Source organism: Lepus europaeus, chromosome 4, assembly GCF_033115175.1.
Source record: "Lepus europaeus isolate LE1 chromosome 4, mLepTim1.pri, whole genome shotgun sequence".
Classification (NCBI taxonomy): Eukaryota; Metazoa; Chordata; class Mammalia; order Lagomorpha; family Leporidae; genus Lepus; species Lepus europaeus.
In genome coordinates this window covers 118,052,901-118,124,989 of record NC_084830.1, presented here as the reverse complement: position 1 = coordinate 118,124,989, position 72,089 = coordinate 118,052,901, and positions in this window count along the sequence as shown.

Here is a 72,089-nt window from a genome sequence, read left to right as displayed (position 1 = left end):
GTTATGCACATGGGAGAAGTGTATGAGGCTCTGGGCTCCTGGATTCAGCCTGGCCCAGCCCTGTCCATTACAACCATCTGAGGAGTAAATCAGTAGATGGAATATTTTTCTGTCTCTCCCTCTCTCTCTCTGTAACTCTTTCTTTTTAAAAATTTTTTAAAAAGATTTATTTATTTATATGAAGGGCAGAGTTAACACACAGAGAGGAGAGGCAGAGAGAGAAAGAGGTCTTTCATCCACCAGTTCAGCCCCCAATTGGCCCCAATGACCAGAGCTGCACTGATCTGAAGCCAGGAGCCAAGAGCCTCTTCCAGGTCCCCCACATGGGTGCAGGGACCCAAGAACTTGAGTCATCTTCTACTGCTTTCCTAGGCCATAGCAGAGAGCTGGTTTGGAAATGGAGCAGCTGGGACTTGAACTGGCACCCATATGGGATGCCAGCATTGCAGGTGGCAGCTTTACCCACTATGTCACAGCGCCGGCCCCCTGTAACTCTTTCAAAATCAGTAAATAAGTGTTAAAAAAAAGAGAGAGCAAGAGATAAATTTCTGCAAAGTTCCTTTAGACCACTTTTTTCTCCATCTGCCTCTTCCCCACACCTGTCTATCTCTATCCATCTGTTTCTCCCTTTCTTCTTTCTCTTTATCTGTCCCCAACATAAATAAACTCCTGACAACTGAAATAACAAACTTTTTGGTTTAGTTCCAGAAGATAAACTGTATTTCTATAAATTTAGTCACTTTGGTATTATCCCAAAATCTACACATCAACTAAAATGGTTGATCAGTGCATTTTATTTTCATGATGAATTGGGAAAAGACCATAAATAGAGGTATTTACTGCAGACAATTATACACTGGTTTATTTAAAACAAGCACATAACCTGGCATATGTGCCACTGAAATAAACTTTATGACCACATAATTTCCTGAGACAATAAATATATCACCAATAAAAACTGGCATGGCTCCAGAATAAGTACAGTATTGCCTTATTCAGTTATATCTCTAGTATTGTTAAACGATTTCCTAGCCTTTCTCAGTGAATTTATCCCCTGGAAATGTCTGGGTACCAGGAGTTACCAGCTCTCCATTTCAACTCACCTTTCCTTTCTCTGTAATATCTGAGCTCTTTTGACTCTTGTCCTCATAATCTGTGAAACTTAATACTTGCTATTATAGGTAAGAAACACTCCGCTGTCCACTTCCTGTCTTCAGTATTCATCCTAATCATACCACTTCAACTCAGTTTCTTGCCAATCAGAGGGGATGCGATCAATAGCTGTTTCTCAAGAAAACTAGTCAGGTATGTTTGTGGGGGATGACATACAGATTTTTGGAGAAAGGCTTTTCAGAAGAAAAGGAAAACAGAACTTATGTGATTACTTCTATAAATCGAAGATGAAATAGAAAAAGTACTAATTCTGTGTAAACATCATAGGAGCTCCTGGTTGCTGCAATTTTCACCTTTCACAACACATGATGTCTCTTACTGTGGTCATAGATCGCCTGCAAGCCAGTAAGCCTGAAATGTTTCCTACCTATGATGGCCATTCTCCCATAGAAATTCCATTATTTAGAGGTTTGGGAAAACCCACTCAAAACATGTAACCCTTATGCCAGTACAATCTGTGCACTGCACGTAGAGCCTATGCTTTCACACCAGAGTCCTGGTTCTATTTTCTTTTCTCAGTCTCTGATTTCCAAGTCAGTAATTTTCCTCATCTGATTCCAAGAGAAAGAACAAAATTTGAAAATCAAATGTAAAATATCTCTATTGATGAATGTGCAATATACATAATAAGATTATGGCCTTTTCTCTTTCAGAATACCAGCTGCCAGAGGTCAGGTTATATGAGTTAGGTTCTGCAGGAATTGCTCAGTTCTTTTTCTGGTACATACATATTCATCCCAGATAGGTGCTTGTTTAAAATAAAATGCTAAAATCATGTATTTTATGTGTAGATTCATACCTCCCTGTTCCCAAAGCGGAATAAATATAACTCCGGGTTTAGCAGCTAGCTAAGAGCACATTGTGGCATGTTTCCAACAGAGTATCTCTAGAAAACAATCCCTGGGGGTTGTAAATAATGGCACCAAACCACCACCACTTGAGAAAAAGGGTAACAAAGGAGGTTTTTTTTTTTTTTTTTTTTCCCCTAAAATGACCAAGAGAATGGCTGTCTACTTTTGTGACAGTTAAATACAAATTGCAAGCTCCCAGTCTATTCTCTGCTCTTAGGAAGAATTAACGTTTTCTTATCTTTCAGTACCCTATTTGATGTATCTTAACCTTGCAAGACTTTTTTATGTCTTAGTTTATTAAAATAAATGTTGTACTTTGTTAGTGTGACCAAAAATAAACTATGGCTCATATTGTGCGTAGGTTCTTGCTCATGACAGTCCAGACTGCTAACAGATTGCTAATATGTTAACAACTCTATTATAAGACTCTCACAATGCAATTCTTAATGCCATTTGTGAAGTTGATTTCTCCATGTTAAAGAAATATTTTACAGGAATGTTGAGGACCCCATACACTTTCTACATGCAAATGTTTACAGAAGTGTAAGGGATTCTGAGGGTTGAGTCTTTTAATATTCTTGCTCCAATTTTACCATTTGGGGAACCAGATTACTGATTAAAATAGAAAGGATCTCTGTCTCCTTGCCCGGATCTACATATAATAAAATTAAAAGTACTCTAAATGCAGAAGTTTCTTGAAATGATGTAGGCTTCAAAAATTAAATATGACTGAACTCAAATACTGAAATTTGACTTTTATTTAGTTCCTCTTTCCAAGGACACTGGTGAAAACTTTCAGTTAGATGTGACTCAGAGTTTTTTTTACTCCTAACACGGTCCAGATTTTACACAGGATGTTACATTAGGGGTCTTCAAAAAGTCCACAGAAAAATGCATTGCATGAAAAAATTATGCATCAATTTCAAAATTTCTGCAAATTTTAAATCATTTAAATTAATTTTCCACAAACTGAATTTTTACAAATTAACAGATATTTTTAATTGTACATATTTTTGAGGTACCATGTGATGTCTCAATACATGTATACATTGTGTAATGTCCAATAAGGGAAACATATGTCTCTTCAAACATGTAACATTTCTTTATGGTGAAAAGCCAGAAGTTAAAAGTATAATGCTGGTTACCAGAGGCTAGGGGGCAAAGATAGAAGAAAGGCTGATGAATGAGTACTAGGTTATAGCTAGATTGGAATAAGAAGTTACGGGATTCTATTGCACAACAGGGCTGACTATAGATAATGCACTGTATATTTCTCCATTAAAAACAAAACAACGAGGAGATGGGATTTCACAAATATTTTGAAAGTCTCTTGTATATTATTTATACATGGTATTATTCTTTAATAAATTCTATTATTGTTTGTTTCACAGAGCCTTGATTCTGTTTTGTGAAAGAGGAGGCTGGCTTTAGGTAGAAGGGTGGATGGTACTTAATAGGATGAATATATAGTATATCATCACTATGATAGTGACACCTTCTGATAAATGGATAATTAATTTTGTCATTGTGTTAACATCAGAGAATATACTTACACAAATATCATAGAGATGGCTACTACATCACTAGGTTATAAAAGCCCATAGCACCACTGCCATATATACAATCTTTCATCAATCAATACATTGTTACGTGATGCATGACTGCACATTCAATATAAGAACTGTTCTCCATAGATATATCCCAGTAAAGTTTCATAAAATGAGTTCTAACTTTTTAAAAATCATCTGTTCTTTTTCTAAAATGCCTTCATTAAGTTAGGAAAATATTCTGTAGAATGTTGTCATGCTGCCATCTTCAAATTTCTGATTGGTATCATTAGTGAGGATCAGACAATGACTCAGATCGATCTACAGGATTTACTGAGCATTTAATTGCCCAACACTGTGGCAGACACTATGTATAAATAAATTTTCTATAATAAGTATCTAATATTCTAGTTTTTCTTTTAAAAGCATTCTTTCTGCAAAATAAATACAGATTATTTGTTCATAAGATGAACATTTTTAGAGTGATTTAGATTCAGGCACAGTAAGATTCAGGTGCTCATACAATATTTCATAGAACCTTTCATTCTCTCTATTCAACCTCTGAATTCACCAAAGATTATCAGCACCAGTTGAGACAAAGGCATTGAATCCAAGGAAGGCATAGATTCCAAAGGAAATTCAAGGAGTTGTTATAGGAAGTGAATTGAATGGATGCTCTAGTACATGTTCACTATTCCCTCACCTTAAAAATATTTACCTTGGACTCTAAATAATACCAAAAGTCACATTCAATCCTACTAAACTCCCTTTGCTCTTTAAAAATTTACCAAACTATCAATACCAATTGTATGATCTCTGATATCATACATAGGGATTGTCTATTATGATCCAATATGTAGAACTCAGATCACAGCAATTCAACAAGTGAAATTTAAGTGTTCCTTCCACGATTTTTAAAATCTATTTTTCTTTGTTCAAATCAAGGCTTGTGCTTTCATATCAAGCACTACAGAGACATACCACATTAAAAGCCTGCCCTCTGCCGGTGCCGCGGCTCACTAGGCTAATCCTCCGCCTAAGGCGCTGGCACCCCGGGTTCTAGTCCTGGTTGGGGCGCCAGATTCTGTCCCGGTTGCTCCTCTTCCAGTCCAGCTCTCTGCTGTGTCCCGGGAGTGCAGTGGAGGATGGCCCAGGTCCTTGGACCCTGCACCCACATGGGAGACCAGGAGGAAGCACCTGACTCCTGGCTTCGGATCAGTGCAGTGTGCTGGCCACAACGCACAGGCCATAGCAGCCACTTGGGGGGTGAACCAACGGAAAAGGAAGAACTTTCTCTCTGTCTCTCTCTCTCACTGTCCACTCTGCCTGCAAAAAAAAAAAAAAAAAAAAGCCTGCCCTCTGAAGGGCATATTATAAAGGATTCTCAGCAAAGAAGAAGGCTAGTTGAATACATTATTAGTATTTTGTTGTAGACTTCAATTTTTTAATATTTTAAGCATAAGTAATTAATTTTAAACTGAATTTCTATAAGTACAGTTCTGCAACATGACAAAGCAAAGAGCTAAGGCAAATTGGAGAGTGATTCAAAGATTTTAGCCAATATTCCTTTTAAAATTTATGCCATTAGTCAACATTTTTGATCAATGACAGTTATTTGAAAAAGTCTTTCTGAAGCGAGAAAACAGGTTAAGATCCACAGAACTGAATGTAATTATTCATATAGGACTGTAGCCCACAATCCAAATCCTATAATGCCTTATGCTTTAAGTTAGCAAACTAGCCTCTCAGCATGACTTCACATAAAAAATCCTCATTACACCACAGTGTGCTTGGAAGAGCTCATACTGATCTACATAAAACATCTTTAAAAGCAAGGAAGAAAATATCCACTGCCTGACACTGGAGTCAAGTTGACTATGACATTATCATTTTCAAGATGAGAAAACATAGAGAGGTTAAGTGACTGAAGAAGGTCACACATTTCCTCTGTCTAAAGGAGGGTGACAGTTTTGTTTTAAAAATTTGGAGAACTAGAAACAGTATTATTGATGCAGTCACAGATCGACAAGCACCGTACCCTCTGGCTGTAGCATGCTATTAGTAATGTGCAGATCCTCATACATCATGTGTCATTGCTGTTTTTCTCCTGTGTGAGTAATTAATCACTACAATGATGCTGAAGTTCCAAGATTTTTTTCAGCTTTGTATTTATTTTAGCATAAAAGCTTACCGATTTATTTATAGTTCTCCTAAATCTCATGAAATATACATATTTTGCTATATTAGATAACTGAAACTCAGTAACCTCTATATTTCAGTAATATAGCATATCAGAAAACATGGAGGAAAGACACACATCTCTAGATGATTCAATACTTGGTTCCCTTCAAACTGCTTTATATGTTTTCACTAATTTTCCTAATAATATGTCAGACTGACATCACACCAGACCATTCAGTGTGGCCCAATTTCCCCAATATCCAATGACAATTTCAACCTTAAAAACAATGCTCAGGATTACTAACCATCAAAGAAATGCAAATCAAAACCGAAATGAGATTTCACCTTCTATAGCTCTTCTATAGAAATCAACAAGCAACAAACACTGCTGAGGATGTGGGCGCAAAGGGTACCCTAGTCCACTGTTGGTGGGAATGTAAACTGGTACAGCCACTGTGGAAGACAGCACAGGTATGACTGCAGAACAGAATACATTTAAAGAGATCCTTCGGGGATGTCACAATTTTAACACTGTAAGCCTTGAGAGAAGACACAGAAGTGGAAAGTCACACATATTTTCATAGTTCTATTTGAACAAAACACATAATGATTTGAATAGAGTACTATAGAATTAGAATATATCAGAGAAATCCAGTTTTAGCTGTTTTCCCCTGCCCACATATCCTAATTTTTTTTTTTTTTTTAGCATCTACTTTATCCAGAATCCTAGAGAAGTATGGATCATATGAAACATGACATTGGCCACAACTGGGTCAGACACAAGATTGCAGCTTTCCTTATGGCAATCAAATTTGTTTTGGAAAGAGATTCAAGATAGTCACTGAGCCTTTCCATTTGAATAGTACTTTAAGCAAGGATTAAAGTAGACAATTTGGGAACAGACACATTTGAATCAGAAAAAGCCAGTCTAAAGAAAGAGGATAACATTCTGTAGAAGCAGAGAAAATAGACTGAGTGACTCTAGAAAGAGATGATAGAAGGAAGAACTGTTGATGCTCTAATTCTAGTTTCAAGACTCATCAACATGCTTTGTCCTGTCTTGTATCAGCCCCGCCTTGTCCTCCTCTATCAGTCATGACTGATTACAAGTAACAGAGGAAAGTTTAATATCCTAACCCAAACCTAAAAATACTAGAGAGAAATCAGATAGTTTAGCTGAGTTCTGAAGGATGTCTCATCACCAGGAAAGAAACTGGGACCAGGATTAAAACAAAAGACATGATAGTTTGGCACATCTAAGCTGCTAAAGACATGGACCATAAAAAAATGAGTATTGCAGGGCCAGCGCCATGGCTCACTTGGCTAATCCTCTGCCTGTGGTGCCGGCATCCCATATGGGCACCGGGTTCTAGTCCCAGTTGCTCCTCTTCCAGTCCAGCTCTCTGCTGTGGCCTCGGAGGGCAGTGGAGGATGGCCCAAGTTCTTGGGCCCCAGCAACCGCATGGGAGACCAGGAAGAAAGCACCTGGCTCTTGGCTTCAGGCTGGCCGTAGCGGCCATTTGGGGAGTGAACCAATGGAAGGAAGACCTTTCTCTTTGTCTCTCTCTCTCTGTCTATAACTCTACCTGTCAAAAAAAAAAAAAATGGGTATTACTACTCAAGTTAACTAGCTCTATTTTATCTTCTCTTTCAGCTCTCTCCTCAAGACTCAAAATCCTGACACAGAACCTGCATCAGTTTGTACATGCACATTGGTCAGTAGGGCATTTTGATGAGAAATCTACAACAAGGCTAATCATAATGAGACAAAGAAAATTTCTCCAAAGAAATTAGAAATCGGGTTGGATAGAAACTGGTTCAAAGTGCAAGTGTTCAAAGTACAATAGCCTTCTGGCAAAGTTTCCTGTATACATATTTTAACAACTTAAGCTAAGGTGAGTGAGGTCTGATTTTCTGCAATCAGGATGAACATTTTTAATTTATTTTGCTAGTCAATGAAGATACACTGAATATTTTTCATCAGAACTCTGTTTTTAGGTGGGACAAATGGAGGCAATTTAAGATTCTCAATACTTAAGAGGAGAGTAATTGCAACAGTCTAAGAGAAGGATACTGGAGAAGCTCAACCGAGAAAATAGTAGAAGACTTCAAAAAGTTCTTGGAAAAAAAGCAATGATGAGATAAATTTATTTGGGCACAGAAACTTTGAAATCCTTGCAGTTTTTCTGTTACTATTCATTTTTCATCTTCAGCTTTTTGAAGATACCTCCTAAAAGAGCAAGAGTGGATATGTGACCAATTGTTCAGGGGAAAATGGATAAAGTGTTATATTTGACTGATAAAGGAGAAATAGAAGAGAAATGTAAGAAGTAAAGCTTCAGTGTATGATGAGAGGAAGTTGTCACACACACAGTTTCTACCAAGCTCTAAGTAGAGAAAGAATTAATTCACAGCTTCTCAGTGCCACCATAGAAAACATAAGACTCAAACATAAGAACTAAAACACTAAGGATAGAAAAATAATACTTACTTAACACAGGACATATTATTTTACTTCAGATAAAAACATATTTTGGAGATACATGTGTTGATTATTCCAGCACCAAAGGACAGAGAAAATCTAAAGAGATATTACCTGTGGGAGACTGAAATAGAAGAGTATTTCAGGCATGGAAAGCCAAGACACTGCAGGGGAAAAAAAAAAGACCTAAATCAAAGATCTCTGTGAGTGAGATGCCAGTGGAAAGAACGGGCCATCAAAGAAGGAGGTACCTTTCTCTGAAGGGAGGAGAGAACTTCCACTTTGATTATGGCCTTGTCTAAATGAGATCAGAGTTGGCAAACTCAAACGGCCTCCATAGCCTTGGCAACTCATGATAAGAGCTTAAGGTGATTACTGACGCCATAAACAAGAGTGTCAATTGTTAAATCAACAACAGGAGTCACTGTGCACTTACTCCTCATGTAGGATCTCTGGCCTTAATGTGCTGTACTATGTGAATTAATGGTATAACTAGTACTCAAACAGTACTTTATACTTTGTGTTTCTGTGTGGGTGCAAACAGCTGAAATCTTTACTTAGTACATACTAAATTGCTCTTCTGTATATAAAGATAATTGAAAAATGAATCTTGATGTGAATGGAATGGGAGAGGGAGTGGGAGATGGGAGGGTTGCGGGTGGGAGGAAAGTTATGGGGAGAAAAAGCCACTGTAATCCAAAAGCTGTACTTTGGAAATTTATATTTATTAAATAAAAGTAAAAAAAAGAAAACTCCTTATTCTTACTCTTAGAATAAAAATTTTCCTTACCTTATTTTTCTTCATTTCAAACAAGGAACAGATCATGATGAAGATATTGTTGAAACATGATCTTCAAAAAGTTTGTGTATTAATAGGATTAAAAGGTAATGCATACTTTCCATGAACTTTTTGAAGTCCCCTTGCATGAGCTGCTACTCAAGATTACAGAATGTCAGGGCCAGCGTCATGGCACAGTTGGTTAATCCTCCACCTGCAACGCCAGTATTCCGTATGGGCACTGGTTCTAGTCCTGGCTGCTCCTCTTCCAATACAGCTCTCTGCTATGGCCTGGGAAAACAGTAGAAGATGGCCCAGGTGCTTGGAGCCCCTGTACCTGCATGGGAAACCAGGAAGAAGCATCTGGCTCCAGGCTTTGGATCGGTGTAGCTCTGGCCGTTGCAGCCATTTGGGGAGTGAACCAACGGAAGGAAGACCTTTCTCTCTGTCTCTCCTTCTCAATGTCTGTAACTCTACTTCTCAAATAAATAAATAAAATCTTAAAAAAAAAAAAAGATTACAGAATGTATGATAGCTGCATGATAGACACTAAAAGTCAATATTTTTGTGGAGGGCAGCATTGTTTGTGTTGTGGGAAGGAATGCAATAGTGAGGAAATGAATGCTGGAGGAATCACAGGTCATTGGGAGAGGGAGCATCTACAGAATTAGGAGTCACAACAAGAAAACTAAATTTCTGTTTCATAAATCCAGAAAATCAATTCAAGAACACGAAAAATGTTTGGCTTAATTTCTGCTTATATTAATGAAGGTTAGCTTGCTACTGATCTATCCACATCTCCAGTAGAACAAGCATGGTCAAAATATAAAAAAGGCACTGGAAATGATCCAAGGCAGTGAGGAGTTGAGAGCTAAGATCACAGAGAGAAAGAAAGCACAGAAAATTGAGCTACTCCTGCACTCCTCTCTGGAATCTATAAATTCCAAAGCATCAGTTGAGAATATGATAAAAAAAAATGGTACCTTAGAGACTAAGATGACAAATATACTGTTAAGCCCTTGCAAAGAGCTTGGGCAACAAACACTGGAGTTCATAAAATACAACATAAAAGTATAATCTGTATGATGCCGCTTATATAAAAACAACTACTATACAAAATACAAGATACTTATGATGTTGAAGGTAAGAATAGATTTTTATCTTTGGTGGATGGGGAAGGAGATATACGAGTCATTGAATAGCTTTCGGTGTGCTGGAAAATTCTACCTTTTGATCTGTATAGTAAGTTAGTGAAGTTGGTTCATGCTGTGATAACTCACTAACTTGTATGTTTATGATTTGTATACCTTTATATAAATAATTTAAACTCATTAAAGCTATTCAAAATAAGATAAATAATATAACAATTAGTTAAACCTGGCCTTGATTTTATTAACATCTTAGTTATTTTTCTTAACATCTTAGTTACATTTTCTGCTGTTACAATACAATCTCACAGACTAGGTAATTTAAAGAAATGCATCTTTCACAGTTGTGGAGCCTTAGAAGTCTGAAGAGTATGGCCCTGGCATCTGACAAGATTCTCTATACTTGATCGGCTCATGGCAGAAGGGCAAAAAGCATCCAGGAGACTGAGAAAAATCAGACCAACTCACTTAAAAATATTTTTGTAAGGCAGAGGGATAGAGAGACACAAACAGAGACAGATAGAGGCAGAGTGCTCACCTGACATTGTTTCACCTCCCAAATGCCCAGAACAGCTAGAGCAGGGCTAGTCCAAACCAGGAACCAGGAACTCAATCTGGGTCTCCCACATGTGTGGCAGGGACAGAACGCTTAAGATATTTGCTTAGCCTGCTGCCTCTAAGAGTCTGCATTAACAGGAAGCTAAAATCAGGAGCCACAGCAGGAACTTGTGCCCAGGTACCCTGATATGGGACACAGCTGTCTTAAATGGTGGCTTAACTTTTCAGCTGAATGTCTACCTCATGACTCAATTTCACAACAAATCCACTTTCATGACAACGATCCCATTCCTGTAATATCAGTCCATTCATGAGAGTGGAGCCCTCATGACCTAATCACCCATCTCAAAGATCTGATTATTTTATTTTTTACTATTCTTTTTTAATGATTTTATTTATTTATTTATTTATTTATTTGAAAATCAGTGTTACACAGAGAGAAAAGGAGAGGCACAGAAAGAGAGAAAGGTCTTCCATTCGCTGGTTCACTCTCCAATTGGCCGCAACAGCCAGAGCTGCGTCGATCCAAAGCCAGGAACCAGGAGCCTCCTCTGGATCTCCCAGGACGGTGCAGGGGCCCAAACACTTGGGCCATCCTCCACTACTTTCCCAAGCCATAGTACAGAGCTGGATCGGAAGTGGAGCAGCTGGGACTTGAACCAGTACCCATATGGGATGCCAGCACTACAGGCGACAGCTTTACCTGCACCACAGCACCAGCCCTTATTTTTTACTATTTTTAAAAAGTCTTTAACTGACACATAATTGTACACATTTGTAGAGTACATGTATACATTGTGTAAGGACTCAATTCTTTACACAGTTACAATGGCAATACATTTCAACATGAGTTTGAGAGAAAATACTCAAATCTTGTGCAGCAGGATGCTTAAATTCATGTCCTTCTCAGCACTTCTTGGAAAGTGGAATTACAAAATACATTTATTCTGATAGGAAAATATTTGAAATTAATACCAACTAGGGGTTTTCAGAAAAAATCATGAAAATGTATATTACCAAAAAATCATCTATGGATTTGAACATTTTTGCACCAAAATAAATTTACCTTTTATTTTTTCTAAGGCCTTTCTGAAGTACCTCATACTAAATACATTGATTATCTTCTTAGCACTACCTATGAAGTAAATGAAATTTCCTCTCTTTATATTAACTAAAATAAGAACATTTTAAAATACATTGATTCCAGCCGGCGCCGCGGCTCACTAGGCTAATCCTCCACCTTGCAGCGCCGGCACACCGGGTTCTAGTCCCAGTCGGGGCACCGATCCTGTCCCGGTTGCCCCTCTTCCAGGCCAGCTCTCTGCTGTGGCCAGGGAGTGCAGTGGAGGATGGCCCAAGTGTTTGGGCCCTGCACCCCATGGGAGACCAGGATAAGCACCTGGCTCCTGCCATCGGATCAGCGCATTGCGCCGGCTGCAGCGCGCCTACCGCGGCGGCCATTGGAGGGTGAACCAACGGCAAAAGGAAGACCTTTCTCTCTGTCTCTCTCTCACTGTCCACTCTGCCTGTCAAAAAAAAAAAAAATACATTGATTCCATCTGAATAGTGCCTAAAGTCTTTAATTTTTTCCAATATCAAATCAAAGCCCAAAGTTCAAAGTCTCATACAAGAAGCAGGTGGTGTGGTACAGCTGATTAAGCTGCCAACACTCACATCCCATATGGATATGCTGGGACCTAAGTACTCCACTTTAATCCAGCTCTCTGCTAATAAGTCTGGAAAGTGGATGATGGCTTAAATATTTGAGCCCCTGCTATCCAAGAGAGAGAACTAGACAATGTTTCTGATTCCTGGCTTTGGTCTGGCCCAGCCCTGGACCATCTATGCCATAAAACTTAAGTTGGTAGATTTTCTCTTTCTCCTTCTCCTTCTCCTTCTCCTTCTCCTTCTCCTTCTCCTTCTCCTTCTCCTTCTCTTCCTCTTCCTCTTCCTCTTCCTCTTCCTCTTCCTCTTTCTTTCAATCTCTCTCCGTCTCTGTCTGTCTCTTTCTTTCTCTCTGTGTGTGTGTATCTCCATCTCTATCTATAATAACTGAAAAATATTTTTAAACTCTCATGGAAATCAAATAGAGGTGAGTGTAAAGGTATGATTAATCCTGAAGCAAATTACTTCCAGTTTTAAACCTGTGAAATCTAAGCAATATATTTATTTATTTCTAAGATACAATGGTGGGGTAGGCAGTGGGTAGACACTACAATTTTGTAAGGGAAAAACAGACAAGAAGAAAGAGAAAGAAGATCTGAAGTAAATATAAAAACATACAAAGAGGAAAGATTGAATGTGAAAGATCCAGAGTAACCTTTCACTCCAAGTGCAGCCTTTGGGAAAAATTAGAAATTTGGGGCCCTCAAAGCTTCAGACAGTTCCAGTAACAGCTGTGCTGGGCTTAACCCAAGGAACTGTTCTTTTTTTTTTTTTAAAGATTTATTTTACTTGAAATTCAGAGTTACAGAGACAGAGAAGAAGAGGCAGAGAGAGAGAGAGAGGTCTTCTATCTGCTATTTCACTTCCACAAAGGCCAGAGCTGCGCTGATCCGAAGCCAGGAGCCAGGAGCTTCTTCCAGGTCTCCCTTGTGGGTGTAGGGACCCAAGGGATTGGACCATCTTCTACTGCTTTCCCAGGCCATTGTAGAGAGCTGGATAGGAAGTGGAGCATCCAGGACTAGAACCAGTGTCCATACAGGTTGCCAGCACTGCAGGCGGCAGCTTTACCCTCTTTGCCACAAAGCTGGCCCCAGCAACAGTTCTTATGGGTTGAAAAAGCATGTCTATGTCTTCCAGCTGGTGTTGTACACCAACGGCTAAACAGTTCTGGACACTCAGAGGCAGCCCCATTTCCAAGCCTTCATGAGGCATTGAAATGATGGATTTCTACAGGTGTTGTCTCCACAAAGTCTACCTGGTCCCCCAGGCAGTATGCGACATTCTCTGAAATCTGGTGGAGGAAGCCCTCTTCTCAAAGGTTTCACATTCTGCATGCTTGCAGAATTAACACACAGGGGCAGCACTGAGGCTGACTACTACCTGCATTCTCCTAAGCAGCAGATTGAACATACTTCCTGGGGTATTTGGTGCACCTGAGGACTTCTGTGCATGAAACGTGGAGATTAGAAACACAAGGCAGTGAGTGTTGGCATCCTGGTACCACCTCCCAAATGCATTCTTCCCTCCTAGAATACTGGGCCTATGATAGGAGGAGCCAGCAAGAAGATGTCTGATAAGCCTTGATAGTATTTCTCCCATTGTGTGGATAGGAAAAGCCTGACTCCCTTCTATCCTTGTGGACCTGTTTAGCATAACATTGCTTAGGCATACCTTTAGTATTCTCATTTAACTACCCTTTTCTAGTCTTTACACAGCCAGGTTGTGAATTTTCCAAATCTTTTCACTCTATTTCTCTTTTATGTATAAATATGATCTTTAAGTCATTTCTTTGCTCTCATGTCTTACATGTTGCAAACAGTAATATAGCCTAATGATTTGCTACTTAGATATTTCTTCTGCATGATACTCCAGGTGACTGCAGTTAAGTATTGCCTTTCATAATACCCTAGGGCTGGGACACAATGCAACCAAGTCCTTGGCAATTATACAACAAAGACATAATTTAATTCAGTTTCCATTACCTTACTTTTTTCTTTCTGAGACCTAATCAGAATGGCATTCACTGTCTATATTTTTACCAGCAGTGTGGACAAAATCACTTAAGTAATTTCTAAGAAGATTCAGACTTTTTCTAAAGCTCTCTTTTTCTCCTGAGCTCTCATTAGAATAGTACTCACTGCTCCATTTGCAGAAACATAGGTTTCTTCTCAACTGTTTTTCCAGTCTTCCAACCTTGGTCCATCACTTGTTTCCAAAGCCATTTCTGCATTTTTAGGTATATACCATAGCAACAGCCCCAGTTCTCAGTACCATTTTTTTTGTCTTATTCTACTTTGTGTGGCTACTATAAGAATAATGGACTGGGAAATTATAAAGTAATAAAAATTTATTTGGCTCAAGATTCTAGAAGCTGGTAAGTGCAAGGCTGAGGGGAAGTATCTGGTGAGGGTCTTCTTGTTGTGTCATAATGCAGTAGAAGGGCAAGACAACACAGTAAGAAACAGGAAATTTGATATTATTTTCTGTTCTTTTTTTTTTTTATTTGACAGTTATAAACAGTGAGAGAGAGAGAGAGAGAGAGAGAGAGAGAGAGAGAAAGAACGGTCTTCCTTCCATTGGTTCAACCCCCCAAATGGCTGCTATGGCTGGCGCTGCCCCAATCTGAAGCCAGAAGCCAGGTGCCTCTTCTTGGTCTCCCATGCGGGTACAGGGGCCCAAGCACTTGGGCCATCCTCCACTGCCCTCCCGGGCCACAGCAGAGAGATGGACTGGAAGAGGGCAAGCAGGACTAGAACCCGGTGCTCATATGGGATGCTGGCACCGCAGGTGGAGGATTAACCAAGTGAGCCATGGTGCCGGCCCCTGTTATCTTTTTCTCTAGGAACCCACTCCCCTAACAAATCATTATTCTCTTCATGAGGGCTCTATGCTCACCACTTAAATGTTTACCTGTTAATATGCTATAATGCCAATTAAATTAGAAAATAAGTTTAGGAGGAAACATTCAAACCGTGACAATTGACATAATTTGTATAGTCTAGTAACATTAGTAATATTTGAGCAATATGGTCTAGTAATTACAGTAATATTTGGACAATATATTTAAGTAATATTTCAATATTTTTCTCTCATCTTTAATGCAAAACACTTTGTAATCTATACACAGAATCAGGTCTTAAAAGGGGTGTATCCACAATAAATATAGAAAATATAAAGTACAGAAACTGAATAAAATTCTACATAACAAGGGTTAAATTATTTATTTATGGCCGGCGCCGTGGCTCAACAGGCTAATCCTCCGCCTTGCGGTGCCGGCACACTGGGTTCTAGTCCCGGTCGGGGCACCAATCCTGTCCCGGTTGCCCCTCTTCCAGGCCAGCTCTCTGCTGTGGCCAGGGAGTGCAGTGGAGGATAGCCCAAGTGTTTGGGCTCTGCACCCCATGGGAGACCAGGATAAGCACCTGGCTCCTGCCATCGGAACAGCACGGTGCGCCGGCCGCAGCGCGCTACCGCGGCGGCCATTGGAGGGTGAACCAACGGCAAAAGGAAGACCTTTCTCTCTGTCTCTCTCTCACTGTCCACTCTGCCTGTCAAAAATAATAATAAAAAAAAATAAAAAAAATTATTTATTTGCGGTAATAATGCATAACAAAGAAATAATTCCAACATATTTCTAGTTGATGAAATGGCAATATTTAGAAAATTATAGTACTTCTGATTGGGTTATTATAGTCATTTTTATTGGCTACATAAAACAAAAAGCTACAAGGTTTAAAATGGACATTTACTGTCAGTTGGGCAGTGTGTTATTTTATTCTAATAACTGGAGTATTCATTCTTTAAAAAGAAATAAGCCTACTATTTTGGAAGAAAGCATCAAACTTTTGCAGCTTATGGCATTGTCCCTTTATGCTGCAACTAACTTCCTTTACTCACGAAAAACCTTTGTTTTGTACTTGATTTATTAAGTGGTCCTGCCCATATAGAGTGTTGCCCTTTGTTAGTGACTAATTTGTTCCAAATATCAATATTTGCCAAACATTAAATTAACAAACTGACATTGTAGATTATTAATTATTATTCTATGAGTGAATATTGATCTTGTTAGGCTGGCTGTGGATAAAATTAGGTATTTTAAGCACCCCAAATTGCAGCTAATACAGTAATGTTACACAGTTAATGCTTATTGTAATATAAACAAGAACTAAGTATGACCTCATAGAAACTTGCTGACTAGTATTGCATTAGTATGTAATAGGAGGACACTTCTTAGTCTTTGAAATACATTAGGATATCTATGTCATGTAAATAAAAAAACCTAATACCTGTTAATCATAATCATAGTAACAAGAATTATTATTCTTTCCATATTTTAGAAATGTTTATTGACTGTGCTTCCTGTGCTGGATGAGGAAAATCAATGAAGATTAAATCAAATATAATTCTTGTTCCATCAAGTTCAGTTTAAAAGGGAGCACATTATTCAATTATAGGTGCAATATGTGCTACAAAGTATTTTGTTAACCTATATGAGAAAGAATTCATATTCTTAACCTGAATATGCCAAGGATATGCCAACATGAAGGATGAGAATAACATGGCCAAGCTAACAGTGACACATTATATTTTCCAGGCAAAGAGAACACCATATGCAAAATTAAGATAGAGGGATCATTGGGGCTCATTGGAGGAGGAAATATCAGAGGAGACTGGAGAAGTTGTAGGGGAGAAAATGCAACAAAACGGATTCTAAAAGTAATATGCAATATATAATATGCAATATTTATTTTAACAAAATAATATGCAATATTTAGGAAATACACTAAAATAATTCACTGCCTATCTGAACGTAATTATGAACTCAAGTGTTTCTCATCTGTGACTCTTGATAATCCCAGTTGTCTTGTAATTCAAGAGTAGAAAGGGTTTCAAGAAAGAAATCACAAGAGTTTAGCATAGGTTATTTACTTTTCTATCCTATCTTTGCCAATTCTGGTTCACAAAGTTGGATATACTCATGTCCTAACTTGAAGTTCCTGAACAGTTTTACCTTGAGAACATTTAAAAAAATCAAAGCAACTTCTACCCCACTGGGTACTACCCACTTGGGGTACTAAAATGAAATTCCACCTTAAACAACTCTAAAATCTGCAGTGTTGAGGGTTTGACGTAGGTGCCAGAATAGACCCATTGATACAATATCTATTTCACTCACAATGTCCCACTCCCATATGGCCTAGTGTCTTTGTGTGGTCTATATTCTGCTAGCAGCAGAATTATATGAGAAATTCCATGTCCTTCTTAAACTAAACTCTCTGTACAAACAAGTATTAATTCTTCCCTGAATAATAGAGCTTAATTCATCATATTCTCTTTTTTTAGTTTATGAAAATTGTTTATTTATTTTCCCCCAGAAACCTTTTATTTAAGGTATACAAATGTCATACATTTCATAAATACTACTTTAGGAATATAGTGATTCTTCTTACCCTACCCAAACTCTCTCTCCTTTTCTTACTCTTATTTTTTTATTAAGATCTATTTTCAATTAACTTGGCAGAATAGGAAGGGAGCCTACTGCTCTAGTCAAGGGGAAGACAGTTAAAGATAAAAAAAGTGGAGACAGTGAAATCTCAGGAAAGAGTTAGAAAATTGCAGAACAAACTCCACACAAATTAGAAGGACACTGTGGATTTACATGGAAGGTATGGATGCACACAATTCAGAACCCTAGCAGCTGAAAGCCTCAGCACCAGTTTGGAGAGTACGGTGAGACTGAACTGCAGCAGCCCAAGCCACTAGAGATACAACTGTCAGAAAAGTGTGGCTTGAGTCCAGCTGGAAACCCAGTGAGGGACAGTGCACCTGCCAACCTAGAGGGGAAAAAAAAGGGAGTGGGGGACAAACTTCTCTCTCCTCAACTACCTGGCACTGGCATCCTGTAACTAGCTGAAAGAGGGTGGGTTCCATTTTGGATATATGTAACAGCTGCTCCAGCTTATGTCCATATGCCCAGCAACTAAGAGGAGATATCTGAGTCTGGCTGGGAAAATTGACAGTGGCTGGGAGCTCGTGACTGTGGGACCCTTGTGTGCTAGGATGGACGGTGAAAACACAGTGGCTTTGTGGGAGGCACAGGGTGTGTATGGGTCTCCGAGAACTCACTGTGCATAACACCACACTCTAAGGGCTCTCTGATTGCCTAGTGCGAGTCATTGCTGCAGGATCTGTGCTCACAGTGAGGGCTGCATGGATCCTTTGTGTGGTTCATGTGGCAGCATGAATGAATACTGTACCTACTGGGGCTAGTGCCCAGGCATTGGTCTCCTTGGAGAAGAGGTGGTAAATGCAAAACTCACCAACAAAGCTGATCAAAACCTCGCCTTTGATTAAAAAAAAAAAAAGAAAAAGGGGAAGATTTTTTTTTTTTTTGCCTGCCAAACTGGTGGTGTCACCTTGGACACTCCCCTCACCCTAGGAGCACTAAACAGAGCTCCAGGGCCACACCCAGTGCATGCCTCTGGGTATTCACTGAAAGAGTGGATTCTCCACTAAGCCACAGAGGAATAGTCCAAAGATAAAAACCATTACAAGGATAAAAAAACAACAAGTATCTCCACAAATCCCTAATAATAAAAGCAGAAAGTCAAGAAACAAGAATATGGCAGACAACATGATACCCTCAAAGGAACACAAGGACACTTCAATACTAGAATGTGAAGATGAAGAGACTGAAGAAATCCCAGAAAAATTCAAAAAATGGATCACAGGATTACTTAGAAGAAAGCAGAAGCAAATCCACGAATTAAAGAAATCTATATATGACTTGACTAAAAAAATTTCCCAAGAAACTGAGATTTTAAAGAGAAATCAAAATGAAATATTGGAAATGAAGAATTCAATAGATCAAATAAAAATGCAGTGGAAAGCTTTAAAAATAGACTCAGTGAGGCACAAGAAAGAATATCTGAATTAGAAAACATATCTGGAAATTTTAGAGTCAGACCAAAAAAAAAAAAAAAAGAAATTAGAAAACCAAAAAATAGTGTTAGAGATTTATGGGATATATCAAACAACCCAACATATGGGTCTTAGGAGTTCCTGAAGGCATAGTCTCTTAATTCTCAGCATCCTGAATCCCAATTTACTGTCATCATCTTAATGATAATCATTATAACATTTACTGAGTTATTTTCATATATCAAGTACTCAGAGATTTATATGAATTATCACACTGCATTTCACAATAGCCTAAAAGTATTGACATCATCCACTACACTTGAATAAACTGCTACTCAACTAAACAATTGGCTAGGATGAAATAGCTGAGACTCCTAAGTTACTTCTTCAAGTTCAAAGTGAAGTCTGCTAACCAAGATCACTCAGCTAGTATATTGTGCTTTAAGATTTAATTTGAATTCATCCAAGCCTAGTCTCTTAGTAAATATCCTATGTTTATTCTCTAGCTCCCCACCTTCTCCCTACCAATTGACACATCCCTGTATTTTCAAAGCCTGGCTTTAGTCTGCTGATTTGGTCATTTGCCCAAATGTCACTTTAAGAAACAAGGACTTAGATCTTCTTGACAGAGTAGTATTTGTGTCAGAGTGTTCTTTATCACCTCCTCACTTCAGAAAGCCTTGTGCCCATATCAATTCCCCTTACTCAAACTTAACTCCACTGTACTTCTTAAATATCCACATAAAGGTTGGATTCAGGGTGTTCCTTGATATATAACAAAGTGAAGTGTGTGGAATTAAGAGAAATGAGAAGATTTATATATCTGGTAAGATATTATAAACATAGAAAAGTGGTTTGTTTCATTTATTTTTATTCATATAAGGTGAACAAAGTTCATGTAATATAATTTATAGATTTAAGAACATAATGCTACTTCTCACCCTTCCTTCCCTCCCATTCAAAATTCTACCCTCCTTTCTGCTTCCTTTCTTATCTTTTCTTTTAATTTCAACAGTGGAATATAATTTCATTTAAATCTTGAATATAATATGGCAGCCCTTTGTTTTTCTCTAAATGTTTTAGACTTTATCTCACTAAACACCTCATTTTCATGTTATTCTTTGTTCTAGTTAGTTTATCAGATCAATAATGTAAAAATAATGCTGATGTAACTATTTGAAATAGAAGATAAAATAGCACATGAGACTTAAGGGAGATTATATAGGCTCCACGCAATCATATGATGGAGCTAAATCTCCATTGGCTTTGGAAAGTTGCAAACCTTGCTTGACATTCTAGAGTTTCAGTTGAAGAACATAACAATTTTTGGAGAATAACTAAAAAAAGATAATGCTAAAAATAAAATATCTACTGTAGCATAAGTGGCTTAAGATGAAATTTTTTCTCAGCAAGAAATTTAACAATGATGTCAAAGGTCAGGAAAGTTAATAAATGGAATACTTTTCTGTTGCAACTTTCAAAAATAGATGTAAAACAATGACAAATTAAATGTCTGTGATATACTCTTATATGTTTGCAACAAATCTGAAAAGCCCCAGAAATGTTGATGTTTTCTAGTCAGGCTAAGAAAATTTCTCTATTTTAAACTTTATATCATTTATAATGTTTTCATGGCAAAAACAGAAAAACGACCCAAGCTTATTTTATGCTAAAAGGGAATTTGTTGATTTATGTAATTCAAAGACCCAAGGTTTATATGTGATTGGGCCAACAGAGCCAAACAATGTCTTATTATGGTAGTAATTTTCTCACTGTTTTAAGTCTCTGTTTTTATTACCTATTGGATTTGGCCTTCATCACACCACCCTTACATGTTTTCAACTCCATTTGCATTTCAAAGTAAGATATCCTCCATCCAAAAGCTGGAGTAAATTTTCAGGAACTGATAATCTGGGTGATATGTTAAACTTGAAACCAATCACAGTGGCCCGGCAGTTATAATTATCAGAATGGCAGGCAGACTTAGAGCCAGGATATGTCCAAGTTCCCACCAAACCAGCTAGGCTAAAGAAAAGGGAGGAACACAAGGAAGCACTACTGCTAAGTCAAACAATAATTAGGGCTGGAAAGGCCAAACCAACATTGTTTTCTATACACATGCAGCATTTTTCCTTTTCCTTTCTCTTGCTTTTTTCCTCTAATAAAACAAATATTTTATGTCCTTATTTCTTTTCCCTCCATATTTATACTTCACTGTAGCCCATGCAAGTTAAGTGTAGTTCCTTAAATGGATCATAATGTCTCAATCCTCTGTGTCTTTGCCCTTAGCTGGCCACACTGCTTGAAATATTTGCCTCTCCCTTATTCACCTGGAGTGCTCTTTGTCCTTGTTTTGGCACTATGAATTCTACTATGCTCAGTTTCAATGTCAGTGCATCAAAGAAGACCTGCAGTAAAGATCCTGAAACTTTAATCTGCCTGTTGCCCTGTTAAATTAAGAGTTAGAAGCCCACCAGATTATTATCAAGCCCCTTCTATCAGGTTCTATTTGCCTCTCAATCAGAAAAATTACTTGTAGCTTAGACAGCACCTTTCTTAGCTCCTCTAATAATGACTCTGTCCTTTGTTCTAGGCCCTGTCTAGTGCACTTGGGCCTCATTCCTTTGTAATCATAACCTCTACTCTACCACCAATGGCTCTACTCCCAACCTGTGTGTACTGATGGTCCTCTTCCCCACTTAATGCTGTATAATTGTTCAAACCTGGTTAATGCCACTCTTAGGATCATTGGTTACTATCCTCACTCTGTCTTTTATGACCTTGTCTAAATATGATCAGAGTCGGTAAACTTGGAAGGCTTCCATAGCCTTGGCAACTCATGACGACAGCCTAGGATGGTTACTGGCGCCATAAACTAGAGTGTCAATTTGTTGGGTCAACAACAGGAGCCACTGTGCACTTGCTCCTCATGTGGGATCTCTGTCCTTAATGTGCTGTACATTGTGATTTAATGCTATAGCTAGTACTCAAACAGTATGTTTCACTTTGTGTTTCTATGTGGGTGCAAACTGTTGAAATCTTTATACTAAATTGATCTTCTGTATATAAAGAGAATTGAAAATGAATCTTGATGTGAATGGAAGGGGAGAGGGAGCGGGAGAGGGGAGGGTTTGCGGGTGGGATGGGAAGTTATGGGAGGGGGAAGCCATTGTAATCCATAAGCTGTACTTTGGAAATTTATATTCATTAAATAAAAGTTAAAAAAAAAAAGAGTTAGATGAAAGACTTTGGCCCACTGCTCATGAGAAAGCCTCTACATAACTGGAGACCAGCATCAGAGACCTCATGTACTGCTGTATTGCAAGGTGGCAATAACTGAAGGAGGGCAGATAGTAGAGCTAAAAATAGAAATGGACATAGAGGAATACAGTCTGACAAGACTAAATCATGATGCCTGGAAGTCATTAAACAGAATAGTTTGTTGCAGAGTGGAAATATAGAAAAGCAATGGTTCCACATTAGGTAGGGACTCTGTGTATTTTATTGTATTCTATGCCCAAATGTAAGCTGGCATTGAAAAATAAAAAAAAAGCAATAAAACCATGAAAACAAATATGACCATAGAATTGAAAAACAAAAATTAAATTAAAATAGCATTCTTATGACTCTCTAAAATATCTCATGTTCTTCTTGGACAATTAAATTAAAAATGGACCTCTTTTATTAGGATGTTCTAAACCAGCATTCTTAGTTGAGCTATAAAATCTTAAAATTAGCATAATGTTCAGTGAACACAATGATATGTGCTAAAGACTTTTTGGGGAAATGGGACTGTTTGGAGTACAAAGTTCTTTGAATAAAATCAAAAGAATCTTGTTTTTTATTTTTAGGTGTTTTTTTGTTTGTTTGTTTGTTTTGTTTTTGTTTTTTTTACTTTTCACTTACTGGCTTGCTTATCTTCCTGTCTTTGCTTAGTTAAGCTCTACTAAATTTAAGGTGTTATTTCAAATATGATCCCTTCAAAAAGGGGTTATTTTTCCCTGATCAATTTATAAAAAATTGATCCATCTGCAATGTTCTTTAATTGTATTTTCCTCATTGCATTTAATTGTATTTAAATTAAATTAAATTAAATTAAAATGTATTTAATTGTATTTTCCTCATTGCTAACATATTTTACTTGGAGATTATTTATATCTTCCCCCTTGCAGGATGTAAATTCCATAAGAGTTGTGTTCTTATCTGTTTTTTCACCCACCCCATAATATATAAAGTCATATCCCATGTCCAGAGAAGGTACTCTACAAATATTTGTGGAATGAATGAATGCAACTCAATTCCCAAGATTCAACACAGGTTTATGTAACTCCAGGTAGCTTTCTTCTCTGTGTCAGAGCCATATGTATATATCACAATCCTAGCACATTTCATATTGTCCAGTATATATCATTATTACTTCTCACTCCCTTGCCTGAGAGGGCCAAGAATACTACGTGAACTACAAAGGTACTACAGTGGACATAAGTGAGGGAATAAAAGCATAAATCAAGAAGGATGAGCATGTTCCATACCCACAAGTGTGACAGCTTGGCTGGGGTGCCCAGAAAACCCTATGCTGAACACTTCTGAAACATACTTTTTAAGTCAAAAGCCAGAAAGGGTATAGTCAAAATAGCCTTACCTTAAAAATATATTTTAAAGGTAAGATTTCAGAATCCTCACCACCTTAAGCAATGAGACAATATTTTTAGCCACTTGATTCTAAAGTTTTTCAATGTGAAAATACAACAGTGCCATTAACTCCAACTTTCCATCATGTGAATGAGAAGTAAATAGTTGACACGTTCCTCACAGGACAACGTGTTTCCAGCATGAATCATCTACTCTTCACATTGTGCATTAAGTGAGAGCTGAGAGCCTTCACAACACTTGAGGAACAATGTGATTCCTCTTAAGAAATGCTAATAGAAAATCCAAACCAAGGCCTTTAGGTCACTTTCAAATGGAAAGGATGAAGCTTTGTATTTGACTACAAAATTTCCTTTCTGTTTGCGATTTGGGGGAGACTCAAAAGCCTTTGAGGGTAAGAAAAATTTCTTGGCAAATAAAATGTACTTGTATTAGCAGCTTAAAATTACACTTGCATTATCTGTATGTGTGTGGGTGGGAAAATGTGTGAATGATTGGGTAACATGCCAATCTCATTTACAAATACATGGTTGAGGTGTATAATCCTCACAAAAATAGCATATATGTGTTTTGTGCTCATCCACCTATATAATAGATATGTGCTGAACACCAACTATGTGGTTGTGTTCCAGGCCCTGGGAGTACAATGCTGAATACTGTGCACAGAATTCTTATCTTCTTGGATATCTTCTTAACATTCTCATGGGGAAAATGTAACAAACAAATAATTAAAACATAACAAAAAGTTGTATAAAGGATTGAAAACTATAATATGCTAACTGTGGAGGCAGGGTCATGTTAGATATCTTGTTTGTATGCCTATATACCTAAGTAATAGGAAAACTTACCAAATATCTCAATGGAAATGTAGCACCTTTTCAAATCAGCACAACATTCTAATATACTAAACTAACCTTTCAGCAGCTAACACATTTAATTAAAAAAAAAACAAGTGTATGATTTTTAAGGACCTGTAAATAATTAAAAGTTGTTTATACACATTTAAGTAGTCAGCACAAGTTCTTTATTTGTGATATATTATGCAATCAGTAGATTAACAGGTTTAGAATTTTATAAAATTGCAGAATATTGAAGAAAATATTGCTATTAATATTTATAACATCATTTCTAAATGTAGTTCTAATCAGAATTATATAGGATGCTCCTCAAGATATGAATTCCGGGGTCAGAATTGTGGTACAGCAGGTTAAGCTGCTGCTAGTGACATTGGCATCCCACTTAGGAGTACCAGTTTGAGTCCTGAATGCTTCACTTCTGATTCAATGCCCTGCTAACATGCCTGGGAATGCAGTGCAAGACAGACCAGGTACCTAGACCCCTGCCACCCATTTGGGAAACCAGAATGGAGTTCCAGACTTCTGGCTTTGGCCTGTCTGGTTCACTTCCAGCCACTGAAATCATTTGGAGAGTGAACCAGCAGGTGGAATTCTCCCCACCAACCCTCTAATATAACCTCTTTTTCTTCTCTTTCACTGTCACTCTGCCTGCCAAATAAATATTTAGAATAATTAAAAATATGAATTTTGGTTAATCATCTTCAGATCTACAGTATGACCATGTTTTGTGGGTGGGACCTGTTTAAATAAGCATTTTGAAAATTTCCAAACTGGCTGGCTCTGCCAGCATCCAATATTGGTACTGGTTTGAGTCCCAGATATTCCACCTCTGATCCAACTTCCTGCTAATGTGTCTGGAAAAGCACTGGAAGATGGCCCAAGTGCTTCAGTCCCTGTACCCATCTGGAAGACCCAGAAGAAGCTCCTGGCTCCTGGCTTCAGATTGGTCCAGCTCTGGCCATTGCAGCAATCTGGAGACTGAACCAGCAAATGGAGGACCTCTCTCTAGGTAGACCCTCTCTTCCCCAATAACTCTTTTAAATAAATAAATAAATCTTTTTTTTTTTTAAATAAAAGCTCTCACGAAGATTTTAGTAAGTGGACAGGTTTAAGATCTATCCATCTGATTCTCTCTCTCTCTCTCTCTCTCTCTCACTGTCCACTCTGCCTATCACAGAAAAAAAAAAAATCTATCCATCTGAAATGTTCAGTAGGGGCATATCAAGAAAATGCTTAGAGATTCCAAGATAGCTGAATAGGGAAAATCTATACTCATTCTGACTGGAGAAGACAGAAGAGAAGTGGAGAAAGTGTACTCCCAGGGGTGAGTTCGAGAGAAGTTTGCAGTGGAAACTCTACAGAAAGAAGAGGAACACTGTGGAGCAGCATGAAAATCCAGGACAAGCAGCAGTGCGCAGGCAGATACACCATACACAACTCCCGTAGATGGGAGCTGGGGGAGACAACAGGTTCTGAGAGCAAGATGAGGGAAGCCTACAGAAACATGTGCCACTGGTGATACTGCATGGAGGAGAACTTTGCAGAACACACTGATTTTGATTCCTGCCTGGAGCCCTAGCAGGGAGCAGAGTACCCCCCCCTCCCAAATCTGGCAAAGGAAAAGCACATTTCTTTCTACCCATCCCCCTAAGAAGGTGCCTGGGAACTGGAAGCAGAAGACACCATCTTGACACAAGTCAAAGCTGTAGTGGCTCTTGCACATGAGACCAGAAGATTTTAGCACAAAGTAAAAATTTGTTTTTACCATTGACTGAGTCTGGCTTGGAGGGCTGACAGGGGGCTGGGCACCCACAGACTCTGGGGCTCAAACTGCCAAGGTAGAGCACCCAGACACAGCTGGCTCTGAGAATGTGTCTACTCTATCTGGATGGGCAGGTTTTGGGGGCCAAGTGTGTTAAGTATACCTCATGACTATAGGAGCTTTTGTGCTATGACTGGGAAACCTATGACTGCACGATAGGTTGTGGTATGTAGCCGAGTCTCTGGACAATCACTGTGTATAGTGCCAGAGGCTCAGAGATCCCTGACTGCCTGGGGTGGGTCATTATTGAGGATTCCATGCCTATATGAAGAATGCATAGTTCCTTTGTACAGTTCATGTGCCCACATGGGTGAAGGTTGCACATGCTATTTGGCATTGATCACCTTCAAAGACAGGAGGTGAGTTTGCAATTACATCAGCAGACAAGATCATATCCTTCCCCATGCTGACAATGTGGAGATCTATCACACCCAACTTCAACGTCACTCTGGATCCTCTCCCTACCCTTGACCACTAACCAGAGTTCCCAAGCCCCACCCAACGTATGTCTCTGGGTATTGACTGAAGGAGCAGAGATTCCACTAAGCCAAGAGGCATAGTTCAAGGATAAAACCCATCAGTGAAGAAAATGAACATGTATTTTCACAAATGCCTAAAAATAAATGCAGAAATATAAGAATCAAGAACAACAAAGACAACATGACTCCAAATGCAACACAACACTTCTATATTAGAATGTGAAGATGAAGAGATTGATTAAATGCCTGAAAGAATTTAAAAAGAATTACCAGAGGATTACTGAGAAGCAATGAAAAGCAACTCAATGAGTTAAAGAAATCCATATATGACATGGATGAAAAATGATCCCATGAGTTAGATATTTTGAAGGGAAATCAAAATGAAATATTAGAAATGAAGAACTCAATATGTCAATTAAAAAAAACAATGTGCAGCCAGTGCTGTTCCTTAGCTGGTAAAGCTGCCACCTGTGGTGCTGGCATCCCATATGGGCACCAGTTCATGTCCCAGCTGCTCCACTGCTGATCCAGCTCTCTGTTGTGGCCTGGGAAAGCAGTAGAAGATGGCCCAAGGATACTCTGTGGGAGACTCAGAGGATGCTCCTGGCTTCAGATCAGCACAGCTCTGGCCATTACAGCCAATTGGGAAGTGAACCAGCAGATGGAAGACCTCTCTTTCTCTGCCTCTGTGTAACTCTGACTTTCAAATAAATAAATAAATCTTAAAAAAATACAATGTAAAGTCCCAGCAACAGACTTGGTGAGGCAGAAGAAAAGCTGTTCAAGCTAGAAAATAAACCTTTGGAAATATCTCAAGTCATACCAAAAATAAAAAAATTAGGAAAATTAAAAATAATATTTGAGATTTAAGGAATCCTATCAAATGATTCAACATATGGGTTATAGGAGTTCCTGAAGGTGTAGAAACAGAGAATGGACTATAAGGCTTGTTCAGTAAAATATTACAGATACCTTCCCTAATTCAGAGGAAAAAAAGGAACTTCTAAGTACAGGAAGCACAAATAACTCCTAATGGATTTGACAAAAAAGATCTTTACCACAACACATTGTGGCCAAACCTTCAACAGTAAAATACATAGAAAATATTCAAAAATGTACATAAGAGAAATGTCAGATTACTTTCAGAGGATCTCCAATTGGACTCACAGATGACTTCTTATCACAAATTCTACAGGCTAGGAAAGAATAGAGAGAAACAACATTCCAGGTCTTTAAAGAAAAAAAAAAGCTGTCAATCCAGAATCTTGTACCCTAAAAAGTTCTCATTTCAGAATGAGGGTGAAATAAAGACCTTCAATAACAAACAGGAATAGAAGGAATTTTTCACTATTTGTCCAGCCTTACAAATGATAATTTAAGGATGTATTACACATAGAAACACAGAAAGATATTTATCGCTATGAAAGAATGTGAAAACAGAAAATTTCCTAGGAAAAGTACAAAGGAAATCCAAAGCAAACAATAGGAATATTTACAGAAAAACAGCAGGGCCAAGTCCTTATTTATCCATAATAATCTTGAATGTAAATGCCATATGTTTTCAAAGATACAGAATGGCAGAATGTATTCATCGATACCCATCTATTTGCTGCCTAGAAGAAACACACCTTACAGATACACACAGACAAAAGTGAAAGCACAGAAAAAGATATCCCAAGGTAACAGAAAGCAAAAACAAGATGGGGAGCCATGCCAATATCAGTAAAATAGAGTTTAATAGAAATACTACTGAAAGGGACAAAGAAGGGCATTAGGCAATGATTAAGCGATCAATTCAACAGGAACCTGTGACTATAAAAAATGTGTATGAACCCAATGCCAGGGCTCCTGGTATTTAAAATAAATGTTAATGGATCTAATAGGAAACAAAGACTCTGATACAGTCATAATGGGGGAATTCATCAACTGAAAAGTAAAATCAAGAAAGAAAGAACAAAGCTAATCCACACTATGGATCAAATGGACCTAAATTATATCTATAGAGCAATTCATCCCACACTTGAATACACATTCTTTTTATCAGTACATTGAGCTCTCTCTAGGATATACCATACACTAGTCTATAAAGCAATTCTCAGCAAACTAAAAAAAAAAAAAAAAAAAAGCTGAAATCATACAATGTATTTTTTCTGACCACAATGGAATTAAGCTGGAAATCCACACCATAGAAAACTCTAGAAAATATGCAAACTCATGGAGACTGAACAACATGCTCTTAAATTAACAGTTAGTTATTGATGAAAGCAAAAGGGAAGTCTGACAATACCTGGAAGTGAATGAAGATGACAACACAATGTATCAAAGCTTACAGGATACAGCAAAAGCAGTATTTAGAGGGACATTTATAGAAATTAGTGCCTACATTAAGAAATTAGAAAAGCATCAAATAAATGATCTATCAATGTATGTCAAATACCTAGAATAGCAACACTCAAAATTACTAGGAGGAAAGAAAGGACATTAGAAAATAAATAAACCAAATTAGAAGCAATAAAGATACACAAGATCAGTAATATAACCATCTATTTTTTGAAAAAAATAAACAAACACTTGATACATCATTGACCCAACTAATAAAAAAAAAAAGGAGGAAACCCAAATCAAAAAAATCACAGATGAAAAAGATGTAACAAAGAATACCACAGAAATAAAAAGAATCATCAGCAATCATCACAAGCAGTTATATGCCAACCAAATTAGAAAATCTAACAGAAATAAATAGATTACCATATAACCCACCAAAATTGAAAACACAAAGACATTGAAAACCTAAACAGACCAATAACCAAGGTGGGGACTGAATCAGTAGTAAAACCCTCGCAACAAAGTAAAGCCCTGGACTGGATGGTTTCACAGCTGAATTTTACCAGACATTTAAAGAAGAACCAATTCCAATTCTATCAAAATACTCAAAATAATTAAAAAGGAGGAAATCTTTCCAAATTCCTTCTATGAAGCCAATATCACCTTAATTCCAAATAAGAGATACAAAAAAGAAAGAGAACTATAGACCAATATACCTGATGAACATAAATGCAAAAATCCTCAACAAAATACAAGCTAACTGAATCCAACATTAGAAAAATTATTCAGCTGCACCACATGGGATAAACCCTGGTACACAGGGATGGTTCAACATATGCAAATCAATAAATGTGATATATCACATTAAGAAACTGAAGAATAAAAACCATGATTATCTAATAGATGCAAAGAAATCATTTGATAAAACACAACATCATTTCACGAAAAGATCCTTAACCAAATTAGGTATAGAAGGAACATTCTTCAACACAATCAGAGCAATATACAACAAACCCACAGTCAGCATCGTACTGGATGGGGAAAAAGTGGAAGCATTTCCACTAATAATTTCACCATACCATTGGTGAAAGTCCTAGAGGTTTTAGCCAGATCCACTGGGCAAGAGAAAGAAATCAAAAGGATACAAATTGGAAAGAAAGAAGTAAAATGATCCCTGTTGCAGACAACATAATTCTATATATAGGGGAATTAAAAGACTGATAAGAGACTACCAAAACCCATAAAAGCATTTGGTAAAGTTGCAGGATATAAAATTAACACAAAAAATAAATAGATTTTGTATAGAAAGACAATTTCATGCCTGATAAAAACTTGTAAGATCTGTTCCATTCACAATAGGTACAAAAAATAGATACTTTGGAATAAATTTAACCAAAGAGGTGAAAGATATCTATGATTAAAGTTACAAAATATTAAAGAAAGAAAAAGAGGAGGATATGAAAAAATAGAAAATTCTTCCATGTTTGTGGATTGGAAGAACTAGGACTGATATCATCAAAATGTCTATAATACCAAAAGCAATTTACAAATTCAATGTGATCCTAATCAAAATATCAATGAAATTCTTCTCAGATCTAGAAAAAAAATGATGCTAAATTTCATATGGAAACATAAGATCCAGAATAACTAAAGCATTCTTAAACAACAAAATAAAGCTGGAGACATCATTAGATTTCAAGTCATATTGCAGGGAAGTTATAATAAAAGCAGCTTCAGGATGGTACAGAAATAGACATGGAGACTATTGGAACAGAATACGCCCCAAAAAATCCATGCATCTATAACCAATTAATCTTTGACAAAGAAGCTAAAATCAATCCATGGAGAAAAGACCGTCTATTCAACAAATGGTGCTGGGAAATTTGGATCTCCACATGCAGAAGTATGAAACAAGACCCCTGTCTTCTACCTTATACAAAAAATAACTCAAAACTGATCAAGGATCTAAATTTTTTGACCTGATACCATCAAATTTCTAGAGGAGAACATTGGGGAAACTGAAAGACATTGGCAAAGCCAAAGACCTCCTGGAAAAGGCCTTCAGATGCACAAGCAATCAAAGCAAAAATAGATGAATAGGGGAGAAAATATCTGCAAACTATGCAACTGATAAAGCATTAATATCCAGATTTTATAAAGGGCTCAAGGAACTCAACAATGATAAAACAAACAATCCATTAAGAAACAGGCAAAGGACTTCAACGGGTATTTTTCAAAAGAGGAAATTCAAATGACCAACAAACGTGAAAAAATGCTCAGGATCACTAGCCACTAGGGAAATGCAAACCACAAATAAATTTGTTAGGTAGAAAGTCAGAAATTTAGCCTATGTGTGTATGAGAAAGGCCTGAAGATCAGCACCTACTGTGGAAGTTCAAGAAGCCCAGCATCTTGCACTTCAAAGTCCTGCCCAGACCCTGATAACCTCCTAGGTGGTCCCAGCCCTTCCCCCTTGGAAAGCTCCCAGGAGAATTCTCTCCTCAGGACCAAATGGGCTACCTGACCTGATAACATGGGGCAATAAAACCTTCTCAGATGCCCTAAGTGTAGCCCCTCTCCTCTGTCTGGGTGCCAGCAAATCTGGGGAGGAATTTGCTAACTTTCATTCAACAAACCCTTCCGCCCGACTCTCCATCCTTTGTCCTGTAGGAGAGGGGAAGGTGGGTAAAGAGACTCCCTTAAAAACCTAGGGAGTCCAATCAGACTGTGTGCTCAGCTCTCTGCCTCTCTCCTGAGCTGCCACCTGGCCTGCCCATGTATATTCTTTCCATTCAACCACGTAACCTCACTCTGATCCAGTCTGAGTGACTGGGCACTCTCTCTGTCCCTTCCATTCTGATGGATGCCCTGTCCCCACTAAAGTCTTATCACTCTGCTCTCTGTCTCATGCCTGAATTCTTTCTTGTGTGAAGACAAGAACCCCATGGCTTCCACAGCCTTCCCTCCATTAACACAGTGACGTTTGATCACACCCCAGTTAGAATGGCTTTATATAAAAATCAAAAAGCAACAAATGTTAGGATGTGGGGGGAAAGGTACCCCAATTCACTGTTGGTGAGAATGTAAACTAGTAAAGCCTTTGTGAAGACAGTATGGCGATTCTTCAGAAAATTGAAAATACATCTACAATATGACTCATCTGGCCATCCCACTCTGGAGAATTTACCCAAGCAAAATAAAATTGGTATATGAAAGAGTTGTCTATACCTCCACGTTTATGGCAGCTCAATTCACAACAGCTAAGATGTGGAATCAACCCAGATGCCCATCAACCAATGACTACATAAAGAAAACCTTATAAACACACACACACACACACACACACTATGGAATATCACTCAGCCATAAAAGAGAATGAAATCTTGTGTTTTGCAAAAAATTGGATGCAACTGGAAAGCATTATACTTAGTGAAAAAAGCCAGTCCCCAAAATACAAATAACATGTTTTCCCTGCTCTTTGGTAACTGATATAGTACAAAAAACTTAATCAATAATTGTTTGCATTGCAATCTGCATAAAATTATTCCTGTATGTAAACTGTCCAGAGGAAAGGGTTTCGATTCTAAATGAACTTAATTATTTTCTTGTAATCACACAGGAAATATTTATTTATTTATTTAATTTAACTGGTAGAGTTATAGACAGTGAGAGAGAAAGAGAGAGAGAGAAGTCTTCCTTCCATTGGTTCACTCCCCAAATGGCTGCTAAGGCCAGTGCTGCGCCAATCCGAAGCCAGGAGGCAGGTGCTTTTTCCTGGTCTCCCATGAGGGTGCAGGGGCCCAAGCACTTGGGCCATCCTAACTGCCCTCCCGGGCCACAGCAGAGAGCTGGACTGGAAGAGAAGCAACCAGGACTAGAACCTGGCACCCATATGGGAAGAAGTTTCTGGCTCCTGGCTTCAGATCAGCGCAGCTCTGGCCGTTGCGGCCATCTGGGGAGTGAACCAGCAGTTGGAAGACCTCTCTCCGTCTCTATCTCTGCCTCTCCTCTCTATGTTACTCTTTCAAATAAGTAAATAAGTCTTTTTTTTTAAAAAGTAAAAAAAAAAAAACCCACTTAAAATTTAAAGAGAAAAATGAAAATACTTAGAATGCTTTCTTAAACAAAAGATTTATTTACTTATTTGAAAGGCAGAGTTACAAAGAGAGAGGAAGAGACAGAGAGAGATCTTCCATCCACTGGTGTACTCCCCAAATGCCAAGAGCCAGGACTGGGCCAGGCTGAAGTCAGGAGCCTCCTCTGCATCTCCCACGTGGGTGCAGGGACCCAAGCACTTGGCCTATCTTCCATTGCTTTCCCAGGCCACAGAATAGAGCTAGATCAGAAGTGGAGCAGCCGGGAATCAAACCGGCACACATATGGAATGCCGGCACTGGAGGCAGCAGCTTTACCCGTTACGCTACAGCACTGGCCCCCATTTTCTTTTTATTTTAACTTTTAACAATTTTTAATATTTTGATATATTCACTAAACATTTAGAAATAACACACATACACATATATTTTTCCTTGAAAACACATAAATATCAGAAAATGTGGGATTCATTACAATGATAAAAACCTGGGAAAAGGGTATATTGTTATGTAAAGCGTACAATTCAGTGGAGCAATATCTTAACTATATACCAAGATCCAGGTAAGTAAATGGTTGCCCAGCTTGATAAAAATGCAGACTAATTCAATGGGTCTAGAGCGCTGGTTTTCTAGCTTTTATCAAAGTCCTTAGAGACTAAGTTTCAGCTAAGGTTTTGGAAAGCATTGTTTTGAAGAAAATATATTAGATAAAAAAATTGCCTGTGAGTACAAGAAGAGTACAGCAGGCTTGGGTCAGAACACCAGCAAATTTTCAATTTCGATGGAGAAAATTCCATTGAGTATGCCAACTTCTAATGCAGCTTCGTGAGAAAATGTTATTTTTTAAACAAACATAAATACAGATATATGGTAACAAATAAAAGTGTATTTGGCAAGCTTTCTATGAGAATGTACTAGTTAGTGCATGTACATGAGAATAAAATTTACTGTCCATGCTCATAAGGGGAGATGCCAGGATTGCTGTGACATAAATCCCTGTGATAGTTATTGATCATGACAATCATATTGATGAATTTTCAATTTATTCAGATAGAATTATGGCCTACTTTAGTTATTTTCTCATATTTGTTTTAATTTTACTTAAAAAAAATAAACCTCTTCTCCACCCTTTTTCTAGTTTTCACTCCTAATGACTGCATCGTTCCAAATAAATGACTCACACTAACTGGAGCAAAAACACTGAGACCTGTGAGTGAAGGATGGGGCTGTAATGGGAGGCATCCTCAAGGCAGAAATAACAAAGGGAAAATGTATAAATAATAGAGAAGAAATAGCTTCCTCAGAGCACTCAGTACAGATCAATGATGTCTAAGTAGGAATGCATATCACAGTGGCACAACATGAGCAGAAATCTGTCACACCTCAGGTCTCATGGTTTGGGAATAGGCATGTGAATAAAGAAGAAAGACAAAGGTGGAGACTGTCAGATAACTGTACAGCCTAAGGTCACAGAAAAGTAAACAATTTATAGACCTACAGTAATTTGAATTGTATGGCACTCAGTAAGAAATGACCCATAACTTAGTGAAACAAAACAGAATATCTAGAGAACGAAATGATTGTATGTTAAAATAAAGGATGCATTTCAATTCAATTTAATTTGAGTTTTTTAAGAACCAAAAAACAAGGAAGTAAAATACAGCAATATTCAACATACTGTTGCAATTATTAAATATTTAAGCTCTGTGATATAAACTTCAGGAAGAATTTGCAAGTTATAAGTCCTTATCCCACCTTGTCATCTTCACTTTGGGACTGCTCATTTTTAATTCACCAAAAATATATATATTTACTGGCATTTATCCGCAATTACTGTTTTACAGGCATTTTTAACTCTACAAAGTTCATCCTTTAGAAGCTGACACTCTGTTCTAGGATGTCTGTGGATTTCCTGGACACAGAAATAAAGACGATTTAAATAAATTTTAAAAAAGAAAAATAAGAAAAAGGTAGCAACTGATTTATCCTTTCCAGTTATGCAGCTATATTGAAAAGCAAAATCTCTGCCTTTACTTCAGGCTGATAATTATTAACAGAATATATCTCAGACTGTGAATACATCTTAAAGTTGGTAAAGACAGTTTTCTCTTAAATGATTTAGAATGTGCCATCAGTTATGAAAAAGCTATGCCATAACATGGCATGTCAGCACATTCTCATCAACAATACTATCTTTGGCTATGTATTTACACTAAGTACAAATTGTTGATGTGGTTTAGCTTAAAATAGTAGAAATTCTTTCATGTTTCCAAGAATAATGATAAGCGTTTTATTTCAGAGGCATAATTTTGCAAAAATGGCAAGTTTATGATGTTCCTAAGGAAGATAGCATTAAGTATCTCTGAAGAAATCACTATTTCCAGTTCTGAACTGACATAAAGCAAAAAACACAAGTTTATTATAGGCTTCTGCAACATGAATAGCAGGAAACTTTCCACATACAGGAAAAATCCTGATTATTTTTGCTCATGTTCCTACAGTGTTGCATTAATGTGAAATGTAACTAAAGCCTATTACATTTAGTAATAATATTTTCATATCAGCAATTACTGATTTGGGTACATATAGACATCTACTTACATGTGTAAACATATTAAAAGGTCATTTGTAACTAAATTTCTATGTTTTTTGGCTAATGTAAGCTTAACAAGACTTCTTTTTAATAATCTATACTTGATTTTAAAAATGCAGGTTTATAATTTTTGAAGGATACTGCCATACATAATAAGCAGTTAATAAAAATATACTCCACCAGAACTTCTTAGGTAGGTAATTACTAAATGTGTACATAAATGGTTTTCCACTCAACGGCTTCATATCAAAGGGGAGAATATTTAGTTACTTTGAAAAGTCTTCTTTTCACTGTCTTCATCAACCAATTCTAACAACAATGTTTCTCATGATACCATTCTTCATAAGTCAACATCAAACACATCATTCAAATATGACTTCGAACTTTGACTCATTGTACACAATCCCCACATTTTTCCAAATATAAAGGTTGAATATACTAATCACAGTACTTCACATTCCAAAAAAATCCAATTTCATTGGACATTTTCTTATGCACACAAATTGATAAAACCTTCTATTTATTTATAACTGTTTTCACATTCTATTTGGTAAACTGCAAAACTGAAAAAAAGTTGTTTTTTTAACTGATATTTTCAAAAATGTCAAAATTCTCAGCATGGAATTACATTAGCTTATATAAATATCACCTGTTACTATCTATACTGGAGAGCATTGTTTTATCTATTATCAGGTTTAGAATGGATTGAAACTTAATAGGAAAATGATTTCATAAGAAGAGTGGTAGTACAAGGTCAAACAAATTTTTTAGAGATATAAAGTTTTATATTTTTCTCAGAAAAGATGCCAAACTCATGGAAAATTTTCCAGTTATAAAGACCATAGGGAAACCTGGCTATCATACAGGAAAAAAGATAAAACTTCTGCAGATACACTTTGCTTAGCAGGTTATGAAATATTTGTGACGATAGCCTTCAAGTTCTCTTTCACAGGAGCTTTATCTGCTTTTCCTTTTCCCTAAGTAAATAACAACCTTTGCTTCTTGTCTAGGAATTGCTCTCTCATCTAAAATCCTCCACATTCACCATCCCAAATACCAAATGACATCATCTCAAATACCCTCCTCTTTTGGGTCCTTCCATGGCTGACTTGTTATTAGGTATTTTTGCTGACTCTTAAAGTTTAATCTACATGTCTTAACATTGTGCATATGTTTGTTCTACCTATTCATCAAAATTTTAAGTTTTTGAAGCCTTAGATATATCTAGGTCATCTTTGTAGTTCCTAGAACACAATTATATGCACAAAATAATCATATTGCCTTGAATGGATCTGAATCAAAATGTCTTCCCAAATCCATGGAAAGCTCATGAAATTTTGATTAAAGGAAATGTGACTTCAACTGCCAGATCCTATGTGAATATAAGGGTACTTAGGTTTTAAACTAACCTCTCCCTTATAAAAATATTTTGTTCTCTGACAAAATCAAATACTAACCTATTTCAAAATATTGTCAAAATATCATTCAATCAGAGTAAAGCTGAATTGCCAAGACAATAAAAGAGGAACACAACATCCCTGAATTTCATGAAAAGTTTTAAAATGATCTTAACAATTATAATACACTATAGAAAAATTCTATTTTAACTATATTTAAAATAAATTAAAAATATTATCAGGGATGGCACCATGGCATAGTGGGCAAAGCCACAGCCTGTGGCACCAGCATCCCCTACAGGCATGTGGTCAAGTCCCAGCTACCTTACTTTCAATCCAGCTCCTTACTAATGGCCTGGGAAAGCAGCAGAGGATGGCACAGATGCTTGGGCCCCTACACCCTCGTGGGAGACCTGAAAGAAGCTCCTGACTCCTGGTTTTGGATCGGCCCAGCTCCAGGCATTGTGGTCATTTGGAGAGTGAACCAGCAGATGAAAGATCTTTCTATCTGTCTCTAAGTCTGCCCTTCAAGTAAATAAATCAATCTTTTTAAATGTTATCATAAAAATTAAGAAAAGAAAGAGGAGAAATGGAGGGAAATATCATATTCTTAGAATTATATATATGATAAACTGTACAAAATGTTTTCTCTTATATTAATAAAAAATTTAAATAAAAGAATTATCAAAACAACTTCCATGCCAATAGTCCATTTTCTAGAAGATTAGTAACAAATTAGTTATTTCTTTATAACTTGTAATGTGCTAAATAGTTTTTAATCAATGGTATTTACCTCATTTGTTACATAATGAAATTATATAAATTACAGCACTAATTAATAAGAATGATACACATTATTGCAAGCATCCCATTTTGTAGATCAGAAAACTGAGTCTGACAAAGTATTACACTCGCTGGTTATGCTTTTCCATACTTCCCATTTTCCCTGCAGGAGGCTAGGTTGTATAACTTGTTTTACACACTGGAATCTGTGTAAAATGCTAGATGCTATTCCAAATACAATTATTTAGCATTGTTGTGAGTTTGCAAGTTCTTTCTTCCCTTAGAAGCTATCTGTTGAAAAGATGATGACACAGCACTGAATCACATTGGCTTGCTAAGCCAAATCTAGAGTCAAGATGCCATGGAATGATCACTGATTTCTATCAGTTTAAAAAACCAAGAAATACATCTTTGTTGTATTAAGCCACTAGGATTTTAGGCTTTGTCACTGCAGCATAAACTAATCAAAATACTGTAAGGATTAAAAACGTTTTGTAATTTTGAAAAACAAAAGTTGAGCAAATTTCACTGGATACCTGATCTTACAATCTCCAACAACATACTTCTTGAAGAAAAGCAATTTCAAAATGGTTCTTCAAAAATGTTCTTGTTCATTTCACATGTACAGCATGTGCAAAAGACAGGATTCTTTCTTTGATGACAACAGTGAACGGAACCTAAGTTAGGGTCATTATGCTAAGACTTGATAAGAGAAAAGTAAATGCTCTCTGAGATGGGATATTATCCTAATCAGAACCATTCCCTAGGAAGTATAAATACTAGGGACAGAAGAAAAAACAAGCCAGAGCTCAGAATGAATTCTTGGAATGTTAGCTCAGGTTCCACTTCTCTTCACGAGACCTTCCTATGAGCTTCTAAGTCTGAGATCCAGAACAAATGACAATGTGCCAAGGCTATTCCTCCTGTTATTTCACTTTCTATGTGTCCTTATAACAAATCCACAGCAACACAGATAATCTGATCTTCTGTCTTCTTGGAAATCACAAAGCACTTAATAAAAATGTTTATACATTTTATGAACAACATGTGTTCAAAGGCTGAAATAACACTAGCATTTCCATTAATGTAAATGCCTCACAAATTTTAGACCAAGTATGTTGTATTTTAAAAGGATTTCACAATTACATTTGTATGATATGTAACATAATGGTTTCATAATTATACTCCTAAAATGGGTATTAATTTATCAATAGTTGAAAAGTAGCAATAAGTAGATTGATAAATGCTAAGGACTGCATTGTTTTTCGAACTTCCAAGTTCAGGTGCTTTGTGTTTATGCATGTGAATATTTACAACAGAAGCTAAAAGGATTACTGCTTTGTCTTTTCAAACGAAAACTCTTTATCTTTAAAAAGCTTTGCATGCAAAAAATTTGAAACTAAAATGACCTGGAAGGGCAGGTAGTTTTTAGCATACTAATTGCTTTTCCCATGAGAAAGGAGAAATACCTTTGTTATTTCCAAAGCTACATATGTATTCCAAGAGTGAATTTCACTTAACGTGCTTTGTAACTTTCAGAAATGATTACACAGTGGACCCGCAGATACTAATATGTTATGTGCTTATATACTTGCATCTGTGGTTTTACTTATATAGATATATGACTGCTCAATTGAAAAAATACTGTGAATGGAGAAGAAGTCAAGGTTTATGGGCCATGGTGAGCTAAAAAAATATGATAGATATGTTCAACTTCTAATAACATTTGGTTTCCTAAAGCATCTAGTTGGGATAAGAATTAGATATAATGGTTAGGACACCTGCATCCCATATTGGAATCTCTTGTGTTCAAGGGCAGGTTGGCTCCCAATTTCATTTTTGTACTAATGTATATGCTGGGAGGGAGCACGTAATGGCTCAAATAGTTGGGTCCATGCCACTCACCTAGGACACCTGGGGTGTATTTTGGGTCCTGGCTTTGTTCTAAGCATTTGGGCAGTCATCCAGTAGATGGGAGATAACTCTCCCCAGCCCCTCACTTTTCTTTCTCTCTCTCTTTCTTTAAAGAAAGAAAATAAATTTCCCAAATGGTGGAGTTAGAAACGTGCCAGGGGATTCCAATATAATCCCATCAAGGTGGCATGTACCAGTGCCATCTCACTAGTCCAAGTGATCAACCTCAGTTCACATTTGATCACACTGATAGGCCTAAGAGTCACAGGGATCACACAAACAAGACTAGTGTCTGCTAATACTAACTGATAGAATCGAAAAGGGAGAGAACGATCCAACATGGGAAGCGGAACACACAGTAGACTCATAGAATGGCAGATGTCCTAAATAGCACTCTGGCCTCAGAATCAGCCCTTAAGACAGTTGGATCTGGCTGAAGAGCCCATGAGAGTATTGTAGGCATAGAAAGCCAAGACACTCTGGAAAAAAAAAAAAGACCTAAATGAAAGATCTCTGCGAGTGAGATCCCAGTGGAAAGAATGGGGCCATCAAAGAAGGAGGTACCTTTCTCTGAAGGGAGGAGAGAACTTCCACTTTGACTATGACCCTGTCAGAATAAGATCCAAGTCAGTGAACCCTAAAGGCTTCCATAGCCTTGGCAACTCATGACTAGAGCCTAGGGAGATTACTGACGCCATAAACAAGAGTGTCAAATTGTTAAGTCAACAACAGGAGTCACTGTGTACTTACATCTCATGTGGGATCTGTCCTTAATGTGTTGTCCAATGGGAAGTAATGCTATAACTAGTACTGAAACAGTTTTTTACACTTTGTGTTTCTGTGTGGGTGCAAACTGATGAAATCCTTACTTAGTATATACTGAATCGATCTTCTATATATAAAGATAATTGAAAATGAAAAAAAAAACTTGGTTTTAAATTGGAAATTGCATAGAAAATTAATCAATTATTAAAAAATATCATGTAGGATCTCTGTATTTAATGTGCTGTACATTGTGATTTAATGCTATAACTAGTACTCAAACAGCATTTTTCACTTTATGTTGCTATGTGGGTGCGAACTGTTGAAATCTTTACTTAATATATACTAAACTGACCTTCTATATATAAAGAGAATTGAAAATGAATCTTGATGTGAATGGAAGGGGAGAAGGAGTGGGAAAGGGAGGGTTGTGGGAGGGAGGGAATCCATAAGCTGTACATTGGAAATTTATATTCATTAAATAAAAGTTTTTAAAAAAGAAAATAAATTTTTAGACTTGACACAGAAATTCTAGCTGCCAAGTTCTCATTAAAATAATGCTTACTGAGATATCAAGTTATATGCATTGGGAAAATCATTTAAAATGCAATCCACTTTAATGGCAACATAAACAGATACAACCACTGTGGAAGACAGTGTGGAGATATCTCAGAAATCTGAATATAGACCTCCCATATGACCCAGGCATCCCACTACTGGGAATTTACCCAAATGAAATGAAATCAGCAGATGAAAGAGGATCTGTACCCCAAAGTTAATGGGAACTCAATTCACAATAGCTAAGATATAGAATAACCCAGATGTCCATCAACTGATAATTGGACAAAGACATTATGGTATATATACACTATGAAATACTACTCAGAAGTAAAAAAGTAAAGTGAAATCATGTCTTTTGCAACAAAATGGATACAACTGAAAACCATTATAGAGAAATAAGCCAGTACCAAAAAGAAAAATATTCTGTATTTTCCCTGATCTGTGGTAACTAATAGAGTAACTAAAAGGTAATGTTTAGGATTGAAATTGACATTTTGAGATTTGATGATTGTTAAAGCACTTGTCTTGAATGTTGAGGAACAATGTTTTTGCTTCATACTATTTGTAGAACACTTCACTTAGTGTAGGGTTAACCTTATGAGTATAAAGTAAACTGAAAACAGATATTTGTGAAAAAAGTATGGGAATAGGAGAGAGTATGGGCAGGAGCAAGGATAGGGTGGGAAGTATCACTATGTTCTTCAATCTGTATATATGATATACATGAAATTTGTATACCTTAAATAAAATTTAAAAAACAATAAGATAAAAAGCACAAATCACAAATGCTACTTTTTGTTATTTGATTAAGGGATCATCACCCTCTAAGAGATTTAAACATTTCTCTCTCCATATATAGAAAATTAAATCAAGAACATGCCAATGTATTCCAATGGACATATGACTTATTTACCAATTCTGCCTTCAAATAATTCATACTCCTACTGCTACTGGTACTGATAATAGGGCATATTTCTCTGTGTGAAAGCGCAAGGGGAGTGGATAACAAATGTGTAATGTCATTGTAAGTTTAAATTCTGGGGTTGTTTCACAACAATATACAATAGATAACTAACACACTGGTTAAAGAGTATCAGACATAACTCTGTTTGGAAATCATCTACTTTCATCTTCAATACATGTAACTTGATTTATTACACAGTAGCTCTTTCTCCAGGGGATAGCATGTGATCAAGGACTTTAAATTAGATCTCAGTCTAAATGATTAGATTATAGAAAGATCCACAATAAGACCAATCAAGCTTAATTCCAGTACATGGTTTGCCATAAGGAACAGAGACTATTAGACCTAGAACTTAAAGAAATGTTGGCCTAAATGTATAACCAACACACACACACACACACACACGAGGCAAGGAGTGAGAGTTTGGTACATTGGTTAGGACTCCTTTTTGTAGCACCCACATCCCATATAACATGCCTGAGTTTGATTCTTTGCTCTGATTCCAATTCTAGCTTCCTGGTAATGCCCACTCTGGAATGCAGCAGGTGATGGCTCAATTAGTTGGGTCACCTGCATCCACATATGGAGACCCAGATTGGTTGTTAGCTTTTGACTCTGGCCTGGCCCACCCTCAGCTGCTGTGGGCATTCCAGGAAGAGAAAAGCAGAAGAAAGATCTGGCTCTGTATTTCTGTTTCTTTCCCTATAGCTCTGCTTTTCAAACACACAAAAATAAAATTGAATTTTAGAAAAGTAAAAAGCAGAACCCACTGAAAGATAAACTACTCTTGATATCATTGAGCCCACAGGTCCTATAGGCTTTCAATAATTTGAGATTATAAATCCCATATTTTGCTTAGGTCCATTTGTTTATAGTTTTAGTCACTTCTATTTGTGTTTAAGTTAATTGAGATAAGAAAAATAAATCAAACTATGAAAATTTCAATAAACATTTGGCTAATAAAAAGTTTTATTTTGGTAGGATCTGAACACAACCTATTAAATGTCATTCCATGAATTCAAAGATAACATTGCTGATGATTATAATTATGTCCTTTGGGCATATGATAAATGGTCCAGCTCTTTTCTCTTTCATTCATTCACTGAAAAAACACTTGAAGTATACTAGGTGCTATGTACTTGTACTCTCATGAGTTATACAATTCTGTGAATAGTATCAAAAACATTGAACTTCACAGTTTTTTATCTAGTGAGGGAGGAAGAACGTGCATCATGTGTACATATAAGAAGACTGGACAGTAAGTGTTGCTATGGAATCATATAGGAGAATGCAAAACTTCAATCTAGTGGGCTAAAAATGAATCCCAGAGGACATACCATGTAAGGTGAAAGGGATGTGCAGAAGTAGTCAGGAGTGGAGCAGAACATTTAATAACCATCTACATGAGATACTCACTAGAAACAATAAATGTAAAGAATAGCATGTTTGGGGAAACGAGAGGAATAACAAAATACTAGCAGAAGAGAAAATGCTAGACATTTGACTCCTAAGATCTGTAGGTGATGTACAAATCATCAGCATGTCTATGGAACTGAAAGCCATGAGGGCAGATATGATGTCTTTAAGAATGCAGAGACTAGGGGCCATCACTGTGGCATATCAGGTAAAGCCACTGCCTGTAGTTTTAGCATCCCATATGGGCACTGGTTCAAGTCCCAGCTGCTCCACTTCCTATCCAACTCTCTGCTATGGCCTGAGAAAGCAGTAGAAGATAGCCCAAATCCTTGGGCCCTTGTACCCATGTGGGAGACCCAGAAGAAGCTCCTGGCTTCAGATTGGAGCAGTTCCAGCAACTGTAGCCAACTGGGGAGTGAACCAGTGGATGGAAGAGCTCTCTTTCTCTGCCTCTGCCTCTCTGTAACTCTGCCTTTAAAATAAATAAATAAATCTTCAAAGAAAAAATTCAAAGAAAAAAAAAAAGAATGTAGAGACTAGGGGAAAGCAGCCTAAGTGAAAAACTCAGGGCAGCACCAGTACTAAAATAGTAATAGAACACTGAATAAAGAGAGAAAACAATGCATTATACAGAACAAGAGCTGGAGAAACAGGGAGTCTGCAGTCACAGGATTCGAGAAGAATATGCTTTAGAAAAGAAGTGGTTGTTATCAACAATGACAATGTCAACAGGTTACATAATGTTAAGACCCAGAAAGTTGCCACCACATTCTGTATCTAGAAAATTGTATCTTTGTTGATATCCATTTAAATGGAGGGGTAATGACAAAAAAACGGATTATCATGTGTTGAATGTTTGATGAACAAGAGGTAAACAATGGGGGCAACTTGACCCTTGGAGGGAAGACTGAGAAAAGGCAGCAAAAGGATGGGTAAAGTCAATAGATATTTGAATTGTTGTTGAAATTCTTTTTAGGAAGTCAGTAGAAGGAGAGGTTTAAGAGAGAAAGAAAAGGAAATCATTAACAGGTAATTAGGCACAGAAGCCACCAGATGCAAACATAGAAATGTAGATTATCTTATCCTTTGCATTGAATGATAAAAAATATTGTATTACATAGAGCAATAATGGATCTTCATATATTTAAATGTTCTAGCTCAACTCAAGTAATCAACCTGTCCTTGATTCTTTATCTCCAAATCTTCTTCAAAGATTCTGAAATCAAATATCTAAAGTCAAGTATTGAGTGGTTTTGCCTGTTTTCTTCAAAGAATTGAAAATTTAAAAAAAGCTAAATGAGCAGACATCAGTTCTAGAATCTGTACACATACAAATTTCATTTTTATAGGAAAATGGAGACAACAGTTTCATACTGTATGATTTTTTTCAAGTTGATAAGTGTAAACATACAGACCACACAAAACCTTTATCTTCTTCTTTTTCTGTCAATTTTATATATCTACCTATATATCAGCATCCATCTATTTTTCTGTATTTCCTATCAGAAAACTTAACTCAACAGTTCTGTACGTTACCTTGTTGATGCTTCTTAAGTCAGTGTTAACTATATTTTAAAAATGTTGAATATTTATTTAGCTTATAAAAAGACCAGAGATGGAACATTCAACAAATTTTTAAACTATATATTTGGGAAAGTTACTCTATTAAAACCATTAAAACTCCAGTGGTCCTGTGCAAATACAAGTGTTTGGCAGATTTTAGAAGTATACTTTGGGACTGGCACAGTGGCACAGTGGGTTAAGGTCCCAGCCTGAAGGACCAGCATCCCATATGACCACTGGTTCAAGTACTAGCTGCTCCACTTCCAATCCAGCTCTCTGCTATGGCCTGGGAAAGCAGTAGAAAATGGCCCAAGTCCTTGGGACCCTGCACCCATGTGGAAAACCCAGTAGAAGCTCCTGGCTCCTGATTTCAGATCAGCTCATCTCTGGCCGTTGTGGCCATTTGGGGAGCGAACCAGCGAAGGTAAGACCTCTCTCTCTCTATCTCTACCTCTATCTATAACCCTATATTTCAAATAAATAAAAATTAAAAAAAGAGCCGGCGCCAAGAAATATATATATACCTTGCCACCCAGGAAAAAACATCATTTGGATTCTGAATTAAAGCTATCGATTACAGATGAAGTAAATCCAGCAGATAATTGATCAGCATTTTATATAACTACCTCATTTCCATCCACTAAAAATGATACATTGTACAATGCCTATTTAATTTATGGAATATTCATTAATTTAACTACTATTTTAACCAATGTTCAAAAAGAATTCTGAAGATATCACTGCTATGAGTCTTAAGGTCACATGTACCTTCGACATCAATCTAAAATGCATGACGGATGGAAAAAAATGGCACAGACTTACAACAATCTGAAAATGATGTTATAGTCAGGCAAATGTATAAAATATAAAACATTCCCATTCAAAATGTATATTTTTTTAAAAGATTTATTTTATTTGAAAGACAGAGTTACAGAGAGAGGTATAGAAAGAGAGAGGTCTTCCATCCGCTAGTTCCCTCCCCAGTTGGCTGCAACAGCCGGAGCTGCACCAATCTGAAGCCAGGAGCCAAGACCTTCTTCCAGGTCTCCCACATGGGTGCAGGGGCCCAAGGACTTTGGCCATCTTCTACTGCTGTCCCAGGCCATAGCAGAGGGCTGGATCGGAAGAGGAGCAGCCAGGACTAGAACCACCACCCATATGGGATACCGACGCTTCAGGCCAGGGCTTTAACCCACTGCACCACAGCGCCCTCCCCCAAAATGGATAATTTTAGGACAATATAGTCAGTTTTTAATTTCTTCAGGACAGATAGAAGAAAGCCAAATAAATACTAACAATTCATCAACCATACAATGGAATTTGTGCTATAACAAATTGAGCAAATAATGGCTCACATTTAGGGATATGGAATTTCTAAATCAGCTACTTAGTATCTTCATTTATATTTTAAAGATTTTTTTGAAGATTTTTAAATACTATGTAATATGCAGCCATGTACAGATATCACAGTAATGTTTTATATATATATATATATTCATATATATATTCATATATATATATATATATATGAGCTTTAAGACGAAGAATGTAACATATTAACTGGTCTAAAAATAAGAACTTACAGAGAGAATGAAAAGTAAGGTAATGAGGAAACTGACAAAACTTCCTAGATGCAAAATGAATCTGGTATATTCCAGCACTCATCTACCATGAAATCCATAAAGAAAATCAGAGAGCCTAGAATAGGTAGAACAGTTCTACAATGGCTACAATTTCCTCTTTTTTGAATGATATGCAATTTCAACTTCATGGGCATCACAGGTGAGAGTAAAGAGCATTGTAAAATCAGCCAAATTTCTCAGCATGCTAAATTCTAGGAGATGCTATCTACACCAAACCTGACAGGTACCTTCCTCAGAAATGGAGAAGTGAGACTCAACAAAGGCAGTAATGTGTTCCTGTAAAGAAAATTAGAGCTTACAATAGCAGCCAGTTACACAATTTTGAAAATGAAAGTCTCTTTTAATGATGAGTTAATTTAACACCCTAACTTACAGTCAATAAAAGACAGTGATATAAGCCTTATTTTATCCTTCATGACACATTAAAACAAGAAAACAAACGACAGAACCCATAATAAAAAGGAAGTTTCATGAGAACCCCACACATTTTTATAATCATCTTCCATTTAGTTTTGAATGTAGAGACTTGACATTAACACAGCAAATTTTGGTTGGGTTTCATTCTCAGCAGCTGCCTGTTTCTAAAGGACTTACTGAACTTATACACTTGTTCAGAGAGTCTTGACATTGACTAGCAAGAGTAAAATCCAATAGTACTAGTAGTAATTTCCCTGGAAATAAAAGTTTACATCAGCTAAACTAATAAATCACCAACATCAAGTCAGTCAAATGTACAGGATAGTAAAACAAAAAGGTTATTTTTATTTTCACAAGGCACCTTCCATAACCAAAGTGCTCTATGTGATCTTGCAGGAGTAACCTAAAAATTCTTCTTTGTTGTTGGTATGGTTTTGAGGAGGAATTAAGATGTTTGTCTTCAGAACGGTTTATATTTATATACTTATCTATATTTATATACTTATCTATATTTATATACTTATCTATATTTGGAAGGAAAGAAACCCTGTAAAGCAGTTTTAATTAGAGGGTTATAAAAATATGTGAAGCAATAAATTCATAAAGACCAAGCACAAGAGACATATGGGGAATCATTATCCATTCTTCCATGAACTGGTCAAGACTCAACTTTCCAGGAAAAAACCCGGGCTTAGCTTTTATGCCACCTCTTTGTGGGTTACGCGCAGGGTACATGGTTCAAAAACCTCACAAAGTTACATATAAGTTATAATAATGATATACAGCAAGGGGGGGATTATCATTGGATATCTGGCCTGTGAATCACCAGTATGCTCAAATAAATTTATTTTCTGTTAAATTTGTTCAGAATTTCTTTTCCTTGCTATTTCAAAGACTGACTAATCTGATCTCATACCAGTAAGCCTTTAATGTGTACTTATATTCCATGAAGTACTACATAAATTGGGAACTGAAAATATTTTTATTAAAATCAATATTACATTCAATTTATTTAATATAAAAAGAAAAGGCAAATAAATTTCCAAACAATAAATGATATATTAGATGGATATCACTAATGGAATTTTTGATGAATTCATTTGTCATATTATAAGAAAAAGGAAAAAACCAGATTTTTAAGTAGTGAAACGTCATGGGGTCCAATATCTATGTAAGTCTAACTGTTTGCTGTTGGAAAGCAGTGATGCAGTAAACTACTATAAACTTGATTCTGGCTACCTTCTTTTGTCAGGATATTACTGGTACCCAGACTTCATTTGTCTGATCATTCCCTTTGTCCTTCACAGAATAGGGAATTACTTGATTGCTAAAACATGAGGGGTGTATGTGCGGTGGAAACTGTCTTGAATTTTAGATGACACTGAAAACTATCCATGGTGTCATGGTATGTTTATGTGTGGAGGGGTTGGGAGTGATGTTCCCACATGTGAAACATATTCTCTGCAAATTCTGTAAAGTTATCTATTTATATCCATCTTCAAAAACATTTATAGAACCAAATAGTTATAAAAACATGAAATGTTTATAAATGTATTGCTGGGAAGCCAAGTTGTGGTCAGCAGGTTAAGCCTCCGCCTACAATGCCAGCATCCCATATTGGGGCCAGTTCAAGTCCTGGCTGCTCCTGATCTAGCTCCCTGCTAACATGCCTGGGAAAGTAGCAGAAAATGCCGAAAGCACTTGGGCCCCTGCACCCACATGAGAAGCCTGGAAAAAACTCCAGGCTCCTGGCTTCAGCCAGGCACAGCCATGGTGGTTGGGGTCATTTGGGCCACTTGGGGAGTGAACCAGTGAGTGGAAAATTCTTTCTCGGTTTCTCCTCCTCTCTCCATAATCCTGCTTTTCAAATAACTTTAAAAAAATAAATCTTAAAGAAAATTTATTTCTTGGAGCTGCACTGTGGCATAGTGGGTAAAGCTGCCACCTGCAGGGCTGTGATCCCATGGCCTGGGAAAGCAGTGGAAGGTGACCCAAGTCCTTGGGCCCCTGTACCCACGTGGGAAACCCAGAAGAAGCTCCTGGCTCCTGGCTCCTGGCTCCAGACTGGCACAGCTCTGGCTGTTGCAGCCATTTGGGGAGTGAACCTGCAGATGGAAGACCCCTCCCTCTCTCCCTCCCTCCCTCCCTCCCTGCCTCTCTGTGACTCTGCCTTTCAAATAAATGAATTAATCTTTTTAAAAAAATAAAGTGTATTTCTATTCTATATGCTATGAGCAAATATCTAGAAATGTTAAAATGCAATAATCTCATATTTATTGCAACAAAGTGCACAGTCTACATAACTTCAATAATTGCCTTTAACCCAGATCATCCCCTGCGACTTCTTAAATAAATTTTAACATATTTATTATTAAGGGTAATAGAATAGGGAAGCTTATTTAAGACACAATAATAGCCTTATTAAACTTTGGTAAATTGCTTGAGGATTCTTCAGGGAGACTTATTTCCCTTCTCCTGAAACTGCTCTCCTTGTCTGTAGTCTCATGAACATTTTATATGCTGACTGGGATTAGAATTCCTGCTGCTGCAGTAGAGAGCAACATTCTAAATGTGTTTATGTGAAATGACAGTATCCCAAGAGAATAAAATGAAAAGGCCATAGAGTTATCTTTGGGATCTCTTAAGAATCTGGGAGTAGTATGGTGACTTACTTCTAAGGGGAGACTGACTACTGTTTTATCACACTATTTTTTCACTTACTTGATCATAAAAAAATTATCACAACAATTTTTTTTCAAAGGCTCTTGTAACTCCTCTTCTAAAAAGCACATACATCCTCCCTCTTAATGAAGCCAGTTTGCTAATCAGCCAAGGTGCACTAAAAAGTCAAGTGCAATCAAGTATCAAGAAAGAAGTGATTAGGGAAAGTATTTAAGAATCAGAAGCAGGAGTCATATTAAATGTAAATGATTCTGTCTCTAAATTTAGAAAGTTTTTCTTTTTGACATTTACTTTTGTTCTCATCTATATTATCCATCTGCTATTCTAATTAGCATTTTGCATTTATTCCCAAAATCAACATTTTCTATTGGTTTGTCAATATGAAGGTAGTTCCTTTTTAAGAAAATAGGGCAACTCTAGTAAATCATAGTGGAGTTTAAAGAGATAAATTATTTAGAAGCAAGTGAATGCACTTTTTATTAAGTTTCTCAATTTGTAAAATAGAAATATGACTTTAAATTTTTTTGAAATTTTTAATTATCAGGTAATAATTAAATGTACTTGTGGGGTATACTATGATATTTCAATCCATATATTTAGCTGTATTGATCAAATTAGAGTGATTATTATTTCCGTGTTCTTGTCATTAACTTATGTTTGAAGTTCTTAAGCTCCTCTCTTCTAGCGCTTCATAAAATATAAAATGTGTTGTTGTGAACTGTAGTTACTCCCACTTTACTATGAAACATTAAAAATATCACTTTTTACATCATCACTATTATTTGTGGTAAAATATAGTTCAGATGACCATTTTGTCCCAATAACTATTTATGATAACACATGATAATAATGATTGAGACCTATACACTGAACTATCATTCTCTCATTGATTCTTAGAAATGAACTAAAATACATTCTCAAGCTTTAAATATTCTTCTACACAAACAACATCTTGTAATGGATTTAGGATAAACATGGCTCATAAAGATTTTCCTGCAATGAGACCCAGAATTTAGAATCATGGCAAGCAAACCTCACAGGTGCAGCCAAAGTGTACTTACAGAGTATTTATATTCTAGATCATATATCGCATGTGTGCACACAAACACATTCCTCCATAGTAATTTTAAGATTTCAAGTTTTGGGCCGGCACCGTGGCTCAACAGGCTAATCCTCCGCCTTGCGGCACCGGCACACCGGGTTCTAGTCCCGGTCGGGGCACCAGATTCTGTCCCTGTTGCCCCTCTTCCAGGCCAGCTCTCTGCTATGGCCCGGGAAGGCAGTGGAGGATGGCCCAAGTGCTTGGGCCCTGCACCCCATGGGAGACCAGGAGAAGCACCTGGCTCCTGGCTTCGGATCAGCGCAGTGCACCGGCCACGGCGGCCATTGGAGGGTGAACCAACGGCAAAGGAAGAGCTTTCTCTCTGTCTCTCTCTCTCACTGTCCACTCTGCCTGTCAAAAAATAAAATTAAAAAAAAAAAAGATTTCAAGTTTTGAATGAAGGGTATTAAAATTTATTCCATGTGTTTCTAAGCCTAATATATGCATATCTACCACAAGTTATAGTAAAAAATTTCTAAGTATTTGCTAGATAATAAAATCTTATTAATTTTTCAACATATATTAAGTGGCTGATAGAGAAATACAAAAAAGACAGTATCTTCAAAGAGAACAGAACTAATCATAGGATTCTTTGGTTTAGGAATATAGATGAAAATTCATAACAAGAACCATGAAACTTGTTTCATACACATGTATTTTTTAATATTGGGGTTGCTTTTTTTTTCATAATGTGAAACAAACTTTATTGGAGGCCATGGTTTTGGACTGGTCTCGTGCTTTATTCCCAGCAGACCAGACCAAACCACAGTGATGTCATGTATGCTGAGCACTGCATGATCAAACTTTCACACAGGCTAGTTTTCCTAAATATCCTGAAATGACCGCCAACCTGAACTGTAAAGAAGCCCCAACACGTCTCAAACTCATAAAGGAAGAATCTTTGAAATGATCAATCTACTTTTGTTAGCAGTTTTATGTTTTCTTTGGGACTTTCTGCCTAAGATGTCAAACTCCTTTAGTCAATTCATTGGAACACTCATTCCATTTCATAGAATGAGAAGTTGTCCAATTCTAAAATTGAAAACAAATGCCAATTAAGTTATTTAAAGTTATAATGATTTTGCCTTTGGACAACGCTTTCAGGTATTTTCCAAGTCGTTCTCAAAATGCCACTGGAAAGCAAATTGTTATATTCTTGGAAGATATTTGAAACATGCTAAATATTTTCTTTTCATTTTAATAAATTACTATATGGGCCTTATTTGTTATTCTTGTATTGATTTTCCCCTTTCTACCATGAATTTGTTACCAAATGGGGTGTTTCCTGGGTGTAATTTTTTATAAGCATAATTCATTCTTCATCAGCTTAAAAGTCTTTTCTTCTATTTTTGTTGTAAAGCATTATCTCTGTCTGGTCTTTGCCTCTTAGACTCTTTCTTTATCCTCCTTTTGTGAGAGATTGCTATTTTACCTTATTTTTACCTGTCCACTATGACTGAAATTCTCATCCAGTATCTGAAGTGCTATCCTATTGCCCTTAATATTAGATCTTTCACAGTTCTTGGTGTGTATTAGGAAAATGGGAATAGTTCCAATAGTTTGTGACAAATCACATAAAAAGAGTTATAAGCAGGACTATGGATGAAGCTGGGGTGGTGGAGGACCCAGATGGCCCAAGTAAACCAATTCACAGTAAAGCAACTCACAGCTACTAACATGGAGATGATAACACTACCAATGATTTACTGTACATTCTTCATATATAATCCTAATGTTCCAATATCCCAAAAGCTCTTAAATGTTCTATTCAGTTTGTGTTGGCTCCTATTCCCTTTCTGCACTCACAAGAAATGAAATTTTCTTACAAAATTCCTCTGAAGTACTGTTTTTGAAGCTTTCAAATGCACACATTCATTTGCAAATAATGTTTGGATTTGGATGCTGCTGATACACTTCATTTGTGCTGCAGTTATCATAATCCAGGCCAATTCAACCATCTCCAATCAATTGAGATGCTCTTTATCTGTGCCTACACACTGTGAAGTACTTTGGGCCACATGTGCTTCAGGGACTCATGTTTTAACTAACAGCCATTACTGCCCCCCACCAAGATAAAAAAAAAAAAATTACCTTTTGTCTTGATCACATCAGTATCAGCCATATTTTACCCCAAATCAACATGCCTCTGAAGGTAATATTCTTTTCTGAAACCTACTTTATTCAGTTGGTCCACATCTTCTATCTGATCTGAAACATGAATATCACTGTATCCCCTCTCCCTAACCGATAGTGAAACAGCCAAAGAGATATCTGTTTGAACCTCAGAACACTAATACAGTTGGAGTGATTTTTCCATGTATGTCAGAAGATGCAAATAATTATTAAAGAGTTGTTAGGGGATGCCCAACCCCAACTTTGAATTACATAAATGTGAACTGTGATCCAAGGAACCCTCCCTCATGAGACCTTCTCAGAGGTATAATGGGAACTCCCCAAGAACAAGAATTAGATTTCCAATGCTTGGGTCCACAGAACTGTTCAATAAAGGTTTCCTGAACAATGCTTCAAAAATTTATTTTTCTACTCAGTGGCAGAAAAATGTTAGGTAGATTTTACAGATTCTTTCATATGTTAAAGCGTATTTTATATTGAGAACCTGATTTGACTCCCTGCTTAAAAAAAGTGCCAAAGATAATTAAAAAAAAATTTTTTTTCATAATTCCATCCTATCCACTGTCAGCCAACAGAAAGGGGTCCTACTGTTCTTGATTTCCCTTAAAAGAATATTTCTGGGCTACAGCACAAAACGGCCACTAATCCACTGATAAAGATTAGATCAATCTCAAGAAGTGACACTACCACAAAGGTAGGGTCACACGAAGAGCTGACTATGTGACAGCTATTTGGGTCAGAAAAACATGGGAGCATTTGATGTTACTTTGTTCAATCTGTTTTCTATGTACTAAAACTCAGAGCCTAAAAATATACAGCCTCTTTTATGAGTAAAAGTAATGATCCATTAAATTTTATTATTTTCTGGTGTCTTGGGGGGTGATTTTTTTTTCTCATAAAAAAGAAAATAACAGCCCATGAATTTTTCACATACAGACTGCCACCTGAACATTCAGCCCAGGTATTGGACTGACAAGGTACTGTAAGTGACAGCTTATTTCAGGAACTTTCTCCCAAGAAAATCATCCCACTGCTACAATAACCACTTACTACACTTAAGAGAGCAGAGGCCTCATGATTTAAGCAACCCTTAAAAGTGCCACATTTCAACACTGTTGTATTGAGGATTAAGTTTCCATCATACAAACTTCTGGGGACATTTTCAACCCATGGCACATGTAAGTATTTAATCATGTGGAATTGAATTGATGAATTGTGAGACAATCAGAAAATAAATAAATCTATTTAAAAATGAGTAATAGACATAATTTAGAAGTCTTTAAGGACGGACAAGGAAGCCCCAGGATGTATCATGTGTCTGCTACTCTTACAACTCTGCAGGAAAATGAGGAACTGAGTTTCTTTCCTAATCTGTACTAGAATTTACTGCCTGAAGCAAGATACAAGGTGTATTTTCTTTTCTTAAAAAAATGAGCACATTTAAATAGGATGTGATGAAAGAATTCAAGGCCAGCGCCGCAGCTCACTTGGCTAATCCTCCGCCTGCTGCGCCGGTACCCCAGGTTCTAGTCCCGGTTGGGGCGCCGGATTCTGTCCTGGTTGCTCCTTTTCCAGTCCAGCTCTCTGCTGTGGCCCAGGAGGGCAGTGGAGGATGGCCCAAGTGCTTGGGCCCTGCATCCACATGGGAGAACAGGAGGAAGCACCTGCTTCTGGCTTCGTATCGGCAGAGTGTGCCGGCCGTAGCGGCCATTTGTGGGGTGAACCAATGGAAGGAAGACCTTTCTCTCACTAACTCTGCCTGTCAAAAAAAAAAAAAAAATTCAAGACTGTCAAATGATTCAGGCAATATCTAGTGCAGAGGACTATAATATTACTGTGGATTTCATAATGATGTTGAGACTCAGAATATTCTCATTTAATAAATTATCCTCTACTTATTGTATATGTAGGCGTTTTTTTTTGTTTGTTTTTGTTTTTGTTTTGCTAAACTTCCAGCCCTTTGAGAGGTATAAATTCTGCCTCTGTGTATGTCCAGAAGGAACATATATAGCAAATTTGTGGAATGTTATACGAAGCAAGGGTATGCTTGTAAGAAAGTCACTGGTATATACTCTTTGGCCCAAAAAGACTTTTAAAATAGTTGCTAACTTATAAACCAAACCTGAAATGATAATCACCCATATTTATTTCACTTACAATTATCTTGTGACCACAACTCCATCGTAAAATGTAGGTATGAGGGAACAATCTTTACTTTTTTTTTGTATCCTCAACAGCCTACAGCAGGATCCTGAGGAATTTACTAATAAAACTTAGATAATTGTTGAAAAATAAGTAATTATCTAATATAATGTTCAGATCAACAGATATTAAGAAACTTAAATAGAAAATTCTAGGAGTGTAAAAAATTCACTTATATGTAATTAAAATTTCAAATAACAATTTTTCATGAGTTGACCCTGAAGAGAGTATAAAAATGCACAGCTTCTGCTGGCCAACAACACATAAAATAGGATCATTCAGCAGTCAGAGGCTTAAAGATTATTAGGTTATTTGAAACACTGCTCTGAGCAATTAGGCTTTTGGGTATACATACTCTTAGAAAATTCAAGAACTGTAAGTTTGAATTTGTAAAATGTGACTAAAGCAATGTTGAATTGATTTGCTTCACATCTTGGAGAAAAAATAATTTAAAACAAAAGGAAGAGGATTAAGCACAAAGAGCAACAAAAGAACCATACAGAAGTTAGTGCAGCCCTATAACAAACTATTTTTAAGTCCTCTACAAGGAGTGATATTTGAGATGACAATTAAATGATAGGTAGACAGTAGCCACACAAATAGGCAGTAGAAATATACTATAAAATGGAATAAATTCAAAATTTGTGAAGCAGAAATAACTGCATCTTGCTTAAGACATTTTTTAAAAAGGCAAAGGAAGCACAGGTAGAAAATGCTAGGATTATTTAAGTGTAAATATAAGGAAAATACTATAGTGTAGTAGACTTGGTACTAAGGATCTCAGTCTAATTGTAAAATGCAATGTGATAATTCATATAAATCTGAATACTTGATTTATGAAAATAACTCAGTACATATTATAGTTATCATTAAGATGATGACAGTGAATGGTGATTCGGGATTCTGAGAATTCAGAGACTATGCACCATTTGCCCATGTGGGAGGCACAAATGGAGTTTCTGGCTTGTGGCCTCAGCCTGACCCTACCTGGATTGTCACTGCCATCTGGGAGTTGAGTTGATGGGAGATCTCTTTCTCACTGTCACTCCATGTTATTCTGCCTTTCAAATAAATACAATGAATCTTCAACATAAATAGGTAAAATTATATTGTTTTAATACTCTGAGTTTTAGCTCTGATTTCCATTATCTACTGCGAAATTATTTAACTAACTGATAAGTATAAATGTAGTATTATCAGTAGCCTTAGAACTACACTGGCAATAAGAAAATGGAAACATGACAAATATTTTATATAGGAAAAATGCCAGGAATTTTCAATCATTGGGTTCTATGAGTTCTGCTGAACTGCACGCTAAAGTAGTATGTGTGCTTTTGTACACTTTCCAGAAAATTGTTCAATCAACATTTAAATATATGTGTGATCCAAAACAGATTGATATCTTCTTCTGCATGCTTTTTTTTTGACTAGTACATAGTAGGCACTCAGTAAGTATTAGGATGAATGAATGAATAAATGAAAAATTTTTAACATTTTGCATTATGCTCGATATTTGCTAAAGTCTGAGACTTCAACAGTGCCAACATATGCTTTCTCTACTGTAAAGTCTTGCATTCTAGATGCAGGCATTTAATCTAGAGTTTTAGACGCTGGTTCAGATTATTACACCCCATATCAGATTTCATTCACAGATTTCATTCCCAGTTCCAGATCCTAACTCCAGATTCCCATCCCTGCAGACCTTGGGAAGAAGTAGCAGTGATAGCTCAAAAAGGTGGCTCCCTAACACCCACAGGGGAGACTTGGATTGAGTTCTGAGACCCTGACTCTCTGGCAGGCCATTACAGGCATTTGTGGAATAAACCAGAAAATGAGTTCTCTCTCTCTCTTTCTTCTCCTCTCACTCTTCCTCTTTGCCTGTTGAACAGATAGATTTTAAAATAGTATAGTATCTTGCATTCAAGATGCAAGGAAATATGGAAATGTTTTGAAAAGATAACTGATGAAATAGATTTGTACAGAAAAGTGATAGAAGTACAGAAACAGAGCCCTGTCTCAACAGATATGCAAATAACACTTTATAATCTTCAAACCATTTCAATGAAAATGAGAAATGTACTCCAAAGAAATGACACAAGTCTGAGGATTTTTCTTTTTACTCTAAAGAAAAATCTAATACACAATGTAGTAGGTTGAATAACACCCCCCCCCATTCATGTGTAACTAAAATCTCAAAATATGGCCTAATTTAGAGATAAGTTCATGTAAAATGAGATCAGAATGAAGTGAGCCCTAATTTCAATGAGAAGAGTCCCTATAAAAAGAAGAGAGGAGACACAAAAATATGCTAGGAAGAAGGCCATAAAAATGGTGGAAATCAAAGCAATTTAGTTAAAAGCCAATCAACACCAAAGATAACTGTCAACTACCAGAATTTAGGACAGAAGCACCAATAGATTTTTCAGGAAGGCTAGAAGTACCTAATCTGACCAGCATTTTGAATTCAAGCTTGCACAGTACTGAAGACTGCAGTCTTGCAATATTTGTTATTTTAAGCTTCCCTGATTTTAATTTTTTATGGACACTTGAAGAAGCTAACATAGTCATATGGCACTGATATACCAAGAAGGTTAAGGAAAGGTCTCAGAAAGAAAACAAAGAAAGAAAAGAAATATTGAACTCAATTTAGAAGGCAACTAGAGGTCTTTGGCTTCAGTCAACCATGTTTAAAATAAATAAAAAGATCTTGAACTAATTCAAACATCATATATGCTAGCCTTTGCATTGCCCATGAGAAACCTACACCAGTATAACAGAAAAACCACTTTTCAGCGTATGAACTTTGTTAAGCTATTAGGAGAGTCTAATTTCAATTTTTTCCATTCTTATTGCTGGAGTGTAAATCTGCCAAGACATTAAAAAGCAAATTTTGTGCCTATTCCAGTTTTTAATTTAATAAGCCTTAGAGCAAATCAATTATATCAAAAAAGTTAACTTTACCAGGAAACTCATGAAAAAGAAATATTCATACTACTGGAGGAAAAATACAGCATAGATTTACAGCTGAGAAACAACATTTTCCATTGATTTTGCTTTCTATTAATGACTTTGAAGAAATTCCCATTCGACATGCTCAATCAGACTTGCCCCAAACTGTAGAGTTAGAAATGTGCCAAGGGATTCCAATTCAATCCCATCAAGGTGGCATGTACCAATGCCATCTCACTAGTCCAAGTGATCAATTTCAGTTCACAATTGATCACACTGATAGGTCTAAGAGTCAAAGGGATCACATAACAAGAATAGTGTCTGCTAATACAAACTGATAGAATTAAAAAGGAGAGAATAATCCAACATGGGAAGTGGGATACACAGCAGACTCATAGAATGGCAGATGTCCTAAATAGCACTCTGGCTTCAGAATCAGCCCTTAAGGCATTCAGATTTGGCTGAAGAGCCCATGAGAGTATTGTAGGCATGGAAAGCCAAGACATTGTTGGAAAAAAAAAAAAAAGACCTAAATGAAAGATCTCTGTGAGTGAGACCCCAGTGGAAAGAATGGGTCATCAAAGAAGGAGGTACCTTTCTCTGAAGGGAGGAGAGAACTTCCACTTTGACTATGACCTTGTCTAAATGGATCGAAGTCAGCGAACTCAAAAGGCTTCCATAGCCTTGGCAACTCATGACAAGAGCCTAGGGGGATTACTGACACCATAAACAAGAGTGTCAAATTGTTAAGTCAACAACAGGAGTCACTGTGCACTTATTCCCCATGTAGGATCTCTGTCCTTAATGTGTTGTACAAAATGAATTAATGCTATAACTAGTACTTAAATAGTACTTTACACTTTGTGTTTCTGTGTGGGTGCAAACTGTTGAAATCTTTACATAGTATATACTAAATTGATCTTCTGTATATAAAGATAATTGAAAATGATTCTTGATGTGAATGGAATTGGAGAGAGAGAGGGAGATGGGAGGGCTGTAGGTGAGAGAGATGTTATGAGGAGGAAAAAGCCACTGTAATCCAAAAGCTATACTTACGAAATTTATATTTATTAAATAAAAGTAAAAAAAAGAAATCCCCATTTTTTATTAATAACTTACATATACATTGTACTAATTTTACATTTAATTCCATGTATGAAAGTAATTTATATGCAAAAGCATTTGTTATATATTAAATAATCATAAAATTAATCTTAGGAATATCATTGGATATGCATGATGTAACTATTTTCATTAAAAAGTATCTGAACATATCAAGGAACAGAAACATGCTGAGCTTTAAATTTAGCAAGATACTCAAAGCAATAAAAAAAGCAATTAAACCCAATTGAAAACCCTGGAGGGTGGTAACCCCAGAACTTTATCAAAATTCATAAAATATTACTTCTGTTTTCCCTTTGCAATCTTTGGTTATCTTACACAAGAACTAGGGTTGCTCAGAAAGTCCAAATAACTGTGACTCAAAACAGATGTCTGTGCTTCCAGGTATCTTGTTTTGGGATCAGGGATAATTCCCATTACACACTTACAAAGAGGTATTTTCATTTTCATTTTTATTGTCAATGAAAAAATGAATCTTAGAGGTGGGCGCTGTGGCACAGCGGGTTAACACTCTTGCCTAAAGCGCCAGCATGCCATCTCGGTGCCAGTTCGAGACCTGGCTGCTCCACTGCTCATCCAGCTCTCTGCTAGGGCTTGAGAAAGCAGTGAAAGATGGCCGAAGTCCTTGTGCCCTGCACCCACATGGGAGACCCAGAAGAAGCTCCTGGCTCCTGGCTTTGGATCGGCACAGCTCCAGCCATTGCGGCCATTTGGGGAGTGAACCATCGGATGGACGACCTCTCTCTCTGCCTCTCTTCTCTCTGTGTAACTCTGACTTTCAAATAAAATAAATAAATCTTAAAAACAAAAAACTTGAATCTTATCCACTGCTTTGTTTCTTAATTGACAGAAGAGCTGAAGCTCAATCTTCTGGAGAAAGTTTTGTCTAAAACCTGGAGGACTTTTACTATTATTTCCTCATTTCAGATTCCTCCAGGTTTAAGGCCTAGGTCCATCCATTTCCTTTTACCCTACACTAACCGTGATTTTGGCCTGCTCCTAGCAAAGGTGGGACACGATCAAAATATGATGAATAGGAATCAATGGTGTCAGCAGGGTCAAGATCCCATTATCATGCGAAGTTGGTGCTGTCAAACATTTTTTGAGCAGTTACTATGTGCCATTTACCAGGTTTCCCAGTGGTGAGCAAGACACATGCCCCATGGAAGACAGTGCTACTTCTATTAACACTGGCACTTTACTATCATCTCTCTAACATTATTTTATTTATTTGAAAGAGTTACACAGAGAGGTAGAGACAGAGAAAGAGGTCTCTATCCACTAGTTTGCTCCTCAAATGGCCACAATGGCCAGAAGTGGGTCAATAGCCCACTCAGAAGCCAGGAACTAGAAGCAGGGGTGGATATAGGGGCTGAAGAACTTGGGCTATCTTCTGCTGCTTTCCTAGGTGCATTAGCAGGGAGCTGGATTGGAAGTGGAGCAGCCGGAACACTAGCTGGCACCTACATGGGATGCTGGCACTGCAGGCCAGGGCTTTATCCCACTGCGTCACAGCACCAGCCCCTATCATGGTTTTCTTACTTCCCACTTACTTCTCACCACCTTGCAATATCTAGTTTTAGAACACCATAGAATTAGTACTGTAACATCTATGTTAAACCATATAGTTGAAGTATTTTAATACAGTTCTCTCTATTGGTAATTGCAGTTACCTTTGATAAACTGTGTTCTGAAACAAATGATAAATTCCAGAAATAAGCAATTTTGCAGTTATAAATTACTTCATCCTGACTAGTATTATGAAATATCCTATAGCCTTTTTCTCACCTAAGATGTTCAATGTACAAACCCTATCTACGTTACCACCTATTAGTTCCTTAGTAGTTGACTCAGCTACCAAAAACTCCTTGTCAAAATATCACAGTACTGTGTTCAAGCAACCCTTATGTGACAAAGTAGGGATGCTGGAAAATCAGATTTGTCAAGGGAAGCCACACAGTGCTTCATTTAAGTAAAAAGTTAATGTTTTCAATTTAATAAGAAAAAAATCGTATACTGAGGTAGCTAAGATCCACATGGTCTTAGTATGTTTTATTATTATACCAAGATAAATGAGACTAGATAATTTATAAAGAAAATCATTTATTTCTTACAATCCAAGAGGTTGGGAAGTCCAAGATCAATGAGCTGCATCTAGTGAAGATATTCTTGGTGATATAGGGCATTAAACAGCAAGAAAGAACAAGCTAGGCAGAGTGAGATTGTTGTAATGGAAAATTGACTAGCTTGAAAACTTATCAATATATTAATCCATAAGGGACTGATTCACTTATGAAGGTATAACCATGATGATTCAATGTCCTCCCAAAGGTCCTACCTCCAAATGCTATTAACATACAAATACGGGGGACATGAAATCTAGGAGATACATTCAAACCATAGTAGATGGTAAAAATGAAACTTCCATTTAATAAATTATGACCAAGAAATAAGAAATTCTGCTAGTTTTACTACTGTACCACAAAATGCATGAATTATGATGCCAGTGTGTCAAAGTGCTTGGTGAAGATGGAAGAGGCATTAACTCACAGGACTCAATACTACACATGGTTTAAAACATCCACTGCAGGTTTTTCCAAAGGTTATGCTTTGGAAATTTGCAATTTCCTTGGACTGTTGTGAGTGTGTACGGGGAAAGGGGTTCTGGACTCCTACCATCTCAGGTGCTCATGATTATGACTCCCCTGCCCTGCTTGCAGGTGGCTCAGATTAACCATGAGGGAACACTTTAAAGGCATTTAAAGGGCTACATCTCCTCCAGAATTGCATTCTTTCCTCAAAAGATGAAAATTTGATCCACTTATATAGTAGTTACAATCAATTCACCCAAATGTTTGCCTTTCTGTACTTTGATATATAACTACCTTTATTCATCTGAAAACAAACAAAACTACATGCTGAAGCAAAAGCATCATCCTGCAATGTTGAAACCAACAATGAGTAGTATTACAGTTATTATTATTTTTTAAACTTTTATTTAGTAAATATAATTTTCTAAAGTACAGTTTATGGATTACAATGGCTTTCCCCCCCCATAACTTCCTTCCCATCCGCACCCCTCCCATCTCCCTCTCCCTCTCCCATTCCATTCACATCAAGATTCATTTTTCAATTATCACTATACACAGAAGATCGATTTAGTAAATATTAAGTAAAGATTTCATCAGTTTGTACCCACACAGAACATAAAGTGTAAAATACTGTTTGAGTACTAGTTATAGCATTAATTCATTTTGTACAACACATTAAGGACAGAGATCCCACATAAGGAGTGAGTACACAGTGACTCCTGTAGTTGACTTAACAATTTGACACTCTTGTTTATGGTGTCAGAAATCTCCCTAGGCTCTAGTCATGAGTTGCCAAGGCTATGGAAGCCTCTTGAGTTCGCTGACTTCGATCTTATTTAGACAAGGTCATAGTCAAAGTGGAAGTTCTCTCCTCCCTTCATAGAAAGGTACCTCCTTCTTTGATGGCCCGTTCTTTCTACGTATTACAGCTATTATAACCCAATATGGTGGAATTTTTCTTGAGATTCAGGAAATGCTGATGAGGTTATTAAATAGCTTTATTCTTTTACATTCTATCACCAAAATTAAAGAACCTGAACTTATCAACACCAGTAGCTCCTTTCATATTCCTTTTATTTTCTTAAATTCTGGTAACATTCTCTTGCTGAAGCAATACTACAGCTAAGCCAAACTACTCTAGTGTACATTTATAGAGCAGGAATGAGTGGAGTAGTCAAGTATTTTTGTTTTGTACCCTGCAAGAATACCCACCTACACTTCAATTTGTCATACCTTTATTAATTTCAGGAAATTTGATTTAACTCTTCTCAGTTGGTTTATTTTTCTTCATGTATTATGAAGATTTATATAGTCAATAAACTATTTCATTTTTAAATCGTGTTAAACAAATTTAGACCAAAAATTCTGCCATCATGAAGAAAAATTAAATGTCCATGGGGAAATATTTTACATCTGAATTTTGTTAGATAACTCTCTTTCAGAATTTTTTTACATTCCATTAATAAGAGAATAGATTTGATGTTTACATAACATCAAATGTTAGATAACATCCTAATAATTTAATTATACTTCTGTCCTCCCTCCCACTTCAACTTTTTTTGATAACATTTTTAATTTACTTTATAGTCAAAAGCTTATTACTCCATTAAATAGAGTCCAACAAGTAAAAAATAGAAAGTCAATATTCAGAATATAGAAAGGGTTATCAACAATAATCAAATCCAAAGATGTCAATTTAATTCACATACATTAATTTTCATACTCTCTGTATTAACTACCTCAATTTCAGAAAATATTGATCAAATTCTTTCATGATGTAGAACTATGTAATAGATATCGTATTTACTATGACTGCTTTGAATATTCTCTGAAGTGCATTATGTTACATCTAATGCTATTTTAATTAAATATACACTGCAATTAGGTCAATGTTTTTAGATATTATGCCATTACTGCTATGAGTCAGTTTATATATTTAATGGCTGTCTTGCTCCTTTCTAAGAAAATTAAATGACCTATAAATTAAGCACAATTGGAGTGCCTTTTAAAATAAAACTAAGATTTATTTTCAAGAGAGAAGCATTAAAAATAGGTTAACATCCAAGGAGTGGAACTGTAAACTATTGTGTGTGCGTATGTATTTTAAAAAGTTTACTGAAATTGTGCATTATGATGCACAACACACATAAGGGTGCTCAATGATTCTGAAAGCAGCCCATACCATTCTCATCTTTATGAACAGAAACGTTTATTTTTAATTCCATGTCCATAAACTTTTTGAAGCATTCTTTTATACACAATAACTACTATGGCATGAAGATGTAAACATTCTTAATACAAAAGAATTGTACAGCACAACACAAACTTGTATCATCAAAAGGCTATTTGTACAAGCTTTGAAAAGTCTACATATGCTCAAGGTATCCATCATGAATACTTTGCACATTCACATTTTGGTATGTACAGCAAACTGTGTAGTACATAGTTAAAAGAAAGTTCTTTGACAAGGAAGAAAAATAGTTAAAATTTTTATTTTTCTACTTTTAATATTAAGAATCATCCCCCAAGCCTACACCAATTTATAAACAGGGTCTCTGTATTCTATTTTTGAAAGAATTACAGAAACACACACACACAGAGAAGGAGGGTGAGAGAGAGAGAGGGAAGGAAAGTGGGAGGGGCAAGGGGGAGGGGAGGAGAGTGAAGGGGGAAGGGGGAGAAGGAGAAAGGAGGGGAGGGGGAAGAGAGAGGAAGGGGGAGGGGGAAGAGAGAGGGAGAGAGGGAGAGGGAGGGGAAGGGAGAGCGAGGGAGAGCAAGGGATTGGGGGGGGGGGATGGAGAGAGATGGAGAGGGAAAGGGAGAGGGATCTTCCATCCTTTGGTTTACTCCCAGATAGCCACACTAGCTATGGCTGAGACATGCCAAAGCCAGGAGCTAGGAGTTTCACCCAAGTATCCAAGTTGGGTAGCAGGGGCCCAAATACTTGAGCCTTTCTGCTGTGTCTGCTCCATTAGCAGGGAGCTGGATTAAAAGCAGAAAAGCCAAGACACAAACTAGTATGCATTTGGAATGGTGGTGTCTAAAGCAGCAGTAGCTAGATCTAGGCTAAGCTGTGTCGCCAGTCCCAACTCTATATTCTAAACTCAAGTCAGTATTTCCCAAATTTTACTCTGTCTGCTGTATACTAATAATATGAAATATTTTTTAGGGTTACACTTAACAAAGGAATTTTCTTGCACTGTCAAACAGGTTCAGGAAGTGCTAGGTCACACTTCTAGGGGAAATCTGCAGGTCTTTTCTGAGACTTTCATTTGATTCTCTAACTGAAGGACAAAACAATTCATTACAACATAATTGTTAGTTGCATATTCTGAAATAATTAAAATAGTCAGGTAAGGAATTTCTGTGTTGCCTAAGTCTAGAAGGTTAGAATTCACTCCATTGCTGCTCCTGGGTGGATCTATTTTAAGTCTATCTATCCTATATCTAACTCCTATTTTTCTGTTTATAAGATTTATGAGAAAGTAGGGTGGCACAGCACCTCTTTTATGTAGATTAGGCAGCTACAGTTTTTCCAGTACATTCAGTATTATTGACACTTTTTGTTTTCTTAGGTCAGACATGATCCAATTTCCAAAGAGCAGAGAAGATGACTGCAGGAAGGTATGAATTAAAGATTACCTTCAGAGCCAAAAGAATGTCCTTCAGTTTTTTTCTTAATTAAGAAATCAAACCAGTATTTTGTATAATATATAAATACATAATCAAAATAGTAAATCATATTTGCTCTTAAGACAGCTGCATTCCAAGTAAGATTGCATCATTATTCATTGAAATACATTTTATTATGTATCAAATTAACATCTCTACACAACAGGGCACTCTACTGATGATCATCTTTCAGAGTACTTACTTTATATTTTATTTCCCTTTGTATCATTTCCAGCTATGCCAGTTTTTCTTATTGCTGTGATTCAATAGTTCATTGTTTTGAGTAGCCATTAGGGCTGGTATTAGTTTGACAGAAGTGAGGTAATGACCTTAGAGTGAGAATTTAAGGGGATTCCAAAAAGGAAAAAAAAAATTAATCAATATAATTTTTAAATTTAGTTTTTAGCAGATTAAATGTGACTTGTAGATATATTTCTGAGAATATATTAATATTCCCTATTGCCCTCCCCTCTCCCTCCCACTCCTTTTCTTCTTTTTTAATTTTTGAAATAACAATTTAAAATTTCTTCAGTGACTCACTGATAATTCAGTAGCATGCTGCTTAATTTCCAAGCATTTAAGAGTGTTCCATAATTTTTTGTGTTGTTGATTCCTAGCTTCATTCTGCTGTGGTCTGAGAAGACACATGGAATGATTCCAATGTTTTTAATTTGCTGAGACATGATTTGTGGTCTAATACGTGGTCTATTCTAGAAAATATTCCATGTGCTGATGAGAATGTATATTCTGTAGTTGTTGGGTGAAATATCCTTTAAATGTCCATTAGGATCATTTAACAACATGTTTCAATTCCAATGTATATTTAATTTTTTGTCTGATCTATCCATTGATGTGAATGGGGTACTGGAGTAACCCATTATTACTGTATTAGAGTTTATCTCTCCCTTTAGGTCTAATGGCATTTGCTGTATATATCTGGGTGGTGTTGTGTTTGGTGCACATATACTTATGATTGTTGTATCTTTTTACTGAACTGAATCTTTTATCAATATAATTTCCTTTATCTCTTCTTACAGGTTTTGATTTAAAGTCTGTTTTACTGATATCAAGATAGCTATGCCTCCTTCCTTTTGGTTTCTATTTTCCTTGTATATCTGCTTCCAACTCTTCACTTTCAGTCTGTGCATATCTTTGTGAAATAAGTTTCTTGTAGGCAGCAAACAGTGGGGTCATGGTTTTTTATTCAATCAGCCAAACTAAGCCTTTTGGTTGATCAATTTAATTCATTTACATTCAAGGTTAGTATTGATAGGTAAGAACACCTGTCATTTTGTTGATCGGAGAATGATTATATCTTCTGTTAGTGAATTTGGTGGTGAAATGTGTTTTCATGACGTTTACTTAAAATGAAGGATTCCATTCAGAATTTCTTGTACAGCTGTTTTGGAAGTGGTAAGTTTCTCTCTCTCTCTCTCTCTCTCTCTCTCTCTCTCTCTCTCTCTTTTAATTTATTTGACAGATAATGTTAGTGAGAGAGAGACAGACAGAAAAGTCTTCCCTTCGTTGGTTCACTCCCCAAATGGCCGCTATGGCTGGAGATATGCTGATCCAAAGCCAGGAGCCAGGTGCTTCCTCCTGGTCTCCCATAAGGGTGCAGGGGCCCAAGTGCTTGGGCCATCCTCCACTGCCTGCCCGGGGCCACAGCAGAGAGCTGGACTGGAAGAGGAGCACCTGGACTAGAACCCGGCACCCATATGGGATGCTGGCACCACAGGCGGAGAATTAACCAAAGGAGCCACTGCGCTGGCCCCTCTTTTTTTTTTTTAAGATTTATTTATTTATTTGAAAATCAGAGTTACACAGAGAGAGGAGAGGCAGAGAGAGAGAGAGAGAGAGAGATTGAGAGAGAGAGAGGTCAGTCTTCCATCCAATGGTTCACTCCTCAGATGGCTGCAATGGCCGGAGCTACGCCAAACCTAAGCCAGGAGCTTCCTCCAGGTCTTCCACGTAGGTGCAGGGCCCAAGGACTTGGGCCATCTTCTACTGCTTTCCCAGGCCAAAACAGAGAGCTGGATTAGAAGCGGAGCAGCCGGGTCTCAAACTGGTGCCCATATGGGATGCTGGTGCTTCAGGTCAGGTTGTTAACCTGCTGCTCCACAGCGCTGGCCCCAAGTTCTCTCTTTTTACTTATCTGGAAAATACTTTATTTCTCCTTCACTTTTAAAGGATAGCTTAGCCAGTTATATTATTAGCTGGAATTTTTTTTTTTCTTTTAAGACCTTAAATATATCATCCACACTCTTCTTGTCTATAGGGTTTCCATCGAGAAGTCTAAAGTTAATCTAACTTGTTTACCTTTATATGTAACTTTATAATATTCTGTTACTGTCTTTAGGATTCTCTCCTTGTCTAACTTTTGACAATTTGATAAAAATGTGCCTTAGTAAGACCTTTTTAAATTGAGTTTGCTTGGGGTTCCTGAGGTTCTTTTATCTGCATGTCCACATCTCACTCAAGACCTGGGAAATGGGGGCTGGCACTACGGTGCAGGGGGTTAAAGCCCCAGCATGCAGCACTGGCATCCCATATGGGCGCTGAATCAAGTACCTGCTACTCCACTACTGATTCAGTTCCCTGGGAAAGCAGCAGAGAATGGCCCAAGTGTTTGAGCCCCTGCACCCACCTGGGACACCTGGAGGAGGCTCCTGGCTCCTGACTTCAAATCAGCTCAGCTCTGGCCATTGCAGCCATTTGGGAAGTGAACCAGTGAATGTAGGACGGACCTCCCCCTATCTCCCTCCCTCCCTCTCTCTCTCTCTCAAGTGAATAAAATAAATCTTTAAAAAAGAATTCGCTTTTTAAAAAAGACCTGGATACTCAACTATTATTTCATGTAACATGTTGTCAATGCCTATAATATGAATATTTGGTCATTTAATAGTAGCCATAATTTATGCAGATTTTCTTCATTCTTTTAAATTCTTTACTCTATTTTTGCCTGATTAGTTACCTCAAAATTCTTGTTCTCAAAGCCACAAAATCTTTCTTCCACTTGGTCTATTCTGCTGTTAAAGCTCTAGATTGTATTTTCTATTTCATTGAAGATTTCATCTCCAAAATTTCTATTTGGCTCTTCTTAATGAGTTTTAACTTCTTGGTAATATTTTTATTCAGATCATTCATTAATTTCTTCATTTCTTTAATCCTTCTATCTCTATTTTCTTTTATGTCACTGAGTTTCCTTACAGTAACTATTTTGAATTCTGTATCTGCCATTTCATAGTTTTCCTTCAGCTCAGGACCGCATTCTGGAGGAGTGTTGTGTTCTTTTGGATGTGTCATGCTACCTTTCTTCTTCTTATCTCCTGTGTCCATGCATTGACATTTGCCCATCTGGTGCATTTATCCCTTCTTTATGGAGGAGGTTTTATTTTAAAGGAATTTATGGTTTAGTTGTGATACAAGGTATCACTTGGCTTGTTGCATTGGTTCTAGCTGAGCCAGGGAATGCAGTCTCTGAGTGATTTCTTTTGTCTTAATGTCAGATCTGTCTGTAAGTGACAGAGTGGACTAGTCTGCTGTAGTTCATAGAAGGATGTGTATCTTTGGTTCGCTCAGAGTTCAGTGTCAGTCTCCCTGGCAAATGTGACAGCCAAGGCCTTGTTCTTAGTGCTGAAGGAGACAGGTGGCTGCCCCCTCATCCTTCTGAGAAGCTTGAGTGATGCTGGGGTTTGTGACACTCTCTGTGAGATATGGATGGATCCTCCCTCAGGTCCTGCTTGGAGAGTCCATCTAGCACTGTGGTTTATAACATCAACAACCCTAGTCCTAGGGGAGCTGACTCCTAAAAGCTCTGGTGAATTTCCCTTGCTCACATAGAGTATGTGAGCTTAGCCCTGGGGTCAATTCCCCAAAACTTCCACAGTTGCAGGATGCAGGTCTGTTCTTTGTCCTACATGTTGCCCTATTTGATGCTGGTAGCATAACAGAGGCACACTGTGTGAATTTTTGCTTCCAAATGTGTGCCTCTAGGACAGTGGGGGAGAGGGAAGGATCAAGAAGACTTCCCTGCTCCAAGCCTGGCAGTTGCTCAGATACCAGTTAGCTGTCCATGTTGAAGTACAAGTCAGTGAATGACTGTGGAATTCCTTCTCAGCTAAAACTCCAAGTGGTAAGATATGCAGTGATTTCTTCCTATCTTCGCATGGTAAGGTGGTGGCTCATAGCCAGCAGCTGGCTGTACCATGCAGCTGGCTGCAGTGGTGTCTATACCTTCTCTCCTCTTTTCCCATTCAATTTTCATTTTTCCCCCTTATTTGCTAAAAATTCCGTCAGTCAGACTCCTGGAAATGTAGTCCTTCCTTTGTTCTTTCCATATCCCAGAAAGCTTAAGTTAGTGTGGCTATAACCTATTCAGCCATCTTGGATTCCCCAACCCTTCCAATATAAACTTTTTAATCAAGCATTTTTAAAGCAAAAATATGTAAAAGAACCCCAGGATGAATAAAACAGCATTTTGAATAAAGATAGGACAGTAATACTGATTTGTCCTTTTGCCTTAGGCTCCAACGTGGCTCAGCATGGCACTGGTAGATGCTTCTTTAATCAGAATTTCCCTGGGCTGTACTCTGTCAGTCTAGCATCTCAGAACATACAGTTTATGGTAAGCTCATTTTTATATAACCAATATGAACAAGCACATTTGAACACAGTTTAATCTGGTCACTTAGGGTGTTGTTTTGTCAGTAATCAGTGAGTACTTATAGGTAGATCAGACTAATGGGTTTTCATTTTGTCTAAACTAGCTTGTGAATTAATGTATCCTACATTACACACCAATGGACAATATAAATACTGTTTATTAATGTTCTGAAGGAAACCTTAAAGCCCAGAAAAATTAACAGCTGGTCAAAAAAAATTCTTAAAACATGAATAAATATTTTCCTTGTTATTAGATTGACAGGTTTGGTAGTTTTGTCTAAAATAAGTTTTATGGGCCATTATTCTACTGTCCTCTGTTGTTTAACAGTGAATAGTAATGTCTTTGAGCAGGATGAAATACAGAGTAAAATGCCTTTTACAGAACAATCATATAATTATGTATCTGTAATCTATATGTTTATTGATGAGTTGAGAAACTAGAGTGTTCTCTTAGAGTCAAAAATGTATTTGCTTTTGAAAATTCAAAACCTTAGAAAATGCTTATTTGCCATTCATAGCATACTACACTGAATTTTAAGATTTACTAATTTAAAAAAAAAATCATAAAGTTAAAGCTAACTTACACACTTCAGATATGTACAAAGTGGAGAATAGAAGTGCCCCCAAATCTCACATCCAGGGGTAAGCACAGGTGACCTTTGATGCTATCCTTCCGGAGTTCACTTTACACAAATTTAGATAAATCATTCACTAACAAATATTCTTAGGCAATCAATTTTTTTATAAGCAGCTGTTAATAATTTAAGTGTTCAAATGGTTATGCAAATTTCCGATGAGGACCCATTAGAAACAATGAGAGCTATTAAAGAAAAAACTATGAAATAACTTTGAGCAACCAATGACAAGTATGCATAACACAACCAACTACAAATATTAATGGCATAACATGATATTATAAAATTAAAACACAACTAAAGAAAGTAAATGAGGAGCAGCGAATATAGTGTCAGGAACTTCTGCTGTTAGAGTTTCTCCATTTTGGAGAAAGCATGGGTAAAGGGAAGGCAGACTGACATTATTTCAGGTATCACATGAAGATTATGTCATGGTAATGGTGGCTTGTACCCTGATGACAGCAGCATGATTTTAAATGAGAAATGGGAGGGGCATGCCCTCACTTGGATCATTCTAGACTGTGAGCTTCCTAAGTGCAATAACCATTGTATAGTGATAGTCATTGTGGCATTCTCTGTCCAGGAATTAGGATAGAATAAGCCATAGGAAATGTCAAAGAATGAAATAAAGATGAAAGAGGAGGAGAAGAATGGGATGGAGGGATGGGGAAAAGGAAGTAGAAGGGGGAACAGTAAATAAATAATAATAATAAAAGGGAGATAAAAAGGACAGAGTATTATAGAGAATACTGAGAAATGCAGTATTCATATATTCAGATATGTGTTGGCATATTG